The 67,554-nt window shown below is 40.6% G+C and overlaps 1 protein-coding gene across 1 annotated transcript; it reads right to left on the bottom strand.

Moving 5' to 3' along the window:
* Positions 1–45,032: 45,032 nt before the first annotated feature.
* JUN (Jun proto-oncogene, AP-1 transcription factor subunit) lies at positions 45,033–47,766 on the bottom strand. Its single transcript, XM_032218659.1, has one exon. The coding sequence runs from the start codon at positions 46,641–46,643 to the stop codon at positions 45,699–45,701; it is 945 nt and encodes a 314-aa protein (XP_032074550.1). The 5' UTR covers positions 46,644–47,766; the 3' UTR covers positions 45,033–45,698.
* Between the last annotated feature and the right edge of the window lie 19,788 nt (positions 47,767–67,554).

The following is a 67,554-nucleotide window of genomic DNA, read 5'->3' as shown; positions in this document are numbered from 1 at the left end:
TTTCAGTGATCGGTTGTTAGAATCCTTGTCTTATTTACCTGGACCTAGAACTGATTTGTACTCCAGTTTTGTTCTTTCTTTGTCCTCCTGTATTAGGAACTGCTTTATTACTGAAGCCCTGGACTTGTATTGAGCAGCTACCACCCATTCTTACATTTTCATAAATCTCTACTGATGGAAAAAATGCTGTCCTCATTGCAGTGACGTGCGGTGACGGTTACCGTTGGTGAGGCAAGACCGCAGCAGCGGCGAGAAGCAACGTCCCCGGCACTGTGTCCGACAGGCGTCTCGCATTTATGGCGGACATAAACGCGAGACACCTGTCGGACACAGTGGCGGGGGTGTTGCTTCTCGCCGCCGTTGCGCTCCACCGCCTTGCCCCCCGCCTCCTCCGATGAACAATTCTGCTGCCCTGGCCTGCAGCCAGCCCACTCACCCCTCGCCCGACCTGCTCCCTGCCTGGACTCACCGCTCTTCTCCTCCTCCTCCTCCTCCTCCTCCTCCTCTTCCTCGTCCCCGCTCGGTGCTGGGCTGGCTGCAGGCCGGGGCATCAGGATTGTTTGTCAGAGGAGGCGGGGGGGCAAGGCGGTGGAGCGCGACGGTGGCAAGAAGCATCTCAGATGGAGCCGGGACACCCGGAAGGCAAGCCGGCACTTCGGCATGCCTTTAAGTGCCGGCTTGTCTTCCGGGTGTCCTGGCTCCATCTGAGATGCTTCTCGCCGCCGTCACGTTCCACCACCTTGCCCCCCCCGCCTCCTCATACGAACAATCCTGCTGCCCCGGCCTGCAGCCAGCCCACCCACCCCTGCCCGACCTGCTCCCTGCCTGGACTCACCACTCTCCTCCTCCTCCTCCCCGCTCGGTGCTGGGCTTTAAAGGGGTCTTCCCTCCCTAGCCAGCCAGCCCACCCAGCCAATTCCTCCCCACCACCACCACTGTGTCCAACAGGCCAGGTGTCTCGCGTTTATGGCGGACATAAATGCGAGACACCTGGCCTGTTGAAACACAGCGGCGAGAATGTCCCTGCCGCTTCCGTGCTCCGCCGCCTCGCCCCCCTGCCTCCTCCGACCCCACCGCTGTGAAGAAAGAAAAAAAAACACACACAAACCTCACAATAAAAAAATTACAAATTAAATTAGAATAAATTTGAACCACCACCCCCCTCCGTCCGATCCACCTTTTCCAGTTGTGGAAACTCTCTCAACTCTCCTCTTGTCCGCCCAACGTAAGCGTGCTCAACGTAAGCGTGCTCATAAGGCATGATTCGCTGCTCCCCGATCAGGAGGTGGGAGAATCAGTGCCTCTTTTGCATATGAAAGTTTTCGGTTTTTAACTCCTCCTTAACTTTTAAAAGGCGAACAATTCCTTAGGCAAAAGAGGCCCCGAGTTCTCTGGCCTCCTCCCATAGTTAACACTGAGAGCAGACACCAAGCCACTGTGACTTTGAATCTGGTAGCAACTACCCTGGCTTTAATTATTTAAAAAAAATTATTTAAAATTCTTCCTTTCCCTCAGGAGACTGGTGAGGCCCCGCCTCCCCTGCCTCTAGTGACTGCACGTCCCTGCCTCATTGTGAATCCTTCTCTTATCTCTACTTAAATCACAGAAGACACCTGCATTTCCTTCCAAGTTTATGAGTGACAAAACCTAGCATGTTTTAAACACCATTGTTGGAAGAAATGTCCTTCTGGGTTCAGCTCCAAGTGGGGAAAAAGATACTGGAAACATGGAGGCTGCTTGGAAAGATGGTTTAATGGTGGACAGGACCACATGGCTTGAGGTCCTGGAGAAAAAGGTGACCACATGCTTCCAGATGTTGAGTGAGGAAGAAGAGAGAGCAGAAAAAGGGACTTGCTGGGTTTTTTATACTCTGTTCAGCCCCACCTCTCTGTTTTCTGTTCCTGTGTAACAAATGTATTCTGATTGGTTGTCAGACTCCCATGCGACCATGCAGGGGCAACTCTCTCGGTTGGGTTTTGAGTCCAAGTTTGGTTAAGTTCCCAGATGTTCTAATATTCTTCATTTTCAACATTTCCTAGGATATTTCATTCCTCTAGGAGAGGAATGGGTGATAACTTCCCACACCATGATGGTGCCCTTGAATGCTACAAGAATAAGGGAGACAAAATATTCTGTTTACACTGGTACAGAAAAGGACACATCAAACCCCTCTCCCAGGTAGAGGTTGAGCTGCAGGCAATATCATGGGGACATAGCAGGGGTGGGTGGAGGAAGTGACGTTGCCAAGCCATGTAACTTTACTTCAGTGCCATTTGTATTACAGCCTGGCATTTTGAACCAGAGGTCTCTGACTGTGCTTCTAAGCTGATCTCAAGCTCAGAGAGCTGCTTTTGAAAAACCAGCTCAGTGAAAATTGACTAGTGTTGGTGCCTGCATGATATTATAGAAGGAAAGAGCCAGCTCTGTCTTGCTTAAGGTGATCAGACGTCCCAATTTTGGCGGAGCAGTCATGATTTCTAACCAATTTGTCCCGTGTCCTGGGGTGTTTTAAAAAAGTCCCGATTTTCTGGCTTCATGTTGAAAGCCCAGTGGATTTGCTTAAGAAATCCTAACCGGGGCAAGACAAAAGACACTCTGTCTAACCCTCTCTATGTCTCAGTACTTTCATTGAAGATATTAAAACGTTAAAGCAAGAAAACGGAACCCCCCCCCCCCGGCCCCTTTTACTTACTTTTATAAGAAAAGATGACCCAGTACCATAGAGCTCCAGGAAATACTTTGGCTAGAGAAGTAGCAACTGTTCCTTCCTGGATTTCCCAGAGGGGAGGGGCACGGAGATTGGAGGTCGGCTCGTGTGAGAAAAATGGTGGCCAGGTTTCTTTGAAAAATATTTCGCTGGGACTAATTTCACCATTTTAATTTGCTCAGTTCTTTGTATTAACATCTACATCATTCTGGATTGACTTGGAGTGCCTGTCTGCTGGTAAGTGAGCTGGGTTTTTTTCTTTTCTTTTCTTAATGTATTTTAAAATAATATTTTACTTATTATGCAAAGGATTTTTTAAAATAGTTTTATTCTGTGTGGATTCTTTTTTTAAATTGTCTTAGACTATTTTAAAAAAGATTCTATCCAAAATAAATTGAAATAAGCCATTTTAAAAATTCTATGCACAATACTTTGAAATATATTGTGCATAGAATTTTTAAAAATAGTTTTACTTCAATTTATTCTGTGTGGAATAGTTTGAAATGTTTTACTTCAATTTATTCTGTGTGGATTCTTTTTTTAAATTGTCTTAGACTATTTAAAAAAAGATTCTATCCAAAATACAAAATACCAGCTGCTTATTCACTTAAGAACTGTGGCAAGAAAGGTGGTATAATTTTAGTGACCAAAGTTACAATGGCATTGAAAAAAGTGACTGATTACCATTTTTCACACTTAGCGACCATTTTTCACACTTAGCGACCGTTGCAGCATCCTCATGGTCACATGATCAAAATTTTAATGTTTGGCAACAGATTCGTATTTATGATGGTTTCAGTGTCCTGGAGTCATGTTATTTTTGTTGCTCCCTATAAAATTTTTATTCAAGCCCCCCCCCTTCCTGGGTCAATGGTGTCCCTCTTTACCAATCTGAAAATCTGGTCACCTTACTCTTGCTGCTTTACCATGAAGCTGCTTCCCTTATCTCTGGACTCTTTATAACACATTTCACATTAAAAAAAGAGACAGGGCAAAATTTTGTGTTCAAATGGAACCTAGTTAATCTTATTTATCAAATTTAGAGCCCAAAAAAGCCTAGAATCAGAGTGGTTCTATTCTGTACACATTGCACAAACCCTTCTCCCACCTCTGAAGCATGCAAAAGCCCAGGCCTGCTGGGACATGTGGTTCTTTCAAAGCCCACATATTGCCCTGTCTGTAGGATTAGGGATTTGGAGATCTGGCAGATTAAAAAAATGGGTTTCTCTTTTCATTTACCACTTCTCCCAAACCACGGGATTAGAGAACCTGGTGAAAGAGATCTCTTCTTCCTCTGGGCACACAAGCAAAGGGAAGAAAGTTCTGACGTGGTTATGTACTTCTTCACCCAAGCAGAGGGCAGTATGCTATAGCCCAGTGATGGCAAAACTCTTATCCACCGAATGACCAAACTGCTCATGCCCGCATGCCCAAACTAAAAGGTGTGCACATGTGCAAATGCACTCATGCATGAACATGCCTGCGCGCATGTGTGGATGTGTGCACATTTGCAGCAGAGACCCGAAGACCAGCTGAACAGCGGGAAGAGGGGCATCCCAACACCAGCAGCACAGCAAGAAGTTCTTTCGTGAGCTTCTATTTTGACATTTGCAGGGAAACAGAAGCTCACAAAAGAAACACCATGGAGATCTGACCTGGGGCGACAGCACACGTGCCAGCAGAGAAGGCTCTGCATGCCACCTTTGGCACGTGTGCCATAGGTTTGCCATCACAGCTATAGCCCATTAAATTTCCACTCACCTTTGCCTGTGCAGTTTAGTGACTGGCAGGCAGCTAAGCAGCGAAGGCAGCAAATTATAGGGACTTTCCAATCTCTTTACCGTTCTTAGCAGGGCCAGCATAATATGAAGATCAATTGGAAGGAAAATTAGTTCCATTAGCTTTAGTGAAAGACAAGCAAGATTATAGTAACGAACATGCTCTGTTGTACTTGAAAAGCTTTTAAAAAGTGTTGGTAAATGTGCAATAGTCAATCATATGCATACAATTGTTCTATTACACTAAAGCAATCATATGTAGCTATAGCCAAAGTTCTGAAGTACTATGTCCTGAACTAAGAATTTGTGCTTTAACTGAATAAGAGTTTAGGCTGGTAATGTGTTTCATTAAAAGCTCAGAGACTATCATAGTACAGAGCTACGGCATCTGCATTGAAGTGGCCAAGTCCAAAAACACTAGAGAATTCCTGGAAGTCTGCCACTTGAACAACAGGCATGTAGCTATGCAGTAAACAACATCTACATACTATTCAAAAGACACAAAAAGCCAAAAAGGAAAAAAAAAAGACCAAAACACCACCTCACCAGTAATCAATACCCAGATGAACAGTGATTAACATCAGGATTAACCAACAATGAAGAAGCAAACAATGCCCCAGTGAAGGAACTGTCAAACAAGCAAACAGTAACCAACAGCCCAATCAAGGAACCACCAAGACTACTCCCACCTACACTGACAGGGCAAGCCACTAGAATATAAAATGAGAGCAAACCTTCCTCCCTACTGACACTGATGATGTTATCTATTTGGTAATGAAATGTCTGCAAGAAAATAGCCAAGCTCAGAAAACACCCAGGATCTCACAGTTGAAGATTTTTACCAGCAGACTTCTGACGATTATTTAGAAGAATATATGGGTAGTCTTTTGACTACAATTGAGCCCAAAATTTCATTCATTGGGGATGCTGCAATTGTTACATGTTAAAAAAATCATGTCATTCTTTTTAGTGCAGTTGTAACTTCGATCTGTCACTAAATAAACTGTTGTAAGTCGAGGACTACGTGTATAGGGTTTTATTTCCATGTAAATCATTCCAAGTTAGGGTGTGAAATAAGAGGCATTCTTGTCCTAAAGAAAAGAAAAATTAAGTAATATTTCCTTAATTGCCTGAAAACCTGGTGTAAAACTTCCTGAGTTTGTCAACAATAAGAGTGTGTATTACACATATGTGTAATAAATTACAATACAGAGGGAGTAGGAGGCACCATCAGTACAATTTGGCTTTATTAAGAACAAGTTTCAAAACACCGAATATAATAATGTTTCCATTATATAAAATGCATGGCAATGCTTTGTGTTTAAAATATCAAACGAATTCCGTTACGGTTTCTGGATTCTAAACAAAAGTGTTTTTATCTAATACAGTAATGTGGTAACTAGCTTCCAGGTTTACTCTGGATCATATCCATTTATGTGTTAATATATTTAGTAATAAAACTTTATCTTGTGCTATACTTGGTGCTAACATCAACACATTTTATAGGAATACCGCCAGCTAATATCTATATTTCATTGCTGAATATAGGGAAGTTACAAGCTCTATAGTGTAAGCAGTCTTATTTATTTATACTAAAGCCAATAACCTCTCTTTCACCTCTCTGAAAATTGTATCTCTGGAGCAGCTATTGTCCATTCAAAAACAACAACGCCATATTAACAAAAATAAAATGGGTCAGTACATATAAATCAAGATAAATGAAATTAATGATTGCAATAATTTTAGAGCTAGATCAAAACCATAAGCAAGAAGTGAGTAAAACCAAGAAGAACACAGGCTAGAAGGAAGAAAATGTCTTAAATTCCTACAGCATAGCATTTTGCAGGTTTGTTACTATGATCACAAAACAAGTTGTCTATAACTGCCCTACAGAAGGCAACTTAGTCTATGTAGTATGATGCACGTAAACATTATAGAGAATAACGTCAGTATTTTTAATGTAATCTGCTTAGAACACCGTTGCTATTGTAGAAAGATGTATCTTTAACATAATCTTAGCTGTGTCTGGAGTTGTGAGTCAGATTGTGCAAATAAATAGATGAGAAGTTTTTATAAGGTTGCTCCCCAGATCAAATTTACAATCCTCCTTCCACTGCCACCTGGACATATATTTTTTTTCTCAAAAGAGCCAGTTAAAGATAAAACAGACATGCTTCATCCTGCAGTGAAAAGCCAACTATTGATTGACTGAGAAGATGCAGTAGTCTGGTGAGTATAATCTATGAGCCTAAACATCTGGAGGACATCAGGTTGGGGCAAACTACCAATCTATACCTACATTAATTAGATCTTTCACTGGATCTCTTAAGTTAAATGTAGAAGGTGTATCTATAATACCCTCTTTGCAAATCTACTTTATCAGTAACATTTTCTTTTTCAAAAGATTAACAATTTGAGCTTGCTGATCTGTGACACTGGATTCTGCTACTTGCAATGGGGTCTTCTTCAAGCTATTAGTAGCCTGCAGATTTGCTTTATCTCCTGAAGACCAATTGAGCAGTGCTCTTACAGAATCAAAATGACCAGCTTTGCAAGCACAGTGCAATGGGGTATCTTTATTGTTGTCCAAGGCATTAATAGCTGAGCCGTTGCTCAACAAAAAATCTATCAGATTGCTGTGTCCATGTTCGGCTGCAAGATGCAATAGTGTCTTTCTCCAAATATTTTTGTCATTTATATTTTTATTATTGCCAGTCACCAAAAGTTCTTTTAATATCTCCACATTCCCACTGAGAGCTGCATAATGCATTGGTGTGCAACCATCCATGTCTTTGCTTGCAACCTTAGACTTTTTAGCTAACAGGGCTTTCACTGCATAAAAATGGCCTCCCAAAGTGGCAAAATGAAGTGGACACTTTTTCTCTTTATCTGTTGCATTTGGATCAGCCTTGAAATTCAGAAGCAGCTCCACCATTGCAGGATTCCCCATTTCAGCTGCAAGATGAAGAGGTGTCTTTGATCGCTTATTCTTGAGGTGGACATTGGCTTTATGTTGCAATAACTTTAGAGCCACGTCAGTGTGACCTTTTTCACTTGCCAGGTGCAATGGCGTGAACAGGTCTGTGGTGACCGCATCAATTTTAGCTCCTCCTTCAATGAGTAGGTCAACTAACGCTCCTCTATTGTATATTGCAGCAACATGGAGGGGCGTTTGATTTCCTTGAGCTGTGATGTTAGGATCTATTCCCTTCTGCAGAAGCATCTGTGCAATGGAGAAAGCCCCAGCTTCAACCACTAGGTGTAAGGGGCTGCTTAAGTTAGGGGCCTTGTCCTTCAAGTTGGCCCCCTTCTCAATAAGAACTTTGGCTGACTTAATCTTCCCCGTTTTACATGCCATAAGCAATGGTGTGTACTGCTCTTCATTGCGTACATTAACGTCTGTACCTCTCTCAATTAAAGCCGCCACAATGCCATGCAGATCTTTTTCTATGGCTTTAAATAGGGATGATACCATGGATTCAGATGATAATTCTCTGGCATATTCCAGCAATAATTTGAAGAGAGATTGGTTGTTGCTATTAAAGGCCGCCTCAATTATGCTGGAATCCACTTTGGCTCCACCTTCCAACAACACTTTGACAGTCTTCTCATGTCCCTGAGATACAGCATAGCTCAAGGCCGTTTGGCCTCTCTCATCCCTGGCATCAACCAAAGCTCCATTTTTCAAAAGGACTTGAACTAGGTCACTGTCATCCTTGAGAGCAGCCATGTGCAGGAAGTTGTGCTGATTCCTGTGCCGTCTCGCCTCTTCTTTTAAGATGTTTTTTAGGACATCCATGTGCTGGTTCTGGTTGGCCAAGTGAAGGGGGGTTTTGCCTTCTTGATCCAAACTGTACATGTTGGCCCCAGCTTGAAGTAGCCTGTTCACTGCTTTAGCGTGACCTTTCTCAGCGGCTCTGTGCAGTGGGGTTCTTCCTTTGTTATCCTTGACTTCTAGTTTGGCACCTTTGCTGATTAAATAGTCAATTATTTCTGTGTGCCCATGAGCTGCAGCAATGTGTAAGAGAGTCTCATTTGCAGAGTTTGTTGCATTCACATTACTCGGGTTTAAGGCTTTTTCCAGATCGGAAAGAGTTCCTTTCCTCACCAAATCAAAGACTGTTGGAACATTGTCTAGAGACTGCCTTGCTGCCAATGTGGATTTTGATTTAGGTTTATTATAAATCATCTTTTTTGGCTTAATAGATCTAGGGCTAGCTTGTTTCCCTTGATGTGAAGCCTTATCCTTTTGAATCGATCCTTTATCTTTTTCAAGGAGGTACCCTACCAGTTGTCTTCTAGCATCTCCAATTGTCTCATTCACATTGCTCACATAATTCCTGATATTGCTGTATAAACGGGGCTCTACCTCTTTCAAGCAGGGATAAAAGAAAAGTCTGCAAGCTCGCTCACCTTGAGAAGCCAAGATATCCAAAATGCGGGAGTTCTTTGCCATGCGTGTTCTATAGTAGGATAAAACCATTTTTTTCTCAGGTGAAAGGATACTTTTTTCTATCAGGCAGTCCAGAAGGTGATCGGGGTTTTTTATGCCTTCCACAAGTTCGTTCTTTTTCATTTTCAGTACTTCTGTGGCATATGGATTCGTGAATAAGTTAGAATACATTCTGTCTTTAGATGACTACCATACACTGAACTTTTTGAAGTTCAGCATTTACTGTAATTGTAGCTCATTGAGGTTTATGCCAACAAATATTGCGGTGGCTCAGCTGGAAAAAATGAGGAACAGGCTTTCCTTCCTGCAAAAAACATAAACTCTTCACCTTTCACTGTTCGGTGCCATTGATTCTTTTTTTTCTGCTGCTCAATAGCAAAGTTGACAAATGTAAAAGAAAAACCCACAAAAACCAAAATACAGTCCAATGAAAAAGTATTCCAGTAGACCAATACGCTGTAACAAAAATCTGCGTCTCAGAATTTGTATCTAAGCGCTTGATGGAATAGAAATATTTTTCATTATTTGCCATAAGAGCCATCTGTCAATATGTCAATAACTACTGTAACCAGCAGGCTGTTTACTGTTGCTATGAAACTGGACTTTTTGTAACAATGAGATAAAATAGTAAGCACTGAGTTAATTAAACAAAGGCTTTCATGCTGGGTTCAAGAAATGCATTGCTATATTACTAACAAATGTAAGCCAAGTAGGATTTTTTTTTAGCAAGAACTGTTCATGTTGTTAAAGTTATGATGATAAATAGTAAATCTCTCTCTCTCTCTCTCTCTCTCTCTCTCTCTCTCTCTCTCTCTCTCTCTCTCTCTCTCTCTCTCTCTCTCTCTCTCTCCCTCCCTCTCCCTCTCCCTCTCCCTCTCCCTCTCCCCCCCCGTCTCTCTCTCTCTCACACACACACAGAGTGTGTCTGTATGTAAATAATTTTTTGGACATTTTAGTAAAGAACATAACTCCTATATGTGCTCGGCTTCTTCTAACAATGTAGAAATGTCAGAAATTCTTTACCCAGCATCATATATACCTAGAACTATCTTGATGAAGATTGATACTCACATATCATTTGCAACACAGAAAACTGAAAAACTTATCCTTAGGACATTCCATTAACAATATTTCCTGTACTGTCAGTTCCTGGGTTAAGGACATCTGAATTACAGGCAACTTGTTCTTATGAACAGGCTGCCTATTACTAAAAATGGTGGATGGCATTCCCCTTCCTTGAACTGATGAATCACACAATGTTTCCAAGAATCACTGAAGCCTTGGGTTTTTAATATCCAATCTGTTTCCAGCAGTTCATGAAAACATTGTGTGCCCTCAGCGGTTCATCAGCTCAAGGAAGGAGAATGCCACCCGCCATTTTTAATAATAGGCAGTCTGTTCATGAGTTCCGACTTACTTACATTTGTTCTTGTTTGTTGCAAAGTTGTGTCCAACCCATCGCGACCCCCTGGACAACATTCCTCTAGGCCTTCCTGTCCTCTAGCATTCTCTGAGCCAAGGTGGCGCAGTGGTTAAATGCAGCACTGCAGGCTACTGCTAGATCAGCAGGTCAGCGGTTCAAATCTCACCGGCTCAGGGTTGACTCAGCCTTCCATCCTTCCGAGGTGGGTAAAATGAGGACCCAGATTGTTGGGGGCAATATGCTGACTCTCTGTAAACCGCTTAGAGAGGCCTGAAAGGCCTATGAAGCGGTATATAAGTCTACTGCTATTGCTATTGCTATTGCTATTGCTCTGGAGTCCATTAAAGTTCATGCTTACTGCTTTGGTGACTCCATCCAGCCACCTCCTTCTCTGTCGTCCCCTTCTTCTTTTGCTCTCAGTCTTTCCCAGCATCAGGCTCTTCTCCAGTGAGTCCTTCCTTCTCATTAGATGGCCAAAGTATTTGAGTTTCATCTTCAGGATCTGGCCTTCTAAAGAGCAGTCAGGGTTGATCTCCTCTAGGATTGATCGGTTTGATCGCCTTGCAAACCAAGGGACTCGCAGGAGTCTTCTCCAGCACCATAGTTCAAAGATCTCAATTCTTTGGTGCTCAGCCTTCCTTACCGTACTTACGTACAAAATCAAATTAAAGATGGACTTAGGAGCAGATCCAGGGACTTCCTGTACATCAATCATACAGAAAGATGTTACAGCATCTTCTATCGATCACCTCCTTTGACGATGGCAGCAATGATTTCATCACTGACAGGTCCCTATTATTTGTCTAAATCCACAAGCACGATTTTGAAGCCCAACGCACATATGCAGGTCTTCTACATAACACAGGGAACAGCAGATAATTTACAACTTGGCAGGCTGAAGGAGTCACTTAAACAGAGATATCAAACATTTTCAGCAACAGCTCACTATTTAAAGTGCCATGTGCGTGTAGTCAAAAAATGAGTGAAAACAAAAGAAATGATATTTGCTGGAGCATTTTTTTTAAATAAAATATTACACAGACATGGTGAATTTGGTGGTTGAAAGTATGCTAGAATTGAAGCATTTTTGTTTATAGGTCTGTATGTGACTAAAAGGAGGACAATAGGTATGCATATGAATATGTTTTGAAAAACGATATACTGAGTTATTTGGCTTCGTGCATCTGATTGAAATGTACTCATTAAACAGCCAAGACATTTTGTTTGTTTAAACTAGTAATGCTGGCCCAGTTACTGGGACAGCAAGTTAATCACTACAGTACTTGAAAGAAGAAGACGAGTGTTTCAAATTAATTGTTTAGTCTTCCTATCTGGCTTTGAAGGTCTCTGTGCTTTGAAGCTTTCAAGGTTTTGGATTCCAAGATGAATTTGCTTCTTAATGTAACAGCTTGCTTTCAAAAACAGCATACTTAGGGAGTGCAACATTTGTTTGACGTAGTTTTTTCACCTTCATCCGGGAGAACAAAATATGAATGATATTTTTAAAGCAAATCTTACATCTTCTTGCCATTTATGGCTGCATGTTTTTTCTAAACCCAGAAGAGGTCACTGTTTCTCTTTTGAGCCTCTCTTTCAGCCTCCCTTGGAAGTAGCTTTAAAGTATTTAGAGACCTGGAACCTGTTAAAATGGGGGCATGCCATGCAACTGAATGATTTCCAATATCTTCATTATATTCTCCAGGGAATCTGGCTTAACATAACAGCTGGATTGGATGAACATAAATATATCAGTAGTGAGGGAAGTTATGTTATTAATGTTTCCCAGCATGCATTTTAATTTGAGATTTAGCCATTGAAGCACAACATGCATTTAAATTGTTGCCTGGTCTTTTATTGAAAACATTCAACATCTTTGTTACAAGCTAGGCAGCAACTTGGCCTGGAATTGAGATGTTGGATGTTTTCATTTGACTTGGAACCTTTTGGAGAATGCTTTGCTTGAAGGACTATGGACTTCTCCTATTATTAAAAGATTATAAATAGGCTTATTTGACTGGGCTTGTCCCAGTTTTAAATGTCAACTCAGGTGTCCCTGATTTTGTGTGTGTGTGTGTGTGTGTGTGTGTACATACATATATACATACAAATATTAGGGCTGCACAAACAGGAAAAACCAGCAAATGCTCAGCTTTGTCGGTGCAAATCTGCTAATCATGAGGATTGTGTTCCCTTAATTGATTGAAAACATGACATGCCTAGCTGTAAGCGCTTGAGTGATGAACATATATTTTATCAAATTGAAAGGTTGCATTTTTTTGGCATAATGAACACTGTTCTTGTGCTCCGGTTTTCCTATGTAGGTGGTAGTCCTCGACTTACGATCACAACTGAGCCCAAAATTTCTATTGTTATGTGAGACATTTGTTAAGTGAGTTTTGCCCCATTTTACAACCTTTCTTGCCACAGTTGTTAAGTGAATCACTGCAATTGATAAGTAACTGGTTGTTAAGTGAATCTGGCTTCCCCATTGACTTTGCTTGTCAGAGGGTCGCAAAAGGTGATCACATGACCTTAAGACACAGCAGTGGTCATAAGTATGAACTAGTTGCCAAGCATCTGATTTTTGATCATATGATCATGGGGGATGCTGCAAAGGTTGTAACTATGAACAATGATCATAAGTCACTTTTTTCAGTGTTGTTGTAATGGTCATTGAATGAACTGTTGTAAGTTGAGGACTATTTGTACGATCTGCCTCCATGTTATTTAAAAATAATTTCAGCTATTAAAATGCATTTTGCGCTAACTGGGAGCAACATGATGTTCCTAGACTAAATGAAGACTTCTAGCTTTCAGCTCCTCCTTGTTGCTGTAGTGTCACTGCATCCATGTGTCACTTGGGCCTGCTTCAGGCATAGGTGCTTCTATTGTTGTTAAGGTTGTTAAAAGAACCAGTTTGGTCTAGTGGTTAAGGCACCAGGCTAGACAGTGGGAGATTGTGAGTTCTAGTCCCACTACTGGCATGAAAGCTGGCTGGGTGACTTTGGGCCATTCACGCCCAACCCACCTCACAGGGTTATTGTGAGGAAAATAGGAGGAGGAGGGATTATTATGTACATTCGCCATCTTGAGTTATTTATCAAAATAATAAAGGCGGGATAAAGATAGAATAAATAATAACATAAATTAGAATGTCACTACATTATAGTCATTGTTCTTAAATTTATTTGAAAATAAATCTCAGTGGATTATGGTTTAACTAAGGCTAGGCTTTTTTTTCACGACTTTGTTTTATTCATCACCAACGTCATGTCAGTGTCCCTGTGTAATTATCTGTCTAATTTCATACATCCTTCATGATGTTATGCTTAGCTTTTTTTGTATTTAATGTTTACTCCTTTGGAAGAAAGTTTCTTTAAAATCACAGCACTCATTTACATAAACATTGTTAAGACGGCTTGCTAACATTTAAAACAAATTTAGGGAAGAGTTTTAGGTTTTCCCTACAAGTAAATGTATTAAGACTGCTACTTAAAATCGTATAATATATAAACATATATAAAATATATGACCCTGACCTGATGTAATCTTCTTATCACAAGACCCATCACAAGACTCACTGATGACTCATACCTGACCTATCACAAGACCCATTATAAGAACCTCACTTGACACACCCACACCTGAAGCCCTTATAAATAGAAGAATACTGACACCCCCTAAACTCTGCTGAAGATTACCACCTAGCGTGGTAATGAAATGTTTGGAAACCAACCCACAAGCTTGGAAAATGTACCTTCACCACCCTCATTCTATACCTGAGCTACAGATATTCGCCACTATTGCAAATGTAAAATTGCAGTTCAAATCATGAGCGGCAACTTCTATCTCCTCTTCTATCCATCAACCAGAGGTTGCACATATGTGCATGTTGATGTGTTCAGTGGTGCCCCCTTTCACAATTAGTGCCACATGCTGTCTCTCTTGGCTGTCCATGCTTTTCCCAAACAAGGACAGACAAGAGACAGGCAGAGTTGGGGTGGGTGGGAATGCCTTCTCAGAGTTCTCTATTAGGCAGTTAAAAGTAAAGTTAAAGATTCCCCTCGCACATATGAGCTAGTTATTCCCAACTCTAGGGGGTGGTGCTCATCTCCGTTTCAAAGCCGAAGAGCCAGCGCTGTCCGAAGACTTCTCTATGATCCTGTGGCCGGCATGACTAAACACTGAAGGCACACAGAATGCTGTTACCTTCCCACCAAAGGTGGTTGCTATTTTTCTACTTGTATTTTTACATGCTTTCAAACTGTTTTGAAAACAGTTTAAGTAGAATAAGTAGAATAAGTAACGGGAGCTCACTCCATTACGTGGCACTAGAGATTCGAACCGCCGAACTGCCGACCATTCTGATCGACAAGCTCAGCCTCTTAGCTACTGAGCCACCATGTCCCGTTTTATTAGGCACTTAGCTGATCATAAATAGTGTAAACTATTTTCCTATTATAATGGCCAGCATTGTAAATATATTATTAGTTTGAAGGTATTCTTATTTGTAGACAATACGTAAACATCAGTACCCTTTTCATCAATTATTTTCATATAGTGGTTGCAATCAGATCTGTGCATGAAAATGTACGTATTGCCTTATATTAAAAAGATAACATCAGCTTCAAGTCAGCCTTCACTCTGATGACTTCACTGGTACATCTAGTAGCTTTCCTGACAACAGCATGGAAGCATTTGTCATGGCTTTCTTCTGGGAAAGTCTCTCTATTTCCCAGTCATGTTATTCAACAAATAATATATCAGCAATATAGAAAAGATGGAAGAGATGCATCGAAATGCCCTTCTTCTTCACCATGCCACAAGCCCTCTCCTGCAGCTTTTCTTTTCCCCATCAAGTTCCCTTCTGTGGATTGTGCTTGCATGGATACAAAAGTCTCAAAAAGATGTAGATTAATTGCTTGGTAAAGAGGCAACTTGGTGTAGTGGTTAAAGCATAAGGGACAAAGCCACTTTGGGAGACCTTGGGCCAGTCACTCTCAGCCCCAGGAAGGAAGAAATGGCAAACCACTTGCCAAGAAATCTGCAGGGTCTAGTCCAGGCAGTCAACAGCAATAAAAAGCTGACTCAAAGGCATACCCAGAAGTTGCTTAGGGAAGACTTTGCCCAGGAGAAGGAGACCTCTGGTTGAGCAGATTTCCCATGACTCCCATCATACTCATGAATCATCCCATCCATTTTGCCCAGTGACGTGCAGTCAGGGGAGGCAGAACCTCACCACTGTCATCATGAAAAGAAAAAAAAATTTTAAAGGAAAAAGGCTGAGGTAGTTGCTGACAGAGTCACAGTGGATGACTCTGCTTAGCGCTTAACTGTTTTAAAAAGCCTCTAAAAAAGTGCCCTCCACAGGAGGAGGCGGGAGAACCACGTGCCTCATTTAGTCTGTCTTTATGATCACTCGAGCAGAGTTAAGCAAGGGTTAAAAGCTGAAAAATTCCTTATGTAGATGAGGGTTAGGGTCATCCATTGGGGACTCTGGCAGCAGCTAACCCAGCCTGACCTCAGCAGCTCTTGCCTTTTTCCTTTTATATTTGTACATTTTCATCAAGACAAGAGCAGAGTTGAAATCCTCTGTGAAACAGCTGGAAAAGGTATGTGGGTCGGAGGGAGGGGGAGGAATTCAAAATTAATGTAATTTGTAAGTAATGGTATTATTGTAAGTAATTTGTGTGTGTGTGTGTGTGTGTGTGTGTGTGTGTGTGTGTGTGTGTGTTTTACCCGCCTCTGCTGGCGGGCTGGCACTTTTTTTATGTCAGACATAGCAGCAGGGCTTTTGGACATAGCGGCAGAGCTTTTGGACATAGCGGCAGGGCTTTTGGACATAGTGGCAGGGCTTTTGGCCACCCTGGCGCTATGTCTGACATAGAGGTGGGACGCCTCTATGTCGGACATAGCGGCAGGGCGGCTTTGGCCCACTTTCAAGAAAGAAAAAAAGTGCCAGCCCACCAGCAGAGGCGGGTAAAAGACCTGCCTCTGCTGGCGGGCTTCCCCACCTCTGCTGGCGGGGTCCCCGGCCACCCTGCCACTATGTCCAACATAGAGGCATCCTGCGCTGCCGACATAGAGGTGGGACGCCTCTATGTCGGACATAGTGGCAGGGCTGCCGGGGCGGCCAAAAGCCCTGCCGCTATATCCGACATAGAGGCGTTCCGCCTGTATGTCAGACATAGCACCGGGGTGGCCAAAAGGGACAGGACGCCTCTATGTCAGACATAGCGCTGGGGCAGCCAAAAGGGGCGAGATGCCTCTATGTCGGACATAGCGGCAGGGCTTTTGGACGCCCCAGCGTTATGTCCGCTATAGAGGCGGGATGCTTCTATGTCAGACATTGCGGCAGGGCTTTTGAATGCCCCGCTGCAAAGGGCTCTGCCGACCAATTACCGAGCCGAGAGGAGGAGCGCAACCCCGGGATCATCTGCCTCCCGAGCACAGCACTGCACATACATACACACACAAGCCAGGGAAGGATAGAGGGCGAGCGGGGCGAATCGCAGTCACCACGGCCGTTCTCCTCCCCTCCCCCTGGCGGCGAAGCCAGGGCAGTCCGCGCCGAGCTGCCAGCGCCCTTCTTGGACTCAGTGCAGCCGCTGCTGCCTCCCTCCTCCCCGAAGCTGCTGGAGTTCGACAATGACGAGGAGCTGGAACTGTTCAGCAAGGTACAGGCGCATGGGGGAGCCTCTGCTGGCTGGTCCTGGAGAGCCCGGCAGCCCTCTGCTTTCCCCATGTGGCTCTTGGGGTATTAGGGCAGATTCCCTTCGCCGCCTTCCCTGCATTCACACAAACCCCGGGACACTCGGGAGCGTCCTGCGGCTTGTGGAAAGTCCCCCCACACCCCACCCTTTATTCTGAAGCCGAGCTAAGCTCACTTGTCCCGATTGCGCTTGTGGCGGCCACATCCAAGGCTATAAAAGAGAAGGAACTTAGCAGGGAAAGTTCTTCCCAGGCCAGAAGTTTGCAAAACACGGCCTGCTCTAACAAGCCCTCGGAGGAAACCACCTTCGATTTAGGTAACGAGCAGGATGATGGGATAAAGAGAGTGGACAGCCGAGCCCTGGCATTGGGTTTGCGGTTCCATGAAGGGCTTCCAATTTGCCGCGGGCAAAAGCCGCTTTCTTTCTTTTTGCCTCACCAGCCATAAACCTCACCACACGTCACTGATTTTGCCTCTATTAAGACAGATGATTGATGTATGGAGAGAAAGGGCAGCAGACTTGTGGGATGATTATGAAAAGAATGTTTGATATCAGAAGGCAGACTCTGCTTTCTATTTTTGGAAAGAGATGCAAAACATCTCCTATCTCCTAGGATGTCTCCTATTAACCACAGAGCTCCAGCCAAACTCATTTTACAGATCCTTGCTGAAAAAGCCTCATTTACAATATTATTTAAAAATGTATTATATAAAATATATTTTCCTTTGGTATAATTTGGCAACTGCAACCTAAAAGATCTTCATTTGTTCCCAAACAGCATATTTTCAATAAGAACAAGAAAGTTTTTTTCTTCAATAAGAACAAGAAAGTTTTTTTCTTCAATAAGAAAAAGAACGTTTTTTCTTCAATAAGAAAAAGAAAGTTTTTTTCTTCAATAAGAACAAGAAAGTTTTTTTCTTCAATAAAAAAAGAAAGTTGCAGCCTGTGAGTTAGGAAAGTTCATGTGAAATTATGTTATTTATGTGATATCCTAGGTCATCAGGGCTATTTGAGCTTTAAAGATAAATATATGTATTTCAGATGGAAGCAAACAAACTTAAGTCAACCGTGGCAGGTATAATCTCAACCGTTTTTAAAATAAAAGTTTCAAAATAAATTATTGTGGCCAGATCTGATTTCTGCTAAAAGAAGGCATAATATTCCCTGATCCCACCACCATCTGAGTAAAGGAATAAGGCTAGATCATTGTACTTCCCAAACTGCAAATCTGCTACTGAAGAAAAGGTGAGCAGATGAATGCAACTTAAAAAAAAAAATCCAATAAAAATCCTGGATTAAGCAGCTACGTCAATACCAAAATGATGCTTTGCCAATTTGATAGATCCATTGGCAAATCTAGAACAGGTGCTGTATAAGGTACTGGAGGAGAAGAATAGAAAGGATTTATAGAAACAATGATAAACATCCTTTTGGACTCTAAAATTGGCAGCAAAGAACATCTACAGAATGGACATGGGGCAGAATGGCTGCTGGATAAGCAGGAGAGAGATTGGAGTTCTCAGGATTTGAAATGTCCATCTGGAAATCAAGTAGCCAGATCAACCAGTGATGGCCATATTTCATTTAGCTTCTCAGATTAGGACCTAGTTATAAACCTTCACCCTGCTACTCTACGCAGCTTGATTAGGCTGCTAGGTTTAAGCCAGGGCTAGATAAACATCCTTGAAAACAGAGAGAAACCACTTAAATGATTGTTGCTTCCAGTCTGAATAAGATACTGTTCCCATAACACTTGCTGGTGCTTCCTACTTTCCCTTATTTCAGCAATAGCAGTAGCAATAGCAGTTAGACTTATATACTGCTTCATAGGGCTTTCGGCCCTCTCTAAGCGGTTTACAGAGTCAGCATATCGCCCCCACAGTCTGGGTCCTCATTTTACCCACCTCGGAAGGATGGAAGGCTGAGTCAACCCTGAGCCGGTGAGATTTTAACTGCTGAACTGCAGCTAACAGTCAGCTGAAGTGGCTGCAGTACTGCACTCTAACCACTGCGCCACCTCGGCTCTTTGTGCCCTCTGCTTCTTCGTCTTGAAGCCAAGCAGTGATTGGCTATTGACATACCTAACATCTGTGGTGGGATGCTGCCGGTTTAACAGCCGGCTCAGAGAGTGCACGCTTTGCGTGTGCACGCACCTGAAGCACTTGCGTGCAGCGCTTAAAATGGAGCATTTAGAAGCTCAGTTGCTTACCTTCCAAGTCAGCAACCATAAGTAGAACAGCAATGGTGGGAGGGGGTAAATAATTGAGATGAGCTAGAAAGCAGGAAATAAAGGAGAGGAGAGGGCGGGGGGCAGGTTGGCGAGGCCAACTGATCGTCGGAGCTACCGGTTCACCTGAATCGGTACGAACCAGCTGAATACCACCTCTGCCTAACATCTCTACCTTAAGTACTGCTGGCTTCTGTCTTTCTATTCATACTACTAAATACAAAGAGTAGAAAATAGAAAGTAGATTCTGGAAAGCTGATGGACAAGTATCAACCTGTTGGGATTATTCTGTCATCCCCTGGATATGCAGAAGTGAGCAACTCCACAGACGTGATGAGGATAGGATTGCAATCATTCAGTCACCCTCATATTCTTAGACCAAAGGAAGGAACAGCCACTCTCTTCCTGACTGGAAACACCGTGGCAGTTTTCAAGTACCCTATGCAGATCCATTGAGTTAAATCCCCAGTGGCAGCCTTTGTCAACCTGACACCCAGGCTGCTTGGCCAAGAACAGTCACGAGCCGCTCGCAAACACGTTGGCATTTTTCTTTTGGCTGCTGTTTCCATCCCTTCCCTGCAAGGGTGAAATTTGGGGTTGGGGAGAGCTGAGGTGACTTACGTAGAAATAACAACCACCAATCACTTCAGAAAGAAAAATGTCAATGATAAACTTCATCTTTTGTAGATTTTTCAGGGGGTGCCCCAAAAGCTAGCAGAAAGTAAAGCTGAAAGATTCGCATACTGAATCGGTTTCAAGAACTTGAAACTGGAGAGAGAGATCATAACGCACTTGGCAAAAGGGTCAGACTCTCTCCTTTCCAGTTTCAGCTAAAGATTTTTCTCTGTTTTTCGGTCCAAATTAAAGCTTTCTTGAATAAATCTTTTTTTTTTTCTAGAGAGGTGGGTAAAAAGAAAAATCTTGATTTCTTTAATCCCTTTGGAATCAAATTCTCCTTGGGATTTTTGCAAGGTGTATATTAGAGTCATTAATTGTTCACGTTTGGTTCCAGAAGACACATCTGAACTTATCCAGACACTTCTAGAGCTTTGCTCTTCACCACATCTAAGCACCATGAAGCACCAGAAAATGGATAGAGCAATGGGGAATGGGGAGGGCAGGGAGACATCTTTGATCTCCTCAATTCTGGAGTTACTCCAGCTGGAATGTATGCAAGAGATCCCAGATAGCCTCTGGAATAGCTATCCATCTATATCCCCCCCACCCACTGTGAGTACTAAGATTTGTAAACTCAGCACATTGGGATGGTGTCAGGTTGGGATAAACAAGGGTTGAAGGATGCCATATCTTCCCCTAGGACAGACATCTGGTGCTGGCTATTTAGGCAGGTCAAATAGGAGCAAATATTAGACCTATGAAACACTTCAGATGCAAAGCCAATGCATCTTTTCCCAGAATGGGAAAAATAATAAAGAGTTCTTTCTAAGCACATATGCACATGATTGCACTGTAAAACTAGTGACCAGGATAGGATGGATGGATAAATTGCAAATATTGATCAAATTTATATATACTATCCAGAGTGACTTTTGGTTATACAAATTTGATTAATAAATAAAAATAAGGTGTCAGAGTCCTTCCGGATTTGTTTTAAGCATGGGATCTTCATTTTCTTTGCACTGTCTCTCCTTTTTCTCTCGAGTTCTACCATGTTCAATATTATTTTAAAATAATTCCTTAATGATAAGGATAATCGACTCTTTGTTTTCTCTTCCTCTCATTTTGTGATCTTGAGTTCTGGCAGAATTATGGTTGTAAGTCATGCCAATCATTAAGCTGGTGCCACTTTTTATGACCTTTTGGTGCGGATTATAAAGCAAGTGTAGCAGTTAGACTTATATACCGCTTCATAGGGCTTTCAGCCCTCTCTAAGCGGTTTACAGAGTCAGCATATTGCCCCCACAGTCTGGGTCCTCATTTTACCCACCTCGGAAGGATGGAAGGCTGAGTCAACCTTGAGCCGGTGAGATTTGAACCGCCGAACTGCAGATAGCAGTCAGCTAAAGTGGCCTGCAGTGCTGCACTCTAACTACTGCGCCACCTCGGCTCTTTCAAGTGTAATGAATCCATCATCTACAAAGCACTTTTTTTTTGCCAGAAATCAGAAGTAAAGGATAGTTTCTGACACAAAAAAAACCCATAGTAAATTTCCACCACATTGGAATGTTACAAATATATGTGGGCTGGTTGCTGAACCAAAATATGATCATGTGACCAAGGGGATGGGAGAGGCCTGGCCTGCAGAACTTCTAATCCAGGCCATAAGTAGCCATGGGAGGTCCATTGTAACTTTGAATAATCACTAAGGACTGGTCATAAGTTGGGAACTACTGTATCTGTATTTGCAAAATATGCTCTAATTTAAAGACCCTCTGAACTTGAATTACCACTGTATTCCTCATGGCAAATTTATATAATTTTTTACTAATACAGGTAGTTATTGACTTACAACAGTTCATTCAGTGACTGTTCAAAATTACAATGGCACTGGAATAAAGCCACTTATGACCATTTTTCACACCTATGACCATTGCAGCATCGGATGCTTGGCAACTGACTCATATTTATGACGGTTGCAGTGTCCCGGGGTCATGGGATCACCTTTTGCAAACTTCTTACAAGCAAAGTCAATGGGGGAGCCAGATTCACTTTACAACTGTGTTACTAACTTAACAACTGCAATGATTCATTTAACATCACTTGCAAGAAAGGTTGTAAAATGGGGCAAAATTCACTTAATAAATGTTTCTCTAAGCAACATAAATTTTGGCTCAGTTGTGGTTGTAACTCGAGGACTATCTGTAAGTGGTAGCAGTGCCTTTACTCACAGAGAAGACAAGGTAAAATATGCATTTTAGAAAGGGACTCCAAAGCCAAGCATGGTACATGGACTAAAGAAGCACAGCTGTCTCTCATAAGGAACTCCAAGAATTTGAATCCAGTTAATGGCATTATTAGGGATGTGGTGGCTCAGTGGCTAAGACACTGAGCTTGTTGATCAGAAAGGTTGGCACTTTGGCAGTTGGAATTCCTAGTGCCGTGTAACGGACTAAACTCCTGTTATTTGTCCCAGCTTCTGCCAACCTAGCAGTTCGAATGCATATAAAAATGCAAGTAGAAAAATAGGAACCACCTTTGGTGGGGAGGTAACAGTACTCCATGTGCCTTTGGTGTTCAGTCATGCCGGCCACATGACCATGGACACGTCTTTGGACAGCGCTAGCTCTTCGACTTTGAAACCGAGATGACCACCGCCCCTAGAGTCAGGAACGATTAGCACATACTGTATGTGTGAGGGGAACCTTTACCTTTACCTTAATGGCATTATTGGCCAAATGTGTGATTACATTTGATTAATTCATAATTTCAGGATTAGAACCAGGGCATGGAAGACAGTAACTGTTGAGAGTAGTCCAATTTTACTTTCTATATTGGCATTAAGATGTGTGTTACTGCCATAAGACCCAGAAAGTTCCCATTGATAAACCCTTAAACATGATGCCCAAAGATGTATTTTCCCATTCCTAGAGCTATGGAAGACTCAAATAAAAGAGACTCACCTTAATAGGTTTGTACATATTGAGGCATGCAAACTAGGAAAGTTGACATCAGGTTTAGATCTGGAGAAAAAAGGAAAATGGAGAGAGGGATTCCCTGGGGAAGCCAGACATACAGGGTTGCTTTATGTGCTATGAACTATCAGGAGGAAGAGAGGATTAACCCTCTCTTCTGTATTTTGAAAACAGCTGCACTAGGGAAGATTAGTTTAATTTTTTTTAAAAAAACCTTGGGCTGTTTCAAGTTCAAACTGACCTCCCATCACTTAGTATCGTTTGGATTATGGTGAGTGACACAACAGGCATAATGGATGTAATGGTCCAAGATTCCAAAACTAAATAAGCGGGCAAAAGACCTCTGGTTGAGACTCTATTCATCTCTCATTGATATTAATAATACTGAAATAGGTGGAAAACAGTCTAACTTGGTATTGTAGGAAATTAAAACCCACTCCTCTGCTAGAAAAATGAAATATCCTGGGAAATATTAAGAACGCACAACATTATAAGAAATGGAGAAACATGTTTTAGGCAGGAAACAGACTCACTCTTAATAGCCCCACTTTTGTCAATGGGCCATTAAAAAAAACTGGGCCAATCTATTCTACATAACAAAGATCTCCCCCTTCAGCTCCAGGGTGATGGGATTAAGGCATGATAGTATTAGCCCTTTATCCATCTCACCACAGGGACCACCTGGGAACACAACCAAGCTTGGGACTTAAAAGACACACAACCTACAAAGTTAGCTAAGACACACACACCCTCACCCCATGGGAGTCTGACAATCAATCAGAATACAAGACCCACTTGAAACCTAGACTGACATTTCTTCCAACATTTCTTAAACCAATTTTTGGAAGGAAAGTTGAGGCAGAAGAATACTGTGAATACGAAAACATCAAGATTCCATTCATCCAAAGGACATAGCAACATGTACATCTTTCATGGTGTGGCTTTTATGCAATGCAACGTAGGAAGTGAGGCACAAACACTACAAATGAATAATGGAAGCCACAGAGAGTTTTGTGGCATCTTAAAAACTAGATTTATTACGGCATAAACTTGGATGGACTGGAGCCCATTCATCAGCTGTAGTCAACAAAAGCTTCAGTCAAGATTTCCTGTTGTTTTAGCTGCAATAGGCTAAGATACCTATTCCCTTGGCCTGAAAAGGATATAATGATTACAACATGGAGCTGCTTAAAGTTCTCCTGCTATTTTTTATCCATATATTTTTCAGTCATTGGAGATTGAATTTTAACTTCAGAAATGTTCAACTTTGTCCCAGAGTTTCCCACACCTTCCTCTTACACAATTTACTTATTAACTAATTATGCTCTTTCATATTTTAAGTCATAAATGCCTGTCAGAGTTTCCCTCACTTGTGTACAGTAATGTGAGCTATCCAGAAAAAACAAAAAACTTTGTCCTAATATTTTTGTGATATTCCTTCTGGGACATTTTCTTCTGTGGGATCATCACTGAAACCATACTAATCTTTCAAATGTAACTTTTAAATGCAGAATCGTCCTATATTTCTCAGTCTTGCCCTCAGTATAAATGTATTGCCTTTTATGGCTGTCAGATCCAGGCTGCAGAAATCCAAATGGCCACTAGATGGTGGCAAATAAACACAAAACTTTCCTCTATAGTTCAATATTGTGGAAGCTCTTACAAAATGGATACAATCATAAATGTGGCCAATTACAATACATCCACTTATCGGAAGGAAATAGATAAGGTTGCTCTGTGATATCTTCAGTTGCTCCTCACAATGTATTATGAACACAGTTTGCTTCCATTTTCCCACTCCATGCCCAGAGATGATATTCAGCTGGTTCTCTGTGGTTTGAGCGAACCAATAGTCACGGCTGTGGGAGGCTCCGCCTACCCACCCTGACATTAAAGCATAAGCACTGCGCAGACGCAGTGCATGCGCTCACATTTGTGAATGGTAGGAAAGGTAAATGAATTCCACCGCTGTCCACGCCCCATCTGATAAAACTAGGTTGAAAGAATAGCCACTCTTCCTTATTTCTTGTGGGTCTTACATAAGGCTCAGAGCTATTTTTGTAAGAAAGGACCGCTCTAGACTTGGAGATTTGTTCTGAAGCATGCCAGTTTCCAAAGTTCTTTTTAAAAAATCTAAAAGGATCTTTCAAAAATCCGGCAGGGCAAGAAATTTAGTGGTCATTCCCAACCTATCCAAAGAGGTCAGGGAATGAATCTCTTTCAGAATATGTTGCCTTCCTACTATGAACTACTGCCTCTTCGTTTAAGTTCCATCATATTTTTTCCCATAACATCACTTTTTTGTTGCCTAGTCACCAGAGTGAGCTCCACTAAAATTTAAGATAATACACTCATGATCTGAAAGGATCTCAGAGATCATTTAGCCTGTCAACTTCCTCAGTGCAGGATCTCCTAAAGTATTTTGGTCATGTGGCTATCCAACAATGGTGGGATACTTGTTCGGCCAAACCAGTAGTGGTTTGGGTCGTTGGAACTGGCAGCAACCCAGGCCTGCCACGAACCTGAACCGGTTCTCCGGATGGCGCCATAGGCGGCACCATCTTGTTTTTCGCTTCTGTGCATGTGCAGAACAATTTTTATTGCACTGTGCATATGCGCGCACACGAGCAAACCGGCAGTAGTGCCTGCCAGAACCCACCTCTGCTATCCGACCTGTGTTTGAAGACCTCTGGTGAGGAGGAACATGTCACTTCATGAGACAACTTATTCCATTGTTTGACAGCTCTTACTATCAGAAAAGTTCTTCTAATGTGTAATCTGAGTCTACTTCCTTTTCTTTTCCTAGCATTGAAATTGATCTCCAGGGCAAGATGTTTTTGAATCCTCTCTTGGTCTTCTCAAGTGTTAGCCAAACTTCCTTGTTTCATGTCATCTGCAGATGTGATAATCAATTGTCTACCCCTTTATCATAGTTAATAAAAAATGTTATATAGCCCAAAGCCCAGGTTATGGTCCTGTGATATTCCAGTCAAACTTACTCTCCAAACATATATGGAGCTCTCTGAATGCAGTCATCCAGCCATTATGAATTTGCCTAACATGTTTATCCACTGGTCTATCTTTTATCATTTTATTAGAAAATATATCATGAGAAACTCCACTGAATCAGGTTGTGATAAAGAATGTCAGTGGCATTCCACCAGTGCATTAATCTAGTAATTCTGACAAAAATTAAGATAAAGTTAGCATAACAAATCTTGTTAATTTTGGCCCTATATCCAAGTCCTTAAAAAATACTGTTTAATAAACCACTGAATGATCTTGCTCAGTATAAACATGAGGCTGACAGATCTGTAATGTACTGGACCTTCTGTCTTCCTTTTTTGAATGTAGGGAATTTGTTTATCATCCACTCTTCAGTCTCAACAATCTGCCTTCAGGACTTTTCAAAGATTAGAATTAGAAGTTTTTCAATCACTTCCTCCAGTTCCTTCAATACCCAGGATGTAATTTATCTGATTTTGGAGGCTTGGATTCATTTAAATTCACTCAGCATTCTTTTATCTTCCTCTTGTCTATCCTAAAATGCAAATCTGTCCTCCCCCCAGTGACATAATGATGACCAACCAAAGCTTCATTTCCCTTCTCTCAGAAGGAAAGAGACAGACATAAAGTAATTTATTTTGCCTTCTTTCTATCAACTGTTACTAATTAATCTCTTTCTCCTCATTACAGATCTACAGCCTCTTTGGGTTTGTGTGTGTGTGTGTTTCTAGTATACCTTGGAAAAAATCATTTTTGTTGGTTTGGGCTTTTATAACAAGCCTTGGCTATTTCTGAGGCTTTAGTCTTTGACACACAATGCATACAATTTCTGGATTCCATCTTATATCTTTCTTTGATTCCGTGATCTATATTTCATTTTGACATTTTGCAAAGCTGCTATTTAGATGCCTCTCATTTTTCTTCCATGCTAGGAAGTGTTTGTGATTGCACTTTCAGCATCACATTTCAGAAGATTTCTGGTCCCTTTCAGACACTTGGTTTCTTCAGGATTATAAGCCATTAAATCAGAAATTCATTCAACCTAAAGTCATTAAGATTCTACACATTTGGTAATCATCATCCTCTCAATCCTTTCTTTCATTCATCCAAGTCATTGTTTAAAAAACATGTTGAATAGCACAAGGCCCAAGAGAGATGCAAATGTCTAAGTTGATATGGAGCCATTTATGGATACTCTTTGGGTGGCCAATGAAGAGTCCATCCAATGGTCACCGCAAACACTCAATATGATGGTTATAATCTGTAAATTGTAATAAAACATTCACAACAGCAAGTAAATAAAATAAAATTAACACAAAACATTAGGCTCAGGTTCTGGTCCTCCACTAAGCATAGATGATGGCTGGAGTGGATTTTTTTGATCAACAGATGATTCAGTAATTACCTTTATGGTCACTTTTGTCTCAAACCTCATTAGCAAATGGAAGTATTTATATACAGTTACTGATCTGGGCTACTATTTTAGCCAAATTGAAACAGCAGCAAATTTTAACTTGTTTGCTTCCATAATGATTCCTTTAGGACTCCTACGTTAGATTATGACAGATTTAGAAACGAATGCCCTTCTCAAAACAGTGCTGTGGAATTTTTAATCTGCACCTGGGCAGACAACAGAAGAGAGGTCAACCTAATAACTCATGTGAAGGTCATCACCTTAACAGTTGATACTGTCCAACATACATTCCTTCACTACTGCTGCACTACATGTAGCATATGGGAACTGGAAGATTTGTTGTCCAGCTGGAATGTCACTCAGTGAGGGCCACAGGTGATATGTACATTCATTTAGCCCAGGGGTGCAATGAAATATTGGGGAGGGGGCACAAGAGAAGGGTTGTATTTAGTCTTTGAGTTATGTATTAGGGTGCAAAGTAGGCAGGGTTAAAACAAGATGGACAGAGCTGGAACAAAAATAAATAAATCTGATCAAATGAGAATTATACTTGGAATTAAATACAGTTCATCTGATAACTTTTCATGTATTTAATGACTGGGTCCTTCGATCATACTAAAAATGACCATTCAGGAGCCAGTTTTGGAGGGGCTCAAGTCAGGCTGTGGTTATAAAGATATATAGTATGTGGCTATTTATATCAGACTAAGCAACTGAGATTTTATCCCATGAAACTCTTTTTTCGCATGCAGATATTTCTGATCTATTTGATTCTGGCACTATATATAGTATATACTTCTTATTTCACCTTCACACAGTCACTGGGATTGGAATTACTGAAAGCTGTTTTGTATCAGGTAAAATTAGTTGGGCATCTAACTCAATGTTATGACTGACAATATTTCAAAATTTCAACCAAATGTTTTTTTCATCATCTGTTTCCCCACCTTTCTAAAAGTAGAGGGCAGAGAATGATCCTGGGCATTTAAGTATGCAAAGCATGTGTTCTATGATTGAGCTGCAATCATTTTTATTATGGGCAGTTATTGACTGATTGCCCTCTCCTGCAGCTGGTTTGGATGGTGTGATCATTGCTTGATGGTGACATGAGCTACATATAGGGATCCATCATCCCAGGTTTAAAAATCCCTGAACAATATTGGCTCAACCTCATTGATTTTCAATGGGATCAGTGCATATATTGAGTATTTCATTAAAAATATATCACATCTATATAAGGGTTCAGATGATACAACAGGAAATACAAACCAGTTTAGAAGAATCATTGATTAATCAAAATTTCTCGGTACTTGTGAGCTGTTGCAGATGATACTGTATATAGTGTGGGCTACAATCCTCAAAATATATTCTTATTCAGCCTATTTTTTTTACTTATCTGTATCTTCATGCTGAATGTGTGATTCAGAGGTAGAACTATTCTATGGAATTATTTTTTCAAATACCTCTATTAAAAAGTTTATAAAAGATCTTCTAGTAATCTCACTAAGTATATCCCTACTCGGGACTTCTGTTTATTATGTGAAATTTCTTGCTCGGTTAGCAAAAGTAGCATATTGTAGATGATTATAGGCTTGACTCATTATAAACTCATTATAAAAAGGGCGCATCTGACCAGGGCAAGTTAACTTTTTTAGATATTACCATTTCAAATCAGAAATATGTTGTTGTTGTTGTTGTTGTTGAAGAGGCAAAGTTTGCTATTTCATAACGTCCCAAAACATCAATAGAAAAGGGTTTATAAGGAAGGTTTAAAATAAAATAAAAGGGTTTATAAGGAAGACCCCTCACATCCTGGACATAAATAGTTTCAACTCCTACCTTCAAAACAACACTATAGAGCACTGCACACCAAGACAACTAGACACAAGAACAGTTTTTTCCTAAATGCCATCACTCTGCTAAACAAATAATTCCCTCACCACTGTCAAACTATTCACTAAGATTGCATTACTACTACTATTAATCTTCTCATCCATCTCCTCCAGAGGTGGGTTCCTACCAGTTCGCACCTATTTGGTAGAACCGGTTCGTCAAATCTACTGAACCAGTTAGAAGAGGTTCCACCAGTGGACCCGGAAAGCAGGCCACACCTACAGAAGAGTTTCCAACATTTTTTGAAACCCACCACTGATCTTATAACTCCCACTCCCACTTATAACTGCACTACTGTAACTTTATTGCTTGTATCCTTACAATTTATATTGATATTGTTTCCTGATTGCTTATTTGTACCCTATGACTAGCATTAAGTGTTGTACCTTATGATTCTTGATGAGTGTATCTTGTCTTTTTTCTGTACACTGAGAGCATATGGACCAAAGACAAATTCCCTGTGTGTCCAATCATTCTTGGCCAATAAAGAATTCTATTCTATTTATTTGTTACGATACACAGCATCTATATTCTTGATTGAGAGCCTGTCCATATTTTGGTATAAGACGGGCAGCTATATAAATATTTTAAATAAATAATAAATAATCACTTGAGGCAGGAAGCAACTGACACTCTTCTTTCATAAGTTTGATTCCAAGATATTAAGATGAAAGTAACTCCGAAGGAGTTTTGTTATGAGACATTCTCAAGAAATGTATCTGGGGCATACCATTAAAGAACAGCAGATAGGCTGTTGTTTGATTTTATTTTGGATTTCAGTTTTATTTATTTACGTTTTAGATAAGATTGTTTTGATTTTTCCACTTAGCCAACAAAGGTCTTTGTAAAAGGTCCTATGACGTTTTTTTTTCAAATGGGAGAATGTGATCTAACTAAATACACAGATAGCTCTATGCAGCTTAATCCTTATTTAGGTGACTTGTTCCCCCTGTAATTCTCAATGTTTTATTTCATTTTTTCAAATTAATGTAACAAAGCATAAAATACAAAAATATAAAGAAAGATGAAGGTGACATAGGGGGAAAAAAGGAAAGAGGGAAAAGTATAGGGTAGAGGGGGGAAAGAAAAAAAAGCATTGACTTCTGACTTCTTTTGGTGCAGTAGAATAAAATAATGACATGAAACCACAATTTTTTACTTTTATATAATATATACCAGCCATTTCCATAACACCAAACCTATCTAATCAGCAAAATCCAAAATCAAAGTTTTAGTTTTTTCCACCTCAAGCACAAAGTCCAAAAGTAGTTTCCAAGTAGAAATAAATTTAATTGTGTTCTTTTCTTTCATCAAAGTAGTCAGTTTAGCCATCTCTGCTAATTCCATCAACTTTTGCAGCCATTCGTCTCTTCTGGGAGTCACATTTATCCTTCCATTTTTGTGCATAATGTAATCTTGCTGCCGTCAACATGTATAAACATCAAAGTTCCATTTTTTTTTAGTTCATTATCTGTTAGGCCTAAAAGAAAAGTCTCTGGTTTTATCTTTATGTTCACTTTAAGAATCTTCTGTATTAAGGCACTTCCTAATGTCTTAGAAAGAACATCTAATTTCTGCAAAGGCTCAAACCCTGGAAGTCCCGAGAGACAAAAGAGCTTCATGATCTTGATGTTTTTATAAAACTATAAACATTCTAGTTCCCTCAGTCTCACTTCATGGCAACAAAGGGTTGCAATGAGGAATGGACAATAGCTAAATAGAGAGGAAAAGCTTCTCTTTTATATCTTAAATAATCTAAATATAAAAATCATGGCAAGGGGGGGGGAGATTTTAGTATATTAATTAAACCATTATTAAGATGCTTCTTCAGTTCTGATTGGATCAGTGGTGGTATTCTGCCAGCTCTTACTGGTTCGGGTGAACTGGTAGCAGCAGCTGCTGGAGGCTCCACCCACCCGCCCCAACGTAATGTGTGTTCTTCTGCACATGCACAGAAGGCGGTGCGCATCAGGCATGAAATCCTCTTATCTTTGCTACAGGTTCAGAACCATGGTCGTGCATGCAGACTCCCTTCACTTGTACGTGGCACTTCTGAGCATTTGCAGAGTGTCTGTGATGATGTCTGGGCAGGTGAGTGGAGCCGCCCACCGCTGCCACTACTGGTTTGCCCGAACCTGGGCGAATTGGCAGAATACCATCTCTGGTGTGCATGCACAGGTGGGACATGCAAGCGCACTCACATTTGCGAACCAGTAGCGAAGGTAAGTGAATCCCACCATTGGATTGGATGGTGGAGAATGGAGGCATTTATATTCCTTGCAAATAGCTGGTCATTTGCATTCTTTTAGAGGGTCATTGGAAGCCATGGAGATTTATCTGTGTGCTTGGGGTCACTTGAGTTGTGTGAATGGGTGTGGAGTCTTCTTGGCTGCAGGAAGTTTTCTGCCCTGTGTCCTTTCCCTGTTGAAGACATGCACAGGCTTTTGGGGATGAGTCTGGGTTGCATCTCAAACTGAAGTGCAAATGGTTCCTGTAGTCTGCAACTTTTCTGGAAAATCCGTTCATACTCCCACACCATTTGAAGGGTGTTCATCCCAAAGTGCACAGCTACAAGTCTATGGAGATTCTCAGTCAGGCCTCAACCACTCCCTAAAAGAATGTAAATGACCAATTGTCTGCAAGGAATATAACCAGTGGTGGGATTCAGCCAGTTCGCACCACTTTGGAAGAACCGGTTGTTAACTTTCTGAGCAGTTTGGTGAACTGGTTGTTGGAAGAAATCATTAGGGCAGAGAACTGGTGATTAAATAATTTGAATCCCACCACTGAATATAAATCCTTCCATTCTGCACTATCCAGTCAGAGCTGAAGATGTTTCTTGGATGAAAAGCAAAATGTCTTCAAAGAAAAATCCAGTTGCCTCCTGGAAAAAAAAAAAAGCGCCTTTAGGGCAACCATGACCTGGATAACTGAGAATCTCCATAGGCATTGGAGTAATATGAAAAAGCAGAGGAAGAAGCAGAGGAAGACAATGTCATGACTGAAAGCAGAGGTGGGTTCCGGCTTCTGTTACTGCCAGTTCTCTCATGGTCGCGCTTGGCGTGCATGCGTGCTTGCACAGTAGTAAAAAATTTGCTTCTGCGCATGCCAGAAGCAAAAAACAAGATGGCAGCAGCTATGGTGCCGGTATAGAACCGGTTTGGGGGCATGGCCAGCTGAGTTATTACCTACTTGGCTGAACCAGTCCGAACTGGTAGGAACCCACCTCTGACTGAAAGACCTCAGGAATAGTACAGGGTAAGAGGTACACAAAATTCAATCCATAGGTTGTTAGGTATGTAAACACTGAGTTGGAATGTGAATTTACTCCGCCCTCTTTTTACAAAAATCCTTATTTATTTCTCTTTGTGGTTATGCCCGCTGCTATTTCTTTACAGCCAAAAGCAAAGACTCTGTTGCACAAGGACACCATGTCACCTGCACCCTAGTGTCACGTACAACAATTGTTCTTTGAATGAACTAAAGGAGTGGTTTGACTTAAGGAGATCTGCATTTCTGCACTCTGGAATGACAAGGCTGGGAGATTTAAAAAAAAAGTGCCAAAAAGAGCTCTTGAGAGCAATTAAGAGTGTGCTAGGCATACCTTGGAAATATATTTAACAGGCCTTCATGCCAACAATCAGTGCTATTTTTATAGGTGGCGGTCTTTGCTTTAGTTCTATTCTTCTCTCCCCCTCCCCTCTCTCTTTTTTTTAAACAAGGCAGGCAATTCAGAAATGTAGGTGTGCCTCAAGTCAGCCACAACTTCAATGAAGCCTTTTTTTTGTTAACAAGAGCTGAGCTGTCTTTAAAACAATGCCACCTTTTAAGGTGCTGAATCTGGAGCTCAGCACATTCTTCCTATGGAACTGAATTTCTCCAAAGACAGGGGAGTAAAAAAAAAAAAATCCAACTTGGCTTAACCAATTTGGTACCTTCCAGATGGACTTCAAAAGAAAGTGAACACTAAGTTCAGGATGACTCCCCGGCAGACAAAGAAGCCGGGTGATCCATAAGGAGCGAAGGAGGACTTTAACGGAGTTCATAAGTTTATGTAAAGCTGTTTGCTTACTGTCACAAAATTAGTTCCAAGTAAGTAATTATGCTACCTACAAGTTTTCTCAGGAAAAGAAGCAGTGTTTATACAGTAAAAAGATTTTGTATTCACCATTTTGTTTTTAATATGAAGAGTAAATGGCTTGCACTTTAGAACTTCTGAGAAAGTGTATTTTTTATTTATATTACACCTTTATTATTTTTACCGATAACTCAAGCCAGCGAACACATACAATACTTCCTCCTCCTATTTTCTCCACAACAACAACCTTGTGAAGTGGGTTGGGCTGAGAGACAATTTCCTGCTTGAGCAGGGGGTTGGACTAGAACGGTGATGGATAACCTTTTTGTCATCACATGCCAAAAGTGCCTGGAGGCATGCGATGGCACTCGCGTGGCCACACCTATAAGGCAATGTGTATGCTGCACCCCATTGCATGCCCCTCCCCTTCCCCCCACGCATGTGTGTGTGACTTCCCCCCATGCCTCATTATGGGCCAACCCATCTAGGGGTGGGTTCTGGCCGGCTTTACTGCCAGTTTGCTGGTGCACGCTGTACACACATATGCAGTTCAATTAAAATTGTTCTGCACATGCTCAGAACTTAAAAACCAGATGGTGACGCTGACCAGGGAAATGATTTGGGGGCGTGGCAGGCCTGGGTTGCTGCCAGTTCCAGCAACCCAGCCGCCATACCACTACAGGTTTGGCCAAATTGGGCTGAACCGGTAGGAACCTACCTCTGGCCCCATCCCTTGCACATTCGCGGCAGAGACCCGAAAATCTGCTGGCCGGTGGGAGGCATGCACACATGCACAGTGGAGCAGAGCTGAGGTGATGGCTTGTGTGTCCGCAGAGAGGGCTCCACATGCCACCTGTGGCACACGAGCCATAGGTTTGCCATCACAGGACTATAAGATTTCCAGGTCCCTTCCAACTATTCTGTTAGAGCAACTGCCCTAAAATTCATGGCTAAGGCACAACCTGAACTCAGTCTCTGGCTTTCTAGCCTAATGAATAAAATATCAAAGTACCAATACAGCGGAGCATAGTCTAGGGGTTGTGATGGCGAACCTATGGCACGTGTGCCACAGGTGGCACGTAGAGCCATATCTGTGGGCATGCGAGCTCAGCTCCGCTGTACATGTGCATGCCAGCCAGCTGATTTTCGGATCTTCTGGTGTCAAAATTTTTAGAACCTCTTCTGTAGGTGCGGCCTGCTTTGTAGGAGTGGCTTGCCAGCCATGTGACCAAGTGGGTGTGGCTTGCCAGTCATGTGACTGAGTAGGAGTGGCTTTCCAGCCATGTGACTGAGTGGGAGGGGCTTGACAGTCATGTGACTGGGTGGGCATGGCCAACTTGTAAAATGTGATGAAACTCACTTAACAAGACTCTTGCTTAGTAACCAAAATGTTGGCTCAGGAACTCTAGCATTGAAGCACACAAGTCTTAAAGCTGTCAAGTTACAAGACCTTTGTACCCCTAACCCTTTAGAAAAAAACACCAGGGGTGTTCAAACTTGACAGCTTTAAGACTTGTGGACTTCAACTCCCAGAATTCCTCCTCTCGCTCTTCATCTTGATGGTGTGCAGACGGGCGGGGGAGGGAGCCGGAACCTGTTCTAAATGGCACTGTAGATTTGTGGAACCTCTTCTATAGAAGAGGTTATAACTGGCAGGAACCCACTTCTGTTCTGGTCCAACAGGAAGTTTTCCTAAAATTATGGGAAGAATATAATTGAATACTGTATCCTGATATTCATGAAAAACACAGATATTTATATCTCTCTGCTCTCAAGTGTACCCTACATGGGATTTGGGTATAATCCTTAGGAAATGTTTTGCTGGTATGTGGATGGAATATTACAGAAGGCCTTTTCCTTTTGCTGAAAGGTAGTTAATTTGGTGTAAGCAACTGTTTCATACCAGATCACAGAAGCAACTAAACAACTGATCAAGGGTAATAGTCAGAGTACTACCCCTATTCCTTCCTCTGTTTAAAACAGAGTTGAGACATAAAAGTTGAAGCCCAACCACTTGTTCTGAAATTCAGGGTCCTCCTGCTTATATTAAGGTGACCAGATGTCCCGATTTCAGCGGGACAGTCATGATTTCTAACAATTTGTCCCGTGTCCCAGGGCATTTTTAAAAAGTCCCGATTTTCTGGCTTCATGTTGAAAGCCCAGTGGATTTGCTTAAAAATCCTAACCGGGACAAGACAAAAGACACCCTGTCTAATTCCTCTCTCTGTCTCAGTACTTTCATTGAAGATATTAAAACATTAAAGCAAGAAAACAGACCCCCCCCCCATCCCTTTTACCTCATTTTATAAGAAAAAATGACCAAGTACCATAGAGCTGCAGGAAATACTTGGCTAGAGAGGCAGTGAGTGTTCCTTCCTGGATTTCCCAGAGGGGAGGGGCACGGAGGTTGGAGGTCGGTTCGTGTAGAAAAAATGGTGGCAAAGTTTCTTTGAAAAATATTTCCCTGACTAATTTCACAATTTTAATTTGCTCAGTTCTTTGTATTAACATCTATATCATTCTGGATTGACTTGGAGTGCTCACTTGTGCCTGCTGGTAAGTGAGCTGGCTTTTTTTCTTTTATTTTTTAATCTATTTTAAAATAATATTTTATTTATTGTGCATAGGATTTTTTAAAATTTATTCTGTGTGGATTCTTTTTTTAAATTGTCTTAGACTATTTAAAAAAAGATTCTATCCAAAATAAATTGAAGTGAAACCATTTTTAAAAATTCTATGCACAATACTTTGAAATATATTGTGCATAGAAAGAATAGTTTGAAATGTTTTACTTCAATTTATTCTATGTGGATTCTTTTTTTAAATTGTCTTAGGCTACTTAAAAAAAGATTCTATCCAAAATACAAAATACCAGCTACAGTTATTCACTTAAGAACTGTGGCAAGAAATGGTATAATGGGCTTAGTGACCAAAGTTACAATGGCATTGAAAAAAGTGACTGATTACCATTTTTCACACTTAGTGACCATTTTCACACTTAGCGACCATTGCAGCATCCTCATGGTCACGCGATCAAAATTTTGATGTTTGGCAACAATTACAATTTATATTTGTAAATTGTAGTTATGTTGAAATAAAAAAAATATTACAATACTATTTTTGCGTTATATGAAAATTTTTGTTGCTCCGTATAAAATTTTTAATCAAGCCCCCCCCCCCCCCCCGGTGAAAGGTGTCCCTCTTTACCAATGTGAAAATCTGGTCACCTTAGCTTATATATACAGTCATGATTCTCACTATCACTAGGAGTAGTGCTGGGTGATTATGTGTGTCCTACCTCATTCAAATTATTTACTTCTTTTGCTGTCATTTCTGACTGCATGGATGTGCAACTAATACATATTTACAAAGTTCTTTTTTCCACACAATAAAATAAGGTTGGAGTAACAGTTTCTAGATGTAAGTTTGCTAAATTTCTTTCCAAATAAGATGATAGATAGATAGATAGATAGATAGATAGATAGATAGATAGATGATAGATAGATAGATAGATAGATAGATAGATAGATAGATATAGATAGATAGATAGATATAGGTAGATAAATATATAATTTGCCATGCTCCAGATATACCAGAAAAATAGAATAGAATAGAATAACAGAGTTGAAAGGGACCTTGGAGGTCTTCTAGTCCAAACCCCTGCCTAGGCAGAAAACCCCATACCATTTCAGACATGTTCTTAAAAACTTCCAGTGTTGGAGCATTCACAACTTCTGGAGGCAAGTTGTTCCACTGATTAATTGTTCTAACTGTCAGGAAATTTCTCCTCAGTTCTAAGTTGCTTCTCTCCTTGATTAGTTTCCACCCATTCCACACCTTCTTGTTCTAACCTCAGGTGCTTTGGAGAATAGTATGACTCCCTCTTCTTTGTGGCAACCCCTGAGATATTGGAACACTGCTATCATGTCTCCCCTAGTCCTTCTTTCTATTAAACTAGACATACCCAGTTCCTGCAACCGTTCTTCATATGTTTTAGTCTCCAGTCCCCTAATCATCTTTGTTGCTCTTCTCTGCACTCTTTCTAGAGTCTCCACATCTTTTTTACATCGTGGTGACCAAGTACTTTTCAGAATTCCAAGAGCTACAATCCCAGCACATTTGGAAGGTATCTGGTTAGAGGCCAGCATCCATACCTCCAGGAATATTGTTTTAGGACATTGTACAATAAAATACAATAAAATGCCTGTGTTTTCCTTTAAAGATAAACAGTTGGTTGGCTGTCCTTCGGCTACTGATTGCTGGCTGCCGTTGTAGACATCTGATTATTCAATATCATTACAGTTAATTAATCAATATAAAGATAAGCAAAAAGCGTTGGTTTCTGAAGAACAAAACAACAAGGACACAGAACAGTTCTGTCTAGACAGCCCTGCCCTTATTGTGGAGATTTTCAGAGTCACATTAAGTACATGCCAGACACGTCACTGTTCTCAAAGGTGGAGGAGCAGCAGAGATTAAACACTGCCAACATATCCAAGGATTTCACGCTCTCAAGTGTAGTTCTTTCCTTCCCCCTCCTCCCCACACCCATTTAGTTCACAACTAGTTCAACTCTTTTTCATTTTTATCTCTGCCATATCATGATTGGATTGCCACGACTCCTGCTGAAACCAGTACCAAAATGGGCAGGAGATAGAAGCCACCACACAAACATTCCTGTTGATATATCAAGGCTCCAAATATCCTTCATACTCTAGGGTTGGCCTTCACAAAAGGCCCATATGGTAGCTGCCTATGTCCCAATTTGAATTTTTCCCCCTCCCTAGCATTTTCCTGCAAGTCCAGGTTCTGCTCCCTACCCTGCCATCATCGAATCATTGGCTGCAACAGGAATTGACCGACAGCTTCTTGCCTGAATCTGATGTCATGGACTGAGAGAGAGTGACTGCCTCAAAGTTACCCAGCTGGCGTTCATGCCGAACGTGGAACTGGAACTCATGGTCTCCTGGTTTCTAGCCTGGTGCCTTAACCGCTAAAATGAAAAGCAAAACGAAATTGTACATTATAACAATCAGATTTGTTTTTTGTTCCACAGCTGACAATGCTGGAGCTGGTTAAAAGTTCCCAGTTCTTTACTGAGGCACAAATATGAAAAAAAAAAGTTTGTTGCATGATTTGATGTTGTAAAAGTAATTGTGTGGTGCAAAACATTTATTTGTAATTGATATCCAGGACTGTTTTGCATTCATATGTTTTGTGATAGGTAATTATTATTCACTCAGAAGAAGAAATATCTCAAACGTAAAGCTGGTTTCAGAGTCCTTAAGGAAAGGGCCTTGTGACATTTTGAAGACTGACACAGTATTTAGTATAGAACAAACTTCTGTGACACACAATTCATTTTATCTGACACAGAATTGTTCACTTAACATTCAAAATGAGAGCCATGGTCTTCAAGATTTGCTGACATGCAACTCGCAACATGACATTGCATTGTTCTATATTGTATACTGTGCTGCACTGTGTTAGCAAGGTTTTCTGGGTTGTATTTGAATAATCTTATGCCCGCTGTGTATTAGATCTATGTACCTCACTTCAAGTTCTTGTTCGAATGGACGAGAGGTTGTTTTTTTTTACATGCCTCCCATCACAAACTGAAAATGGGAAATTTTGACAAGCATAATTCCCACAATTAAGTTTTGAAGTACTATAGATTCTTTTTCCCTTACAACTCACCATTTTTACTCCAGAGAAGTAATAGTGAGAACTTCACTGTAACTTCCTGTCTTGGAATTCATTTGACCACATGGTTCAAAGAAAAGCCATTTTCCAGGTATGTACGGTTAATGAGAGGATTTGTTTCTGTTTGGTAGAAACTCCCTTCAGGGGCATGAATATTCTCCCTAGGAAAAATCTCTTGTTGTGGGGGATGATTAAAGAAACTCCCTTTAGCCAGAACATACTCAAAAGATAAATCAGATGTCCCTGAGGACCTAATCTGTTACTGGAGAAGATAGAAACCTATATCTGATCTTTCCAAGCCTTTTCTTTCTTTCCTTTTTGGCAGTCGATTGGTTGGGAAGCAGAAAATATACTCGCAGAATCCCAGCCTGTTGATGGTATTCATCAGAAAAATGTAATTTGCAAAAAAAAAAAAAAAAAATTGGTTAACCACATGCTTTGTTCTCAGGAAAAAGCACCTTTTGAAACATTTTTAATTCAAGCTTGCCTTATGCTCAGTCCATTGCAAGCATATTTGAATCTTTGTATTTGTAAATACTTTGGCCACCTAATGAGAAGGAAGGACTCACTGCAGAAGAGCCTAAAGCTGGGAAAGACTGAGGGCAAAAGAAGGGACAACAGAGAATGAGGTGGCTGGATGGAGTCACTGAAGCAGTAGGCATGAGCATAAATGGACTCCAGAAGATGGTAGAGGACAAGAAGGCCTGGAAGAATGCTGTCCATGGGGTCGTGATGGGTCGGACACGACTTCGCAACTAACAATAACACATTTGTAAACCTGTTTTGTGTGGCTGGCTGGAGAGATTCTTCATTCCCTGTTTGTCAAACAGTTTCAGTTGTCAGGACTATCAAGTCTAGTGAAATGTCTCTGTGTTTGACAACTCATGGTATAACTAAAAACAGTTGGAAAGGGGGTTAAGCACATTTATAGTGAGAAACACTATTAGTGGCTAATACTCATGATTGTTTAATATTACCCCCCTGGGATGGAATAAGCCTCTCAAGAAATATGAAGAAATGCTTTCTAGTCCAATATACCAAGCAAGGGCATCCAGCCTTGGCAACTTTTAAGACTTCTGGACTTCAACTTTCAATATGGGTTGCTGGGGAATTCTGGGAGTTGAAGTCTATAAGTCTTTAAGTTGCAAGGTTGGACACCCTTGATATAAAGGGTGCCAGAATGGGGAAGGTGGAGCCAGATCTTCCTCTGGTCCACCAACGTTCCTTGTTACCATCTTATTAAGTTTTTTATCTTTTATCCTCCCACTTCTTGGTTTATGTTTCCTTTTGGGGAAGTGGAATCTATTTTATGAAATACCGTTTGTTTAATAAACCATAATAGCTGTGTAAGCCATAATGCCTGGTTTCAATATCCTGATAAACCATAAACCATAAATCGTAAAATGAACTTTAGCCCATAACAAGAAATCTGTAGACCACTAAAACTTTTGTTTATATAAATGTTAACTGGGCAAAACAACACATCATAGGGCAACAATTTCTGAACTAAGTTATCTTAAATGTATTGACTTACATTTAAGAAGAATACATCTAAAGGACTCCCGACTCCTGAAAAAATGAATTTTGAGACAGATGTGGCTGCTTTAGGCTGCTGCTGTGATCAAATTGCTGCTGTGGCCCCATGATCCTAATTTTCAATGTTCTGTGACAGTTTCCCAGCCACTCTTGCAATCCCTTGCTCCTGCTGAGAAGGGAAGGAAGAGGGAGGGAGATTTCTGATATTCCCTACCATATTCCCACAAGGAGGCCCAATGGGGAAGGTATCAGGAAGTAAGAAGTCACACCTGATATTACTGCTTTTTCGCCTACCTGTGGTCATTCTGTTTCTCTGTTCAGGTAAGGAAATATATCCAAAATGATGACCCAACAGGACATGGGTTGTCTAGTGCTAAATAAGTGTGTTAGTTTTCCAGTGCCACTTACATTTACAGTTTATTTTTGTAGTGTATCTATACAATCTATAGAGTTTCTGTTGATTAAAAATAAAGCAATCCAACTGTCCTATTTTTACATTTCTTCTAAAGTTGTCAGTGGCTGTGGTTGTTTGTAATTTTAACAGTTATTTTATTAATTGAAATTGGTTAACATTTTTCAATTCCTATAACTCAAATATGTGGGGAAATCTTATTGACTGCATTGCCATCTATCTCAGTTAAGGTACATTCATAAAAGCTAAACCATGGAACTACTGACACAAGTTTGTTCCACTCACCAAATCATAAGCTAAGCACATCAACTTGGTTTCACAATTTATGGGCTGTGTTCACACAATACATTTGCCCAATATTAAATGAGTCATAGATTACTTAACCCCATTTTCTAGGTATGCACAACACATGAAATCATAAACTAACCAAATGGGGGCTGATTTGGACAGGACTAACTTGTGATTGGCTAGTTTTCTGTCTCAGGCCCAGACACTGAGATGCAAAACACAATGAGCATAAGCCCACATGGTTAGTTTATGTTTCAGCGTATTTTACAAGTCCAGCTAATAAAGAAATGAGTCATATCAAAAAGCAAAATCCCAGGACCAAGTATCCTCCAAAATGTTCCATGAGTCCTGGGATCCCAAGCAGATTGGCAGAGAGTTGGTATGTTCAAGCAGCCCTTTTTCTTCGCTTAAAAATGCTTGCTGAGATCCTTAAGAATCCCTTTCTTAAATTTGCACTGAACGTCTCCAGTATTTTATTTTTGCGTGGGTACTGCCATTTGGAAACCAAGTTTAAAGAAAAGGTGAATCAGTGGACAGCCTTTAAAAAAAGGGTAGAATGAGAAGACGTTCCTGGAAATGTCGAGGAGTTTAGAAACACCAAGATTAAATCAGAGCAGTCTGCTCCCGTCCAGAGTGACATGGAATGTTTAGAACTATAAAATCTCTTGCACAACAGAAGTACGCTTGATATTTAAGAGATTTACCTTTCCAGGTAGGCTGTTTGTTTTGCTAGTTGGCACTTGTTGGGGAGCAGAAAGACCACACCCCACTGAGTTTTATGCTTGTTCGGCCCTTTGACTGACTTTTTCTACAGATGGTCAGAATCAACTTGCTTTCCAGCTTGCTTGTGTCAGTACTAGGGACACCCAATAAAATATGCAATCATCCTCATTAACCCCTTGTTTGACAAGTTTTCCTTTAACTGACTACTATTAAATATAGAAGGCAGTCAATTGCCACTATTAATTCAGCCTCTTTTTAGAAAAATGCAATCATAAAGAAACCACTCTTTTGAAGAAAACTAAAAATTGTTGCATCATACTACTTAAGAACACTGCATTTCAAATGGTCTAAAAGCATTTCTTAGTTGCCTCTGGGTGTTAATTTTAACAGATGCACAATAGGCAGAAATTTAGTGGAGGAATCTTCATAAATGAATTATCTGTGTTTTTGAAAATGCAACATTTTGTGGACCAGGGATGTCAAACTTGCGTCATTGTGGCGCTGTCACATGATGTATCGTGATTTTTCTCCCTTTTGCTGAACTGGATGTGGGTGTGGCCAGTGCATGACGGATTTGGCTCACGGGCCACGAGTCCTGCTATAGCCCTATTTCCAAAACCACAAAGGAAAGAGCAGAATCTGCTTGAAAGTTCATGCTAACTTACCATTTGGTGAGGAAACTTTTAGAGAGATGATACCACCACTGCAAAAACATCATCTTCTGCAGTTTGACAGTAGAAACCAGGGGTGGGTTGCTACCAGTTTTACTACCAGCTCACAAACTGTGCACAATGTGCACGTGCGTGCCAGATGCGCACTGTGCGCATGCGCTGTTCAATGTCAATTGTTCTTCACACATGCACAGAACAATTGATAGTGAACTGCAAATTCTCAGTCACTAAAAACCAAATGGTGGTGGCCTAGCGGCAGCAAGGAAACCAACTCAGAGGTATGGCAGGCCTGGGTCACTGCCAGTTCTGCAACCCAGGCCTGAATTCCACTACCAGATCAGGTGAACTGGGCCGAACTGGGAGCAACCCACCTCTAGTAGAAATCAAAATGCTAAAGTATTTCCTTAATTAAGCCATGGAAAAGTTATACCTGATGAATTTGTCATGAAAAGAACGAACACTACAAATCTCATTCCACTCTAAAATGTCTATGGTAGCCCACTTATTTCTCTTTCATCTTCAAACTTACAATTTTGAACGCTTTGAACAATTTTCCAGGATAAATAGAAGTAACTCCAATTGAACTCAGTAGCCAATTACATTTTCTTAGAAAAGTAAAATCTCTCTGTAATTGAGGCTAGCTCCTGGTGACAGGGCAACTTGTATGCATTGTTAGCATTAATGCAAGGTTGGTTTGTCTTTTCATCTAGTATTTTTTTAATTATTTATTCCTGAGGTAGGTGATAGCCCAAGCTCATCAGCTTATAAATCGTGCTGAATTCAAGAAAGTTTGTTTCAACATATAACAGAATTGTAACCTACTGTTAAGGAAATATGCCCCAATGCAATTGATGAAGCTGGATTCTAAAGAAACCTGGTTAAGAATGTTAATCCTAGATGTAATTCAGACTCTACTATGAAATATACTGTATTTGAATATAACACATTTAGAAGGACTATGGAACTTATTAGTAATGCACATAGGGTTATAGCTTTGAAAAGATTTTTTTCATAAACACAGATAACATTAGCCCTTTCAAGGGAAAAGACTAACTTTCTCATAGACATAGATAACATCAGTCTTTGCAGTGAAGTTTATAAGGCAATTGATCAAGCACTAACATTCAAACTATTAGTCAATTTGGTACATATTATTTTAGGATTAACCCTGGATATGTATTTTTGATGCGTTCAGCTGTTAAGGAAGATTTATTTGTGGAATTAAGATCATGGCATTTTTATTAATTTATACTATAAAACCTGCTATTATTAAAAACAACTTCTTCAGTATTTATGAATTTTACTTCCCAAATTCCAAGATTTGTAATCCAGTTTAAATTATTCTCCCCTCTCATCTGTTGTGAAATAATCTATAGTTTTGAAGAATCATCACCAAAAGAGGGCAAAGAGATTCATATTTGCTGGAAGATTAATAGAATGGTTTTATTGGACAACAGGCATAGTCCTAAATACTTACGAACAGAGAGCATTTTTTTAAAAAAATCAAAGAGATAACAAAACAGAAATGTGACAAATTGAAGGCTGCTTCTAAAAACAGTGGTTTCTTCTAAAAGATTATCCATAATATTTCCTTAAGAAAAGAACATGTAATTGTGAAATGGCCAATTAATACTTTTTAAAAAGCTTATTCTACAAGTAGATAGATACAGAATAACTTTTTCCCGCGTGTTAAAATTGTGTCAGTAGCTCTTTGTGGAGCAAACCATACAAGTTTAAAGTCAGATTTGATAGCAGCTGTTTTTTTCTACCACAGGGGGTCACTGAGATGTCTCTTGTATTCCAGTTAAAAGCAGGGTAGGCAAAAAGAAGATTAGAATCTGCCAGTAGATCACTAAATTATTTGCAATGGATTGTCAAGCATTTCTGATGCCCAGTTTTTTTCCTAATACCACCACCTCCATACATTATGCCTTTAAGAGGAAGACTTACTTGAAATAAATATCTGAATGTGTATAAGTCTTTGTATCTTTCGCATCCAACATTTTTTAGTAACCTAGGAATATAAATTTGATGCCCTTAGGAAAAAAAATATACCCACCTGGGAATTAGAAGACAAGGAATCTTATGGCACCCTAAAGACCAATAGTTTTATTGTAACAGGAGTACCACAAGACTTTTAAAGTGGTTGTTACAGTATGTGAAGATCAAATAAGAGTTTCTCACTCCTCCCTCCAGTAGAGTTTTAACATTCAACTAAAAGTTGATTCTGTATATCCCTGGTATCTTTTTGTGTGTATGTCTACTCAGCAGTAAGCCCCACTGAATTTAATAAGACTTGCTCCTAGGTTAAATGTGTGTAGAATTGAAATCTAAATGATACTAATCAATAGAAAGTGAGTATGGATTAATGGAGCTTTCTTAAATAAGATCAACCCTTTCTTTTGTTTCAGAAATAAACATTAAAAAAATTATATACTTTATTACAAATGGAAAAAAAAACTCAAAAGTTGCTAAAAAATCTCTGATTTACAAACAATACTGGGTGGAACCCAAATGAACATAAAAAATAACTTACAAAGTCATGAAGTAGTTTTACTTGACATTAATCAGTTGTCATAAAATAAAAAATATATATGTACATACACAACTCAGACAGGCAGTATAGCTCAGTTTCTGTTGTTAGCTTCCCCAAAACACCCTATTTTTTTTTTAAAAAAAGGAGTACTAAGAGAAAGCCATCTACAGTATCTACTGCAGTTTAACTTTTAATACTGAATGATCATTTAAAGTTAGGTCCATGCAAGTCTTGGTCAATGTTAAAAAAGAGAGAGAGAGAAAAGAAAGATGAACACAAGGCATCCATGCCTTATCTGAGCTGGAACAGCTCAGCTGTTTCGCTGAGTTGTTCTGTCAACTGATATGCCACCACCTCACCCAGAAGGCACACCAGTCTCTCCACATGTGCATTTGACTCGGGGGTGGCAGTCTTCGGAATCAATGCCTTTCAGCCTTCTCTTTCCACCTACTACAAGTGTGTATGGGTGGTGGGGTTCTGCCTCCCAAATGCTTTCCTCTCCTTAATTTCTCCCCATCATCCTAAAGTTACTTTTCAGATCTTTTCAAAAAGTTTGCAACTGCTGTGTGAGCATTAGCTGGCATCCACTATTGACGTGATTCATGACCTTCTGCTTCAGCTGTGCAACCTGCTCTCGCAGCATGTTGGCAGTAGACGCCAGTTCTGAGTTCTGGGCTTTCAAAGTCTTTACTTTTTCTTCCAACCTGGCAATCCGCTCCAACTTCCTTTTCCGGCACTTGGAGGCTGCAATTCGATTTCTCATACGCTTCCTCTCTGCCTTGATCCTTTCTTGGGATTCCATGTCAATAGGGGACAGGGGAGGAGTCTCCCCGGGCATTTCTGGGACAGTCTGAGGCTCTTCTTTCAGAGCTTGGAGGCGCGGATGCTGCACTGGCATCTGGGGGTTCATATGATGCTGTGGAGGAAAGCCCAGGTTGTTTGCATTGTAGGAAGGCACTGTATTGAGTGCGCTAGGATTGAAGTTACTGAGATTAGCATAGACAGGCGGCTCGCTGTGCATGTTAGCATTGAAGCCACTGTTTCCAGCCATGGAAGAGACAGGGGCCATGCCGGAGTTCGTAGGCGGAGCAGCGGAGGTAACACTCGGCATGGTGTTTTGATTGTGTAGCTCTGCGAGTGCCCTGACAAAGCCTTCAGCGAAACCTTCTTGCTCATCGGTAACATTTTTGGGACAGAGGAACTGGGTTGGTGTTGGAGTGGTAGTGATCAGTCCATTGCCAGACTGAATAATCAGCCTTTCCAGTTCAGGAGAAGCCAGCTTGAGGAGACCAACATCTGGAGAGGTTAGGATATCAGCATTTTTGTTCCTCAAGTGGGGCTTGAGGTTACTGGAAGGGTCAGCCAGATTGAGAGTCATGTTCTGCTTCAGAACTTTGGGATTATTATATCCATAAGCACCACTTTCTGGCTGCAAAAAGGTGGTATTGATGGCATCATCGTAGAATGTAGGTTCCATCTTTGCAGTCATAGAATACAGTCCACAAGTTTGTTCACCTACAGCCCAAAAAACAGACCTAGGAAAGGAAGCCGGTTTGTTACAACTTAAAGAAGTTCACAGCTGCCAGAGTTACTAAATAGGAACAGTTCTTATAACAGCACTCTTTCAACAAGGAAGACACAGTTCAAAAGTGATCAATTAAAGTCTTACTTTTTTGCAACAAGGCATTGATTCGAGTCCCCAGTTTGGCTAGAAAAAAGTCAGACTCGAACAAACAAGTTTCACCTCAAAGACCCAGCATGGGCATCATTTCCCGACTGTGACTGTTGGGAGGGGAGGGGAGGAAGACCCAAATAAAAGTTATTTTTCAAATTCAGAATCTCTTCCTCAGTCCAAGGAAGGAATAATGCTGCCGGCACCTTCGGGGGCCTCTTTATCGCTTCGGGCAAGGATGGAATCCAGAAACTTTTTGAGTTCTTTTTCCCCCTTCCTCCGCCCCTTCGCGCTCCTCGTGGGAGTGTCCTGGGTCGGTCTGGAGCGTTTCCGAGTTTCAAACCCACTTGTCTAAGTCCTCTCCTTTCTCGCAGCGGCTGTCAAAAAGCAGGTCACCTCACGTCCCAGCCAGAAAAGCAAAGAAAAAGTTGTCACAAGTAGATCGCCCCGCTTCTTGTTCACAGAAGCGGAGCGGGGGAGTTGGTGGGAAAAAAGAAGAGATTCCCACGCTCGGAAACTTCGGGGTCTAGGCGAGAAGAGCTGAAGCGGGGTCCAGGAGGCAAGGCACTCGGGCGTTCTAAAGGAAAGGATGCCCGGACAAGTTCAGCCTTCGCGCTCCGGTTGTGAGAGGATAGCAGCGACCCCGACCCGACTTTGTAACAAGGGAGCGCCGGCTCGCTCTCTGGACGTCAGGTTCTCAGGAATAGCCGCCCGGGCCCTGCTGGCGTCTGGAGCCGAAACTGGCCTTGCTGTGGCCGCTGGGGTTTCTTCTCTGCCTCCTCCTCCTGCCGGACAGGAGCGCTGCCACCGTCGCTTCTCCCGCCGCCACTCAATCCCACTCTGAGCTCTTTCCCAGCGTGGAGCACAACACTTATCAGAGAGCAGTAACCCACTAAAAATAGCCCATGATGTCACCCCGGGGCCTTCCCATTGGCTGCCGCCGCCTCTCAGGGGGAGGAGGGCGGTCGGCCCAGCCTGTTGCAAAGGCGCCCATCTCCATGGCCACCCCACCCCGATAAGTTTCCCCGGCCCCTTTTCGCAAGGCATTGTGGGATGAGGTAATGCCTGAGCTCCGTGCAGGGCATTGTGGGCTGACGTATTGTTTTTGAATATCTGGTTACCCGCTTAAGCGCTCTAGCGGTGTTGGAGGAACCCGACAAGGAGGAGGGGAAGGTGTCCTACACCGGAACATACCAAGCTTGAATAGGAAAGGGGGGGAGGAACTCCGAAGGGCCAACTTCAAGATGAGAAGGCGCACTGGAGGGAGAAGCGACCTTCCCCGCCCGCGAAGAAAAATATGATGTTTTGTTCTTGCTTTTCCCGGAAGAATGTCGCCTGATTCTAAGGCAGGCGGCCAATCAGAAGTCGAAAGACTGAAAAGTAGCTTTCTAATTCCCCCCCCCACCCCTCTCCATCTCACCTCTTTCAATGCCCGGTAATAGAGTCCTCAGTGTGGACTCTCGCGTTGAGGCAGAGGAGGCGGGGGAGGGGTGTGATGGGCTGACGCTCACGTGACCCTCCCCTCCCCCCCGCCTCCTCTCGCGCCCTCTCCTCCGCCCCCGAGAATCCTGTTGCTCAGCAAAGCGCTTCCCGGGAGGGGGAAACGCGGGGGCGGGAGGGAGAGATCTGTTGCCGCAGCCTGTTGGTGTTCCCGTGGCTGGGAAGCGAGTCCCGCTGACATCAAAGGCGGTCTCTCCCAAGTCCAACGCTGCGGTGACCACCGGGCTTTTTACGAGTCGGAGGGACTCCCTTTGGAAGCCGCGAGCCTTTCCCTTGGAAGCCGGGACTAAGAGAAAAGCCTTTTATCCCCGCGCGCCACCCTCCTAACTCTTCCTCCGGCACGCTTTTTCTGAGGCAAACTTTGTCGTAGCCCCCCGGCTGCGGGGTGCCGAACTTGAAAACCTAAAAGGCGCTTCTTCGGGATCGTCGTCTCACTTGGTCCGCGGAGAGAAAAGCGGACGGTGGTCTGTATTTCTTTAAAAATGCTTCCTATGAAGAGGGGACGCCGAAACCCTTAAGTGCCTACTGGAACCACGGCGCACACCTTTGCCAGAGGGAACTGTTTCCTTTCTCTCTTTGTTTTAAAGAAAGTTCATTCATTTATTGATGTCCCATGTTTATTATTTTCACATCTCTTCTCCCGCTTTAGTATTCAAAAATAAAACTAAAATTAACGTTTGAGTCAGTTCCCTCCAGGAACTCCAGACGTTTACTCTGGGTGCCCTTTTTCATAAATGGGAATTTTGGTTTTTGGTCCTCTGGTGGCGAGGAGTCAACCGGACTCTTGTGAGGGGAGGTGGGATAAGGAGAAGAAGGTTTCCCGCATTAGCGGCGGGATCTGGGGGCAAATGGCGACTTCCTACTAAACGGGCTGTGATCGCCGACAATCATAACACATTTGACTGCTGTCCTGGTGTTTTAACTCTGTCGCTCCCAATTTAAGGAGCTGAATGAATCGAGACTAAACAAGCCAATCTAAAACGCACCTCGCGAAAGCAAAGTTCCAACTTGTGGGCAACTATGGGTCCTTCGCGACCTGTGGACTTCAACTCCCAGAATTCCTGAGTTAGCATGGCTGGTTCAGGAATTCTGGGAGTTGAAGTCCACGGGTCCTAAAGTCGCCCATCCCTCTCTGGTTTAAGTTCACAAGCAAGTGAAAGCTGTGATGACCTCTCCAGGAGTGGAGTTGGGAAAAGCAAGTAGCCAGGGAGTCCTAAAATGTTGGCTCCCAGGATCTAGAATGGAACTTGGGAGGGCTGTGTTCAAAGAAAGCTCTACCTGGTAACTGAAATGGTTTCAAATTGCACCCACAGCTGCAGGGATAAACAAACAAACGAGTTGCTTCCCAACTTTTGAAAAGAAGGCGTTCTGATGTTAAAACCCACCTCTGATTGTTGATTGGAGATGAAGCAGAAAATAGAGACATGAGCCTTTAGAGTTAATGTATCAAATTGGGTGGCTTTTGAATTGATTTAATAAAAGGATATTTTGATACTTTTCTGGATTTTTTAAAAAGAGAACTTATTTATTTCATTTATATGCTACCCATCACAAAGAAACTTTGGGTTTGCAACATTTTTTTTTTGTTTCCAAACAGAGAGTAACCCTTCTCAACATCATGAAACTTACTGAGGTATACTTAGGATTGCTCTGCTTCTCTGCGGTCAGCAGTGTCTTCAGGTATCAGGTGCCATTAAATATACACATTAAAAAGTATGAAATGTGAGATTAGGGTGAAAGAAGATTACCAATTATGGGATGCTTGCAGCATTGCTGCTATAAGTCTAACTAGCCTCCAGTCCCAGATCAAGAAAGTTGGGCAATGGTTCAGAAATGAACAATGGAATATCACTATGTCTCCTCTCCTGGAAAACATTCTAATTCAGGACAATGATCTGTGATTAACTCTGGTACTGAGTAACTGCCAGAACTAGCCAAATCTAAGAAAACAGAAGTAAACCTGTCTTGTCTTGTTTTGGGTAGCACAAAACAGTTAGAACTATCCAATAACCTGTTTTCATGATAGCCTTGTGTAGATGTTGTCTGAATACACTGGCAGAACCAGAGCCCCTACTTGCTATTTCTGCTGTTAGTCCTGCAGATGCTTAATTCAATAATTCAGTCTTCCTGGCTGAGACCCAAAATCCCAGAGCTATCGTTTCATCTTAAGAAAGAATTGCTTTCAGTAGTCCCTTCACCCTTGAGTTCACTGGGCTAGCCATCACATACATGCGATCTTTAACTCATCCTGAAAATTATCCAAGGACTTACCAGAAAGGGGAACAATTTGTTCCAAGATTGACCTCAAGAGGTTTGTAGCTAAAATCATGAGTACAGATGCATTGTATTTTGAACTTGTCGTGGATCTTTATCCACATCTAGTCACCTGTATTTAGACAGCTGTTAAGCAATAGGCAAATGGATTTCCCAGTGTCATGGAACAAGATAGGCTGAGCTTGATGTGCCTATACTTGTATTTCCATCACCTAAGATAAAAAATATCCTGCATTCTTATGGTAACACTGCAGGCAACCATGTCAGTTCTCGACAAGATACCTAATGCTGGAATTTTCACTACCAACAATATCCCCTATAATGAAACGTCAATTTGTGAGAGCTGGCACAGATTATCAAACTACACCAGTTTGGCTGCCTTTTGCAGGTTAGCTCCATTTTCAGTATCTGTGAGCCCATGTCTGAGATTTCATAAAATAATGGTCCTCTATTACCTCTGCTGTACAGGCTATGTCTATGACCTCTGTGTGAAGCAAACAATGTTCTACAGTGTCCTAAAGCCTGGAAGATGCTGCTAATAGCATCTGACTTCTCCTTCCCCAGTGAGTGGAAGGGGTTAACAGGCTGTGTCAAGATACATGTTTGTTACTATCAGGTCCTGTTGCTGGCAGAAACCCCAAACAGGTCTTCCCTGTATATCTGTTACAGGGTGGGCACCACCTAGCTTCTGAATATGGTATGCCTAAGGATTCTAGATTTGAGACCAAGCAGCTGGAGAATACTGAAATCTAATATCTTCACAATGCTGAATGGCATGTCCAGAGCCACCCCCTGGGTAATAACAGGTGTGACCTCTAATGACTTTTGGCTGTCCTACTTTTCAAATTCTGACTACTGCTTGACTTAGCCTTAGGGCACTATGTTCTGCATTGGAGTAAATGTCTTGCTGTTGTTGACAGCACAGATTTTCAATCACTACTATTAGTTGCAATAAAGCTTGTATGTTGCTTATGGTAGGTATCCACGATATCACAAGTCCTTCTTCTTGCTAATCCGTATTTTGAATTGGATGCAGACGGTGGATCAAGAAAAACAAGCTTGAAACATTTCTACATGACTGCCTCAGGCCCACAACATCCCCCTTCAGTAGTGACAGAATGTCTATTGATGCTTCACTCAGAATTTCACCTTCATACAGCCAGGATTGCAAACTAAAAATATTTTAAAGGAAGGCTTTAAAGAAGTGTTTTGCAAACTTACAAATAGTCTAATTGGATGGAACCATGTTTCCGATAAGAGCTGTCTGTTAACTGTTTATTAAATTTATTGGCCGCCCAATCCCGGAGGACTCTGGGAGGCTTACAGAAACAGAAATTAAGAGAAATTAAAAACAGATAAAACACGACAAATTTAAAAAGACACAACATGCACCCAATCTAAGGGGGCTGGACCTCAATCCAGAGGTCAACAGCCCCAGGCCTGCCGGAATAGCCAGGTCTTAAAAGCTTTTCGGAAGGCCATGAGAGTGGGTAGGGTCCAGATCTCTGGGGGTAGCTCATTCCATAGGGCCGGAGCAGCAACAGAGAAGGCCCTACTCCGAGGCGTCGCCAGCCGGCCTTGTCCAGTTGATGGCACCTGGAGAAGGCCCATCCTGTGCGGTCTTATCGGTCTTAGGGAGGTGTGCGGCAGAAGACGGTCTCGAAGATATAGATATATAGGTATAGTGAAAAAAATTAAGATGGCAGCCATTACAGTATGACTGATGCACATAATAACAGCTGGAACTTTGATTTCACTTTGTTGTGGCTGCCATCTTGACTTTTTTTAACCACACTTTGTGGATACTTCAGACGCCAACTTTGGTTGATAGCAATAGCAATAGCACTTAGACTTATAAACTGCTTCACAGTGCTTTACAGCCCTCTCTAGGTGGTTTCATAGTCAACATATTGTTCCCAACAATCAGGATGCTCATTTTACGGACCTCAGAAGGATGGAAGACTGAGTCAACTTTGAGCCAGTGAGACTTGAACTGCCAGCAGCCGGCAGGCAGCAGAAATAGCCTGCAGTACTGCATTCTAACCACTATGCCACCTCAGCTGTTCTTTAAAAAAAATCTGATATCATCTAATAATTGGTTCACTTTTGGCAAGATTAAACATAGTTTCAGAATACCATTACAGCATTGCCTAAAAGAAGCTGATTGTCATCAATGCATTCACAAAAAAATATTTATGAGAAAAGGAAGCAACTTTTGACAGGCGGCTAGACTCTCAAATCTAGCCATTGGACAAAGTCTGCCTTCTCCAGCCCAGCCTCACCTCAAATTAAGAAGCTGTGGATGTTTTCCCACTGACTGGTAATATTTGCTGAGGCAGATTTAAAAAACAAACAAACAAAGCAAGGGAATCCAGCAATCGCTGCCTTTAAAGTGTCCTATAAACTGCAAATGAAGACTTAGCATCAGAATGGCTATTGAGGACAGCACACATTTTATGTCAGCATAGTTTTCTATCACCTCAAGATCTGGCAAGTAGATAACAATTTTATTTCAGTTCTCTGAACATGGCCAAAGCAAGGGCACCTGGAATAAACCACATTAGTCCCCACCAGCACAAATGACAAAAATGATGGTTTTACAATATGATTTACAGCTTTTTACGCTTGTGTCCTGATGTTGGGCAAAGTACAATGATCACAGGGTTTGTGAGATCATAATACACATCTTCTTCTCTGATCCCTTGCCCTCTGTTCTCCAAATCAACAGCAAATATTGTGCTGATTATACCATAAATACTGAAGAGAATGGATACTCCTCTTAATTAGAGATAGAAATAAAAAGATAGATGTAAGAGGACACTACAGTTGTTTTGTCATCAAGATATAGCACTGCAAAATTTATTTCCAATTTCTCCACATTTCTTCTTCCACTCCTCTCTAAATGGGTCACTGGTATAACCGATTTAGGGCTTTTCTTATGTTATTTATGACAAGACCTGGTAAAGTGGCTTCTCTTCTTTCTTCTGTTACCATGAATTAATTAATGGACTGATGTAGTTAGAAATTAGATGGTTGGATGAGATTGTGGAAACTTAAATTCGATCATTTAATCATGAAGCTCAACAAGTGAATAAATGTGCAGCAGTAGTTAGAGCAGGTCAGCACCAACAAATGAAATATCATTTGCTAGCAAACCCAATCAAAAAGTACCATCCTTCTCTACAAGATGATCACCCTAGGAGAGATGAGGCTGACCAAATTCCCCCTGGGAATTCCCAGTTCCAAAGAATGGAGTCAGCTTGAGAATGCCTATCTCTAGCCCCACCTAGTATTTGGAATACTGTTCCTGGCATGTTAATATTAAATAGTATTAATTGGTCACTTGATCGCCCCAAATACTGTGCAATACATTACAGGTAGATATCTAGATTCAGTAGTATTGAGCATCCATGTAAGAACTTATTCTGCATGTGTTAAAAAAGCAACATCTAAATTTCATCCTTGAACCTTCTGGGGCTAGACTCATAAGGGTGTGCATTCTTGCATTCCTATAGAGATTTATTGCCATGCCTGGGGTGAAGCTCTAATGGAGTGTCGCCAGACTAGGGTGAGCTGAGTTCAAATGTGCATTTGGTGACAAAGCTCACTAACTGATCTTTGGTCAATCACTGTCATCCTAACCTTTCTCAGAGTCATTATAAAACTAAAGCAGCAAAAAGTCGATGTAAGATACCTTAAGCCACTGGGAAATATGTTATTAGTGAAGCAAGCAATAAAATCCAACTGTAGAGGACAGTAGCTGGAACAGTAGAGAGGCAAAGTGCACAGTATTGGAAGAAAGAACAGATGAATGTGGTAGGGATTTCGATTTGATGTTTCTCAGCTGCTTTGCATTTCAACTTTTGTAAAGTTTATAATTGTTTTTATTTTATTTTAATTCTGTTTTCTGCACAGTCACTTGATGAGATGAGCAGCCATATAGATGTGATCAATCCATCAATAGATAATGAACATTCAATTCCGTAAGTTTTTAATATACAGTAGGGTAGCCTAACTCTGGTATTGCTTTCAGGAACAAACACAATATTCTTATAAGTGTTTATTCAGTTGATAAACATACAATATAGTACCAGACTTTTAAGGGTGAGATGTACTTTTACAACATGGTGGCTTGGTGGATGATAAATAGGTATGGACAAAGTACAATAGAAAAACTGCTTAATTCTTTTCATTTTATTTCTATTTCAGAAAAGGGTGGTAAAAGTTATTACCTGGAGTTAATTCCTCTATCTGTTTAGCAATAGGAAATTGTTGAGTGCATATTCATGTGACCTCTGCATGTTTTATTTTCTCTATGTATGATGACAATCTTAAGAAACTTTTGATTTAATGTAATGAATTGCAATCTTTAACTTTCCTCCTGCCACCACCTTCACAGTGATTGTTACAGAAGGCTAAGAGCAAAGTATCAGAAAATCAAGCTACTTATATCAGCACACAGTTGAGATGCTTAATTTTTCAATCAAACCAAGCCTCTCTGTTTTTCTTGATGACAAGATATCTTTGGAGTTTGTTATATTTAGAGCATGTCATTCATCATTCACTTTTCCTCTTTTTTCCCTTTCCCCCACAAATGTTTATAAGATCTAGACTTCTGTTCTTTCACAAATGTACTGTTGGAGCATAGCTGTGGTCATAGCAGGGTGTTCCAGTATTTCTAGAGATAAGAGGTAGGTCTTTAGCTATGAGACATACCCTTCAGACCATTAATCATACTAATTGGTACTTGTTTGGAAGCTCTGCTAAAAAAAATCCCTTTGTTTTCTGATCTCAACTTTCACATAGTTGCCTAAGTTGTGAAAAAGGTTTCTTTTCAATGACTCTAAGGTAACTATAGATTTAAAAGCAGACTTGGGATGAATGCTTCAAAATTCAGCCTTTTAGAGTAGCCATAAAAACTTAAATTCTTAATCAGATATTCATTAGTGATTCCTGGTTTTGCTGATCCCTCCAAGTAAATATTGCAGATATATATGCATATATAAAATATAATGACACAATCCTATAATTCAATTTTATGCCATGCTTTTGCTCTATTCTTTTACTGTCTGCTACATATTAGCTGAAAATTGGGAAATGGTCCTTTCTAGGCATAGAGGAAAATGGATTAATGGAAAGTCAGCAAAAGTACAATTACTTTGCGTGAAGAAAGGGCATTTGAAGCAGTAGGAAAAAAATAGCAAGTATTGTATATGCCATTAGTTGAAAGAAAGCCCTAGAGGCATCTGATCAATGATATGTAAGGATGTAGCCAGTTATGTGATTAAAGCGAAAATAAATGATTCAGATAAGTCAATGAACCTATGTAGATCTTGGAACCAGAGAGCTGTTTAGGACCCCCCTTCCCAAAGTCTAAGGCCTCCTCAATGATACATTTTTCCAGATCCCCCTTCTGATAATGTACCAGGGGATAGACACACCCAGGAATTGGTTTTATTATAAGGTTGGTCATTGTAGGATAATTGTTTCCTGCATTCAGATTCCAGAGCACAGATAAAAAAAATAAAAATTATATTTAAGGGGCTTCAGTGGGGGCAAGAAGAGAGAAACAAATGATGGCTCATGTATGACATCATCATCTAAATACCATGACTTACAATTTTTGCATTTGTCAGCCATACCTGGTAGACCAGACAGGAAACAAAACCAGTTAAATTAATTCTACTTTATTGTAAAGTTATATTAATAGAATCTTGCAAGTCTGAAAGTACAATTCTGCTGCCACCTCTTTTACAGCCTAAGAAACTAGGGAGGTCACTTCTGAGCCTTTTGTCTCATCCACTATTTCTCAAGGCTATTTCTTATCTAACCATTCCCTAGGCAGTATCTCTTCACCCTATCTTCCAAAGTCTTTTCCACATACTATTACACATTTGGTACTGTGATACAAGCTTTTAACCATAACAATGACTATGTCATTGAGTGAGTGTCATCATCTTGGTGTCATTGTGGTTTGTTATGAACATTGTTGAGCATATTGCAATTAACGAGAAAGTAATGTATCATTCCTTTATAATAAAAAATGATATCATCAGCTAATGCTCTGTGGTTGCTCTTTTTTAACTGTTCTAGGTTAGGCTTGATAAACTACAAATAAATATTTTTGTGAAACATCCTTTTGGTATCAAAACATTGAGGGAGAGAGGGAGGCAAGAAGAGAGGTAGAAAGAAATAGAAAGAAAAGAAAGAAAGAAAGAAAGAAAGAAAGAAAGAAAGAAAGAAAAGAAAGACTGTTCAAGTTGACATTTCATACTGTGGCAGCAGCTGTCAGAGCAATAGGATTTTTGACAATCGGGAAGGAAGAAGTGTGTGAAGCCAAAAAGAGAGACGGAAGTAAAGCTCTGCCAATTCAGAGAATGCATTGTAATATGCAACCAAAGGAAATCCTAATAGTGCTGTGAACCTCCTGACTCTGGTGAACACAGGAAGTTGCTTTATGCCGTGCGAGAGCATTGGGCCATCTCATTTCATACCTTTTACATTGACCAGCAGTGTCTTACTGTTTTGCAAGGGACTTCCCCCTTCTCAAACTGGAAATGCTAGGGTTTGAACCTCAGGCCTCCTGCATCCTATTGTTTGTTTATATCACTTTCCTGTTTGTAGTGTGCACCACAATCTATTAGCGCAGAGAAGCAAGATATAAATTATTACCAGTATTTTTTTTGTTAAGCAGCAGCAGTTCAAACACTAGTTTCCTTGTAGGCCTTGGGTTTTTCAGTCTTGTCTTTTTCTTTCTTTCTTTCTCTCTCTTTATTCACTCACTCACTCAATGTTTTGATACCAAAAGGATACGGTTCTAATTTAATTTGGTTTTCATAAAGTTATGATCACATATTGGTCATAATAAAAAGCAGCTTTTGGTTATACAATATACATTCCCTTCAGTTTATACAAGAATACAGTGGCATAGATCTCATGATCTATGTTCAGGATTATAGGCAATTGATTGACAACTTCTTAAAAGTATTATGCATTCTGCATTTACCCATAAGGGAAAATATGATAGGATTTTCTCTCCTCAATTTGAATATTTTAGATAAAGTGATCATTTTAATTGGTCATGTTTGTATACTTTGGATCAACTGATTTAAAAAGTACTTACCATACATTCTAACAAATGCTGAATAATGATGCATATCTACAAATAACATAAAGCAAAGCTACCTGTTCCATGACCAAATTTAATTAACAAGAAATAAACAAGTGCCGGGGTTCTTGACTTACATTTACATTCATTTAGCAACCATTCTAAGTTACAATGGCAGTGAAAAAAATGACTGATGACCAATCCTCACACTTATGACTATCACGCCATCCCCACAATCATGTGAGCAAAATTACAACAGTTGCAGCATCCTGGGATCATTTGTGATCTGCCTGGTTTCCAACAAGCAAAGTCAAAGAGAAAACCAAATTCATGTTATTCACTTAACAAGTGCAATGATTTGCTTAACACTGGCATAAAAGACTGTAATATCAGGCATGGCTCATTTAACTACTGCCTTATTTAGCAACATAAATTCTGGAACCAATTATAAACCGAGGACAGGTAGTCCTTGACATATGGCTACAATTGAGTCCAAAATTTCAATTGCTAAGCAAAAGTTGTTAAGTGACATTTTACAACCCTTCTTGTCACATTTGTTAAGTGAATTACTGCAGTTCATGTTAGTAACATTGTAAATGAATATGGCTTCCCCATAGACTTTTCCTGCCAGAAAGTTGCAAAAGGTGATCACATGACCCATGGATACTGCAAGTCATAAATATGTCAGTTGCCAAGAAACCAAATTTTGATCATGTATCCACAAGGATACTACAAATCATGTGAAAAACAATCATAAGTCACTTTTTCCAGTGCCATATTCCACTTATCTAAATGATGTAGCAACTTGTATCTTCTTATTGCACAGTTGTTCTATTTCACTTGTTTGTAGAACCAATGCAGATTTTGCTAACCTGGCTTCTTGCAGATATATTAGGACTGCAATTCTCATATTCATCACAAGAAGTAAATTAGGAAAGATTTGCACGTACTCTCCCTCCTTTCACTTTGCAATGAAACTGTACTGGGCTATAGATGCCTAAGGTGGAGATATTGACTTTGCTTCTCTATGTTCTCCCTTTTCTGGTACATTAGACATCTGAAAAATATAATATTCCAAATTCCTTTAGGTTAGAGAATGGCCAGAATTTTATCTTAATACATCCAAAGATATGTGACATTGGGGAAAAAAATGTCCAGAAAATGAATAATGTATGAATTCAGAGTTCTAAGCATTGCCAAGGTGTAATTAAAAAAATTAATTCATCTTTTTAAAAATACAATTTTTATTGAAAGTTTTAAAAACAAGTAAACAAAAAAAGTAAAAATCAATTCAATCTAAAGTAGAATAAGAAATTAAAAGGAAGAAATAACAGGGAAAGTTAAAATGAAAAAATAAAAAAGGTAGAAAAAATAAAAAAAGATGTAAGAACCAGCATTTGGTCTTCTTTACAAAAGTTACAACTACAATTGTACATTTACTACTTTTTTAAAGTTACATCATGATTCTTCTTCCCAAAATCTCCTATCTAATCGTCAGAACCAGAGTTCATTTTTTTCTGTTCATGCAAAAAAAAAAAAAAACTTCATAAGGGGTTTACAAGTCAGCAATAAACATAAGATATTATCTTCTCTCTGATCAGCCAGGTCAATTTGACCATTTTAATAATTTCACCTTCAGTAATACCTTCATTATAGATATTGCCAAATCTTTCCATCTTTGTACCATATAGCAATTTCTCTGCGGTTATCATATATATGAAAAGTTTCATGACTTTTTCTCCAACTCCATCAATCCCAAGAGGAAAATTTCTGATTTTAGTGGTATAATTTTTATAATCCTCTGAATTAATATATTGGCAAGCTTCTTTTTTGCACAACCATCAAGCATGATAAAATGACCTTATTTACATTTCCAATGTAGATTTGAAGTAATTTTTCTGATGTCATATATCTATGGTACATAATTTCATGAAAGTTTTTTTTAAAAAATTTCAAGTTTCAACCACATATTTTCCCATTAATCCATCTGTATATTATAAACAAAATTCTGAGCTGATTGTATACATTTTCACGTGTTTCAAATTTTAGTAAGTTTATATATTTTAGTAACCTTATGTTCATCAACTGTACACAATTTTAAATCAATCTCAGAATATCCAATACCATAAACGTTTGTCTTTGAATCTTTTTGATAATTGTAAATAAAAAATGATTGACAATTATGCCTCTCTGCCATCAGTTTCTTTCTTGATTTTATTTTGTATTTCCCTTGACAGAATTGAATCCCACAGTATGTAAACCATTTGTGCTTGCATATTTTTTCTTATCTATAAAATGCTTCTTATGCCAAGAACCAAAAAGATGCTCTTTTCAATGACAATTCTATTTTTCTCATCTTTACTTAACCTTTTAACTTCATTCTGTCTTAACAAAATTACCCTGATATAACATATAATTCATATTTTTCATGATAACCAAATATTTTACTTTTTTCCCAATCTTAAAACCTGCCTGAACGACTATTTTCATGTTTTTGTTGTCTAAAACCTTAAAATCTGCTAGTGTATCAAATTATTTTAATTTTTCTATTAATATTTCTATTCCCTCTAGGGGTGTCACAGGCTGGATGCGTCATGTGCAAGCCACACCCACCCCAACTCTGCAAAGGGAAAAATGTTGCAATACATCACATGACGGCAACATGACACAGTGAGTTTGACACCCGTGCTGTAGTGGATCCTTCAAAACAAACACCAAATAAGCAGGAAATGCCCTTAAAAGTTTATTTAATCTTTATTCCCACAATTTTATCCACTTGCCTTATATCTGTATTCAATATTTCAAGAACTAAAATAAACAGGAGACAATAGGCATCTCTGTCTTTTTGTATCTCATGGGGTTTTGTTAGATTTCCATTGACAATTACTCTATTTATGCTTTCTATGAAGTTTAAGGCAAACTTATTCATTTAATAAAATTCTTTCCAAAATTACCATCTTCCAAAACTTTAAACAAGAAGGCCCAATTCAAACTGTCAATTCTTTAATTTTGCTTTTAAATGATTTAAACTAGCTAAGCTCTTGAGAAGTTTAAACATATATGTAGGAAAATAGATAATAACAGGGCTCACCCTGGTTCCAATTTGGGATGTTGATAGATGTTTTTGTTTTCCCTTTTCTGGATCTCTTGCATAAAGTGCAAGAAGGAAAGTGTTTGGTCAGCAAGTCAAACATAAATGTTTAGGGTGTGTGTATGTTTGTTTACAAGTTATTGCCAGGTGTTTCAACTAAACATTTAGATCAAAGAAAGTTATAAAATCAATTTAATATATAGTCAATAACACTGCATTCAAACAAACATAAATTTCAGACAGGGTTTATTTGATCAAAATATAATTCTATGCCAAAATACTTCATGCAATGTAAAAACAAAACAACATTATGGTTTTGCATGTGTGAACTTAATTACTTAACATGAATTCTTTTTTATCATTTTATTTATCTACTATAAATAAAAACTTCTCTACCAGACTGCAGGGTCTCAGATATTTCTTTTCCATATTTTAAAAAAGAATAGATACAAGGACCGAAATTACAATGTTCTGCTTTAAATATACAATGTATATTGGACTAGATGAACTAGTAATCTTTCTTCAAGTGATTTTAAATTATGTAAGCTCTACATGAGTAAAGAAATACACATAATTTTGTTCTATCCCTCAGCATTGATCTTCACCTCTATTGATGTAGGCTTTCCATATGGTTTTAGATGTTAGTATAGTTAATATAGAACCAGGAATAAAGAGATGAAGATGCAAATGCTCATTTGATCTCTCTCTGGGAGACTTGATCAATCATTATCTTTCAGATAAAGCAACTTCGCTGAAGATAAAATTTGGAGTGAAGCTTCTGGAGAAGGGGGTTGTAAATATAATAAGGAATTAGCTGCTAGAAATTCAAGATTATGACCTGTGTGGGCATTTTGATGAGCACTGTTTTCCCATTACAGAAAAATACAGGAGACAGCATAGGCAGAAAAAGCATATTAATAATTCTTGTTCTCATTTCTAATGTGTAGAATTGGCATGTATTAAACATGCTGGAAATGAACAATATACTTACTTAGCACAAGGGAATAATGACTGAGTTCACACATCACATTAAATCTGTTAATACAGTCAAATATTTGTTTAAAAATAAAATTAGTTATTGCTTTTTTTCCTGCCCAACCTTTTCTCTTGCTGCAATCCTCTTTTTGAATTTTGGTCCCCTGAAAGAGTTGAATACTCCAGCCTTAAGAGAAAACAATGGAAATGAAAAGTAGGCCAACCCTTAAGATATGAAATTGTTAGCCATCTGAGTCAAGTTACCAAGTTAACTAGTGCTAGCAAAGTGGCAGGCAATTGTGTTCCGTTTACCTCCATTTATGGCCAGTTGGCTCCTTTGGGCCCATTACTCTGCCTTAGTCCAATCTATTATAGGTAATCTCGATTTACAACCACAATTGAACACCAAATTTCTGTTGCTAAGTGAGGCAGCTGTTAAGTGAGTTTTGCCCAATTTTATGACTCTTTTGCCACAGCTGTCAAATGAATCATTGAAGTAGTTAAAGTGAATCATGTAAGCAAATCTGGCTTTTTCCACTGGAAACCAGCTGGGACAGTTACAAATGATGATCACTTGATCCCAGCTGTCATAAACGCTAGTTGTCAAGGAGCCAAATTTTGATCATGCAAGTGTGGGGATGCTGCAATGTCATAAGTGTAAAAAGTGTAAAAACCAGTCACAAGTCCCTTTTTTCAGTGCACTGTAGCTTCAAACGGTCACTAAATGAATAGTTTCAAGTTCAGGACTACCTATATACAGAATTGCTGGATGTTGACAGCCAATGGAGGGATGGAGCACAATATATATTTCCTTTCTAAAGACAAGGAATTATAAAACTAACAAGGCCCAGTTTGAAGTAGCCATGGATAGGCCTCAAAGAGCCCAACCTTCTTCAATTTACACTAAACTTTCCCCAAGGAAGGCTGTCTAGTATCTTTTGAATATATCCAGCAAAGAACAGCCATATCCCCTCTTGACTCTCTTACTATTAGGACTTTAAATGGAAAAAGACTGTCCTGAAATTGAAGGCCATTATTCTGTGTCCATCTCTCTGATAGAGGGGTGAGCAATTATGGCCCTTTTGATGAGCTGTGGACTTCAACTCCCAGAATTCCTGAGCCAGCTGGCTCAGGAATTCTGGGTGTTGAAGTTCACAGGTCGCCAAAGGGACCACAGTTGCCCACCTCTGCTCTGGGGTGGAAATAATGGCGCTTTTTTTTGGGTGCCACTCCTCCTTGGGCTGGGATGGGGCTGGAGTAGATGACCTACAACGTCTCTTCCACCCAGGGACCTTGTAGGTCACCTAGTCTGGGGTCTTTAAGACTGCCACCTCATTACACCTTTAAGAACTCCTTCTTTGCAACTTTTCTCAACACCAAACATACTTTATGCAGCCCCTTCCCCTCCCTCCCTCAGGAATGTTGGTCTCTGACAACCTGGCTGGACATTTCTCTCTCACAATGGGAATCGCAGTGGGGTGACAACCTAAAGGGCGCCAGTTTTTAGGAAGGCAAACGACTCTCCCCTTTCCCCTCCCACACTGGAGCGAACTGCTTTGTCCCGAGGCTGCAGGAGTTAATAATAAGTCTTTCCCAGGAAGCGGCCTCAACCGGAGACTCCTCGGGCTTCCTTCTCCCAGCCTCCCGCCACCTCCCCCCACAAACTGCCGTGTCATCCGGCCGTGTCGCCAGCAACAGCCGCCGTCGCCTTTTTCTCCCTGCCCCCCTCCCATTGTTTCTTCGGCACCTTTGCTAACCGCAGCCGGCGTTTCATAAATCTGTCAGCGGGTCGGCCGAACCAAAAACTTGTCTCGGGATTCGGCCGCAGGAGCCTTTCACCTGGCGCCGCAGATGAGGGCGAGCGGGGCTGGGGAGGGAGACGGGGGACGCGAGCGGCGGGGCAGAGGCGGACCCACCCTTCCTGTGGGAGCGAGCGAGTGAGCGAGTGAGAATGGGCCGCCTTCGGTTTCCCCCTCCGCGACGGTTGTCGCGATTGCGACAGCGCGCGAGAGGGGATTAGGTGAGCCGCCGCATGTACCCGTCGGGAGGTTTTTCTCTTGGGCAGCGCGCGCCCAAGGAACAGGACTCCCTGACGGCGGAAGGGCGGGGGGGCAACCGAACGCCTGCGAGGAAGGGGGAGGGGCCGTGAAGCTGCGCGCGCGCCGCGACCGTTGCTGGTTCGGCTTCTACCGTGTATGGTCACGTTCGTTCCCTCGCTCCTTCCTGGCAGGCACGCGGGTTTTGAAATAAATAAAAGGAACGAACTGCCAAGGGAGACCCTGCGTTTACTTTTGTCTTCAATCTCTTCAATTAACATCCAACGCACATCCTGCGTTAACTTTTCAATTGACACCCAACACACACACAAACACAAACAAAAACAAAAGATGCTTCAACACTTCAGGCTTCTTTATAATGTAGCCCCTTGGCTAAAGTTGCGCCCGCGCATATGAACGGATCAGTTGAAAGGCCCGGGGATTTCTTATTCGTGCGACTTCTACAGTTGGAGGACACTTTGATCTCGGATTAGTTTTAGGAGTGGTTTTTTTTTTTTTTTACACCCTAGCCTAGCTGAACGCAGTGTTCGCAAGTCAGTATGCGGGAGAAATTCAGAAGACGGACTAACATGGAACATGAGATTCATTACCTTGCTAGTACGGTAGATATAGAGGATGTGGTGGGGTAGGTGGTTAGGTTGATGTGGCAGCTATTGTGGTTTGTAAAGCCAAAATTGCATGCATGAACCTTGTCTTCTGGCTTACTCCGCAAACCATAGTTTAGAGTGATGCATGAAACCCACCATTATGTGTGAAAATGCACAGAAGGATATGGGCAATGTATTTTGGAAATATCCCAAAGATGTTTTTTCAAGAGGCAACTTGACTTTCTGGGGTTTTTTTTGAAGACTGTTTGCTTCTCATCCAAGAAGCTTCTTCAACTTCTTGGCTTATTCCGTATTATCAAAACGAAGTGCTATATTAGACTTTACATTCTAGTCACAGGATGGTACTCAAAGTTATACCATTTTTCTTCCATCCCCATTTGCTCCCTAGACAAGTGCTTTTTTTTTAATGTAATCCAACCGGGATGATAAGACATAAAACACTCAAGTACTGTCTATGTAGATTTTCAATCATCTAGGTCAGTGGGTCTCAACCTTCCTAATGCTGCGACCATTTAACACAGTTCCTCGTGTTGTGACCCCCCAACCGTAAAATTATTTTATGTTTTCTGTATTTTTTCAAAAATATGTGTTTTCCGAAGGTCTTAGGTGACCCCTGTGAAAGGATCGTTCGACCCCGAAAGGGGTCCCGACCCACAGGTTGAGAACCGCTGATCTAGGTCATAGTTGTCCCAAAGGTGCTTTTCAAAAGGTAATTGGATTTTCTTAGTTTTTTTCCTTAAAGATGTTTTGCTCCTCATGCAAAAAGCTTCTGAAGTTCTGTTTAAATCACAGGGACTGGAAGGATTTATATTCCTTAGCAGCTAAGGAATATAAATCTTTCCATTCCCCATCATTCAGAAAGAACTTAAAGAAGCTTTTGGGGTAAGAAGTGAAACCTTCCAGGAACAAACTAAAAGGAAAAATACAGGAAAGTCAGTTGCTTTTGAAAAAAATATTTGGGACACTCGAGCCAAGTTCTACCAAAGTAGCTTTATTTATTCTCAACCAGAATTTCCTTAAAAGAAGAGAAAAATGGCAGAATTTCCATCAGGTTCTTGAGTCTTTTGTCTCATCCACACCTACTCCCCAAAAAGTCCACTGCAATTTGGGAATATCACTTAAGGTGTGCAGTATGTATCTTTCTTCCATGACTGAAAAGCTGTTTAAAACTGATTCTCTCTTAGATTCTTTTAACTTAATGAATTTCTGAACTTGCCTTAAAATCTATTCAGGGTGAATTTCATGAATATTTTGGGATGGAATCCTCCCAGGTTACACGCATAAAGAAAATCCCATTGATCTTCCACAAGGGTACCAATAGGTTTTTTTTCTTGTTAATAATTACAACACTTGTTCACCATTGGCATTGACCAAGGGTGTCAAACTCAAGTTCATTGAGGGCCGCATCAGGTTGTGTTTGCCCTTGGGAGACCAGGGTGGGCATGGCCAGGGTGGGTGTGGCCAGCTCAACGTCACTTGTGTTGGCGCCTGCGGTGCCCCGAGCACTCTGCCAGCGAAAACAGGATCTCAAGCTCCGTTTTCAGCTGCAATGGCCTCCTTCAACCCTCTGCCACCAAAAATGGAGCTCAGGAGGACCGCCTGAGGACTGTCATTTTTTCTGACAGAAGCACCGCGGACTAGTACTTTGCTGTTTCCAGGGCAGCCATGGGCCCAGTTCTAAGCACCCTGTCAGAACTGAACCATTAGAGATTAAATAGTGCTGAAAAGGGTGATTTACAACTGCTGCTTGCACTTACAACTGTTATGGTGGCCTCATGGTCATATGATCAAAATTTGGGCACTTGCCAATCAGCATTTATTTATGATGGTTGCAGCATCCTAGTACGTTATAACCATCTCAACTGCCCCATCCAGCTTCCAAGAAACAAAGTAGGAAAAGCTGGATTAGCTTGACAACTATGTAAATCACATAATGAGTGCAGTGATTTACATAACGACAGAAGCAAAAAGGGCTGTAAAATCGGGTGCAATTTGCTTAACGATTGCTTCACTTAGCACCAAACATTCTGATCCCAATTGTAGTTGTAAGATGAAGATATCTGCACATATAATGGGATTTAGCCATATTTTTCCTTGATAACCAACTATTGGCCTAATCATGTGCTAGTGACCTTGTGATTTCTATCCCAGATGTGGCAATTCTTAGACATGCCAAGACTATGTTTCTTAATGTTCCAGGTCTTGAACTTCATATCCAATAGCAAGATGATTACAAGCAATTCTTATTAAATATTCTCTGTCTAGTCCTACTTCTCTGCATTAATCTCATATGAAGAAGCGTTTTCAGAGTAACTTGCATCCTTCTATTGATTTATAGTAATAGTTGTTCTTCTTTCAAAAGCTACATCAATAATTAATACCAATTTCATCGAATTCTTTCAATTTCTTGTAAAAATGGATCAGGAGTTCATTTGAATCATCCAAAACATTTAACATTTATGCTTCAGAAACAGTGTAAGGACATGACAGAGTAATCCAAACAGCAATAAACCTCTGGGAAGCATGCTAAATAAAACCAAACTCAGTTTTAAATTGTAGAAAAGGTTTTAAAATTCCTTTATCAGACTAGAATAAATTCATATGTGTCCCATGATCACAGATCAGTAAGAACAAATGTGTCAAACAACAAAGCCAGGAAAACGTTTAATAAATACCCAGTAAGGAACCCTCACACATTAATAATCTTCATGTAAATCTGAATTTGATTTTCTTTTGAATGCAATCAGTACAGGGGTTGAGAAAGTGTTGCCCAGAGTATTCTAAATGGGCGTTTTATATGGCACAATCAGATCCCAGGATTTCTTAGTAGTACCTGGATTGCATAACATGACGATAAGGCATGCCTTTGTGTCTATTTATGGTAATACATTGTGTTTTACAAACTGTGTTGCACCTTTGACCTCTTTCTTTTACTGTGGCTTCTTATTTTAAATATGCATGTTCTTTAAAATGTTTTTTTTTAAATAAAAGAAGGTCCAGGCAGTTTATTGGGATGTTTCTTTTGAAGCATGAACGACTGTTTCAAAACAACCATCCTGAACATTTTTTTTTATTGCTCCATAAGGTCATGGGCTAAAATCCAGTAAGAGGAAAT

This window comes from Thamnophis elegans, chromosome 5 (genome assembly GCF_009769535.1).
Source record: "Thamnophis elegans isolate rThaEle1 chromosome 5, rThaEle1.pri, whole genome shotgun sequence".
NCBI classification, from domain to species: Eukaryota; Metazoa; Chordata; class Lepidosauria; order Squamata; family Colubridae; genus Thamnophis; species Thamnophis elegans.
The sequence above is the reverse complement of the archived record's forward strand: the minus strand, read 5'-3'. Positions and strand labels throughout refer to the sequence as shown.

What these genes read in the sequence shown, in the direction of transcription:
- JUN (XM_032218659.1), bottom strand. Translation starts at nt 46,643, where the DNA reads ATGACTGCAAAGATGGAACCTACATTCTACGATGATGCCATCAATACC.